We start from the raw sequence: 60,948 nt of genomic DNA on the forward strand, positions 1-60,948 counted from the left end.
GATCTCACGCACTACCATGTTTACCCTTGATCCTTGCAGCAATCTTCTAGTCACATGGTGCATATAAGAACCTCTTTTGCCCACGACCAAAATAGGTCTCGCTTCTACCATTGCTCTCACTACATTAATATCCTCTATTGCCACCGATAAATACTTTGCTGGTATTAGTGATGGTGCGTGCCATTGCCATTTCTCTCTTATTCCCCCCACTATAAAAATTTGAATTTGAGGTCATGTTGAGGAAGAAGAAGCTTTTACAATGAAGTGTGTAGTAGGGAGTGATGATGAGTTGACGAGAATGTGTTATTATGCGATCCTTATTTACTACGGGATATTTATAACATGTATATATAGAATTAATAAAGCTCTTTTTTCTAATGTGACATTTGAGATAACTAATCAACTGACACGATTGTAACATAAATAAGCTCTTGTAACACCTGATTGTAACACCTGATTGTAACATTAATAAGGCTCTTACGATCACGTGAGCGCGATCGTAAGATCCACTATATTAACAATAACTAAGCTTTAATGATCTCCAATTAATTTCTTTGTTTGTTTCTATGTGTTTTCATCATCAAATATATTGTTTATTTTACATCATGTCGATGCACGCGTTCATCATCTAAGCTGTTGGATCATCATCCGATGGTTGATTGATTATATAAACACTGTACACCTTTTTTTACTGTTCATGATCACTGTACAACACTGTAGAACGCGGTTTCTACTGTTCATAATGATAAGAGCCGTCAGATTTTCATCCGATGGCTACTATGGACATCCCTAGATTTGAAATCTAGGGACGTCCCTAGATGATGTTTTCCCTATATATATATATATATATATATTTGTGCCCTTTGTTTAAAGTGGATGTTTATTCATTTAAAGAAGCTCAATAATTAAATACATATTTTTTGCCTTATTGCTTTTGGTTAATGAAGTAAATGTGTTGAATGAAACGATCCTCTAATATATTAAGAAAAGACATTATGCGCTAATATAGTATATTAGAGTGTGAGATATCAATATTATTTATATTAATATAATTATCACAGCAGCAATTGTAATTGAAAATTAGTAGGTAAGAAATTAATAATAATATTCAGGCTATTGTAATAATTATGCTAACTATTCATGTTACAAAAGTAAATAATATCATATCATAATACAAATTACAATCAATCAAATTGTTAATGCCTAGTGAAATTTGGCATTACTTGTGACAAAAAAAGGTAGTTCACTTTAATAATTGCCTTTCAAAAATTAAATTCACACAGAAAACATATATAATATACATAATATAAAAATATTACAAAAACTACTCTTAATTAGAGCATAACCACCGATAAAAAACATCAATTTCAAATCATAAATCCCAATCACCTGTGATGGTTCTCTTTCTCAATCATACCAAGAATTGTATTCTTTTTTTTTTTTATTTTGTGAATTCTATAACCTCAAATAAATTTTGATTCCATATTGTCAGCGCACATGATTAGTAATTGTTTTTCTGCAGGTCCAAAAAACTGTAAAGGAGAATTGAAGCACAATCGAAGTATTTGCATACAATATTGTAAAAAGCACAGAAAATTTTGACTTTTGACATAAACAACAATGAAAATTTAGAAGCCATAAGGAACCAGCTCACAAACTTCAACTTAATCCGTTTAGAATTTATGGTGAATGTGAGCCAAGCGTATAATTCAAAGACTACTGAATTCAAGAAGAAGTCCTCTCCTGATAGTATCAACTGGTATCATAACTCAGCTTTTTAGCCTTACCAGGATAGTGCAATAAAAGAGGCACATCTTGCAAAATTAACTGCAGATAGTACTTAATCGGTACCTGATATAAATGCAAAAGAGAGCTAGATTTGATTCTTGTTGACTTATATATGGATATGTTTCTTATAAGTATGTGACCTTTATTGTTCTCTATCAAATTTACCATTCTATTCTCTGTATAAAATAGATCATTAATGAGTTCGTTGTTACTTTTTAAAAATATGGATTTTATTTTAATTATTGAAATGTTTTTATTCATATGTAAATATAAATGTGAATTAACTAATTATATAAAAAAAACTGCCTAAAAATGTACCGTACATATAAAATTTGTTACATATAAAGATGGGCTTGGCATGCCAAAGTGATCAAATATGAGAAAAGAGCACTAATTTTCATTTGTTCATGACCTTCCAAAACACCTTTATATTTTGTTTTTATTTTTATTTTTCTCATGATTTTGTTCCCATTCTCATTCATTTGTAACTAATGAAAGTAATGTAGTAGGTACATCAATAAAAAAATGAAAGTTTATAATATATATACTTTTGGAATCAAATAAGCATGCTTAGAGGATCAATAATATGTGTGTGTATATATATTAAATGGGGTTTTTATGCTTTATTATATTGCATAAATGTGTCATAACTCTTAAGTTATGTACCAAGAAGATTAAATAATTTTATTTTGACTACGATTTCCACTCCATTTTATTGAAATATTTTTCAATTAATTGTCTTCAAATAGATTGCAATTTTATGTGAAGGCTTCCATAATTATTAGAATATTAAAAACATTGCTTTGATTGTTACCAAAAAAATATTAAATAATATTTCCTTAATTATTGTATTAATCTTCTCTAAATTTTACCAGTCTAAAGAGAGATTTCCATTTATTAGGACTAGAATTCTTATAATTTTGGTAAACTAATAATTGATTCAATCATGCTAGGGAAAGTAATTGCAATATACAGAAAACCAAAAGCGAGAATATTCTGAGAGCAAAATAATTGACAACTATACCAAAACAAATGAAAGCTAATTTTTTTTTAAAAAAAAAAAATACCCTTCAAGCCAATATGTCAAAAATAAGTCTCCTCATTGTATCCCTTAATTTCCAACACGACTACAAAAAGAGAAAGGTAGATTCTAAAGGTTCTTAGACTTCAAATTATTCTGTATTATTTTTTTATTTATATTACAAAAAATGTATAGTGAAACAAAATGCATGTGAAGATGCCTATTATTTGATCTCCATCTAATGAAAAGGACAAGCTAACATGAGAGCCCAATCATATAAAGGATTGAACTTGATAACTTTAATATGATCTTATTTCTTATTCACGTCAACAATACAACATAAATCATTTAAGTTATTGACCAAATGATAAAGTAATAAATTCTTTAAAATAAGATTTCTAAAACACCCACACCCTCCATTTTATTCAAAACTACTTGGATGATAAGGTTTCAGTCCCGAGATAATTTGTTATGTCAATATCATAACACAAATAAATTAAGTTATGGGCTCAATGAGTGAATTTTTTAATTCATTAAAAAAAGTGAAAATTACTTATAAGTCCCTGAAACTTTTCATTTATACCAATAAGTCCCTCTGACCAAATAGTATACCCTGCAGTCCCTCCTTTTTAGAATAATTTCTATTTCGTCCCTACCGTCATCTCTGCCTGTTTATTATTTTGAAAAACCCCACTTTACCCTTTGCTTTTGGGAGGGAAATCTGGCGCCATGTCATGTCAAGGCAGCATGGTGCTTGTACTTTGACATCACCCAAAAGTCTGCATCCTTACCTTTTGTCTTGCTGGAGAAGCTTGCATCTTTTTTCATTTCATTTTCTTTTCTTCTTCCTTGGCTTTGGTTTTGGAGTGATTCTCCTCTTTTATCACCCATCTCTACTCACCATCTCTATTCTTCGACGGCAAGCTAACTTCACAAAGCTCTATCCCAAAGAACGTGTGAAGATATTTCTTAGATCCCCATCAAGATGCATATCTTGGTCTTAATGTAGGGTTCCTGGTATCATGTTCATCGGTCATTCATCTATAGTGGTTTTTCTTAATGCAGGGTCTTCATGGACATGTTTTACGGTGTTGGGAAGTATAAAGGGGATGGTTATGTGTTAGATTTCACTGTCTTGACTGGATGGCTAACATTATTTGAGGAGATATGCACATATTGGGCTCTCGAATCTCCTACAGTGCGAGTAAAGTATATAATGCCAGAAGAGCACAAGACAATATGCTCCATTAGCTCAGAGGATGACTTTCAGAACATATGTAATGTTCATCGTATATTCAAAAAGACCGTGGTGAACATGATCATAGACACTGTGAATGAAACAACGGAGGCCATATGTACTTCACCAATGTCACTGTAAATATCTTATTCTATTTGGTTTTGCACTCATTTTTGTATAATGTGGCAAGGATTTGCATTATGTTTCGCATATGTGGTCATTAATATGTGTTTGGGTATAGTATCGTTTGTTTGGTATTAGTTTTATTTTTTAGCCATTAGTTTTTGTTATTTCCGAAGCTTATTTGCCATAACTATTCAGTTTTAAAGTGTTGTTGTTTATTTATTTTACTAACTGTTTACCGAATGTATATAACAAGGGTACCAACATCGCAAAATACACTGGCAGTGACACATGGAGGAGGCATAACTATAAGCAATTCTTTACAAGATAAAGAAGCTAAAATTTTCATGGTTGGCCAACGCTTCGAAAATGCACAATAATTCAAGGATTCATTGTGCGACTTAGCCATCAACCGCAATTTCAACTTCAGGTTCATAAAAAATGATAAAGATAGAGTTACTGTCACATGTGCTACTGAGTTATGTCAATGGCATGTCCACGCCTCAAGAGATAGCAACCTCCCAACATTTAGAATCAAAACAACCCAAAATAGTCATACATGTGGTGGGGGTATCGGCACAACATCTCATCCGAGGGCTTCTAAAAAATGGGTTAGCAGGCAAGTAATGAGGAAATTGCGAGATCGTCCTCTATACCGGGCTGTAGACATACAACGTGATATATTGTGTAACCATGGTGTCCGGCTACCATACAAACAAGCATGGATGGGTAAAGAGGTGGCAAAGGTAATTCTCCATGGAAGCGACGTTGCAAGTTATGATCTGTTGATATGGTATGCAATTAAGGTTTCCGAAACCAACCCAGGTAGCATCGTTATCATTGAGAAGGATGGAGAACGCTTTAAGCGTGGTTTTTTTTGCTTTCATGCATGTCTTCAAGGCTTTAAGCGTGGTTGTAAACCCATGCTATTCCTCGATGGCACCCATTTGCTAGGTAAATATGGTGGCATCCTACTAGGCGCAACTGCAAAAGATGGTAATGAAGGTCTATTTCATTTAGATTTTGCTATTGTTGATAATGAAACTGACGATAACTGGACGTGGTTCATTTCCACTCTGGGTGATGCAATATATGGTGAAGATGACTACCACAAAATCATTACATTCATTTCAGACCATTCTAAGGGACTTGTTAATGCTATTGCCAAAGTCTTCCCCTCTGCCCCACATGGCTTCTGTTTGCGACATCTCCAAGCAAACTTTTTGAAGGCTAATGGTCACCTAGGGAAAGGATTAAAAGATGAGTGTTGGAGGTTGGTTGTTAAGATTGCATATGCATGCACATCTTCAGAGTATGATGCAACTGTGGGTGCGTTGTCAGCGGCATCAATACAGGCCCATAATTGGTTATTTCAAAAGTCGGACATGATGCATTGGTGCAATTGCTTGTTTAGAGGACAACGTTGGGGCGAGATGTATTCGAATGTGGCAGAGTCTTTCAATGCATGGATTAAGGAGGCATGACATCTACCTGTCTGTAACATGGTTGACACGATAAGGTATGCGTATAAATAATTTAATTAGATTACTGTGCGTAGTTGTCATTCTATTTCAGCTGAATGTATTTACTTTCAAACATTCTAATGTAGTATCTATATTAAATGTTTGAGTTTTGGCTTTACCATGTGGTTTTAAACCGTAATGAGTACTTTACGCTTTTGTTATTTCGTATTTGTTTTTGGTGTATAGTTTTTATGGTTGTTGTTCCTTTTTTGTATTTCTTGCATACAATAGATATTTAGTGTTCCTTATTTATGCGTAGTGTTTAATATTGTAGCTTTGCCATGGTTTTTTATTATATTCGCAGTAGTAGTGTTTTTTTCTCTCATGTGTACTTCCCACCAATGTAGGTTCAAGATGATGAACCTAATGTACAAGCGGCGCGAGAATAGCATGAAATGGGAAACCCATCTTTGCCCGGAGATTCACAAGAAGATTGAAAAGACTATTGAAGAAAGCAGATGCTTAGTCATAGGCCGATCTGATGGTGATATTTTTGAAGTTGTTGATAAGCAGGGCAACCATGTCGATTTACGTAATAGAACTTGTTCTTGTCGTCGGTGGGAAGTATACGGTCTTCCTTGTAACCATGCCTGCTGCGCAATCTTACAAACTGATGTAAACATTCATCGTTATGTGGAAGGCTACTACACAGTCGCATTGTACAAAGAAGCATATGAGAGTCCAATATTCCCTGTACCAGATCATGACAAACCGATGGATGCGGGTCGACATCTCCGTATTCATCCACCTATCTCAAAGAAGAGACCCGGACGATCAAGAAAAAGGAGGATTGAATCACAAGCATTTGGTGTTCGTGACTTACATTGTAGTCGATGCCACAAAGTTGGGCATAACAGGGCCACATGTAATGAAGTAATCGCAGACTAACTGTATCCTTTGTACCCGTCTCTTTTGTTTTTTGACCACTGCCATCGTATGTTGAATGATTGATACTTATATATATTGCATATAAAGTTCTCGAAGTTTTTTTTTGACAGTACATGAATTTGATCAGGTTCCTCAAATAATAAGAGAATACACGAAAAACCAAAAAACAAAATTAAAAACTGAATGTGATCTATGAATAGTGAATTCAAAGTACAAAAACTAAACGGGTAACACTAAAAATTAAAGGTTTCCTAAGAATAGTAAATTCAAAGTATCAAACTTGAAGATTAAAATTGTGTACTGAAGGTGATCTATGAATAGTAAATGTAAAGTATCAAAATCAGCTACCACAACTAAAAACTGGATACATTTAGCTGTATTAAAAGATAAAGTAAGTCCACTAAATACTGAAATAGTATATCCGCTGTCAATTACCACAAAACAGTAAATAAAAAAGTCAAATCTGAAGAAGTTCCATACAATGTTCAAGGTAAATCAAAATGTCCTATATTAACCATTGTCTGAAGCTGGGGTCAAATCAATAGGTGCAGGTGCCTCTTCACTCGGCAAATGCTTCTGCAAATGTCCTATATTAACCACAGTTTCACTAATACCAAGCTGCTTCCGCAAATGCTCTTCAAACAGTGCACGCTGGAAGAAGGAAAGATATTACACACACATTTAAAAATGAAATTAAAAACCAAATTGATCAAATCTTGTTATTACCATGGCTACTGCATCTCGATCATGAACATGTCCACCGATTGAGTCATAGTGCAAGTACTCCTTCTTAACTTTGTCAAGAACAAGTAAGTGATAATGTTTGTTCCACACGATTGGCATGAGGATTAATTCTATGGTGGGGAAATCTTCTACCGCAGGGCTCATCATTCTTTCCATTCCAGCGGGCGAATGTTCTTGCCTAGATAAAGCAAGGGCCATTGGGCGGGTGATTGTAGCGGTCATCTTATACACATTAGGAGATTTCTTCAAAGTATCAAGTAACATGAGAACAAAGACGTCAACTACATCATCTGGCACCATCTGTTTGCCATCAATCAATGCATACAGATGAGAACGGGATGTGTGACCCTTCTCGCTGGTCTAGACCATTGTGCTGATGTAATATACAACAATCAATTAATTAGGTAGCTGACAATGTGATGCATGTTCATGATAGTGCACATATATGATTGAAAACTAATGTCGTATCCCAAATAATGAGCATTTATTCAGAATACTATACGCTTAATGCTTAAAGTAAATATTATGTATCAATAAATAGCAGTAAATACAAATATTGATTACTCTAGCAGAAAAGTGGATTGCAACTCCGAATTGCATATTTAAAATTCTAATATAGAACATTTGAACAATGTGCTTACTCGTCAATTTTTCGATTAAGGAAAACACTTAGTGACAATTGGTGTATCTTTTGTAGCCGGCCAAATCCGGTAGGCCTTTTATTGGTTGGATTGAAATCAGTTCATGGGGCAGGTTGTTCTATCAATTTCTCTGCTTCACCTTCTGTATCTCCTTCCTTAGGTATGCATATAGAGTCCCAGGATTTTAGCTGTGCTAGCGATTCTATCGCATTGTCGATGTCCTCTGTTGTTTGCTTGTCCACTTCACTTAATTGGGATGGAGTTGGTGCAGCTCGTTTCCTACCTCTGGGTGCTGGTGCACCTTTTACTTGGGCAACTTTTGTTGGTTGTGCAGTTTTCGAGGCACGAGTGACACGTTTCTCTGGCTGAGCGATCCCTGAGCCTGAGGCTTCTTGCGATGTTGGAGGTTTGGTTGCTCTTGGCTTCGATGCCACTCTCTTGGATCTTCTCGATGGTGGAGCTGGGCCAATGTCATCTGTTAATGGAGGTGGTACAACATCTTCTTTCTTGTTGCTTGTGTTCTTCCTTTCTTCAAGAATAGCAAGCTTCGCACAAAGAGCTATCACTTCAGCCATCAATGTTTCGTATTTGTTATCTTCCATCTGTTTCCTCGCTGGACTCGAACCTGATGATTTTTTGGACTCTCTTGGTGGGTTTACTGACTTCTCACTTTCATGATCTGTTGTCCGAAATGCCTCTCCAACTTGTTTCCTCTTACCTTTTTGTTTCAATGCCTTAATGAATTTTGGTGCTTTCGTTGCACCGGATAGAACCAAACTTGTCCTTGAAAAGCTGAGCTCAATATTTCCCGAACCAATGAGGTCAACTTCAGATTGTCTCTCTGGCATAAGCGGGGAAAACTAGCAAATACAACAACAAACATTAATATGGACGTATACACATTATTCTCAAAAAGGAACATCTAATAAAAAAACTGAATACATGTGTAAGATACTAAACTGGAATCGATATAAAAACAAGAACCGTGAATATGTAACAGTTAAATGTGATACAGATTGGTAAATATGGATACTAACGACCTATGAGTAAAAGCAATAAAAATGACACAAAAGGAGAATAGTAAAAGGAAATACTCAATGGATTCTAATTTGCATACCTTTTTTCCATCCAATGACTCGATCAAGGCACTCACACCTGCTTGTTTCTTGATACTGGCTTCACCATAACAGAGAATGCGTGGTGTTCTTCCAAAGTGGATCTTCTTCCCAGTCCCAGTTACTTCATAAAACCAAATTGTCAGTGCAACTGTACATCCTCGCAAATACCCTATGCACTGTTCCTTCCCGGAACATCTGTCCTTCACACGAGCATCTGCATTGGGCAAATCATCCATAATCTACTTGTAGGTTGCTTGGGCCCATGCATATTGATCCAGCGTTGACAAGTCTTCCACATAGTAGGCTAACCATGCTGGAGATGTACATGAAGTGGTGGGGAAAAGGAAGGATCCCATGATGTATACTAGCAAAAGTTTTACAAAACTTTCTTCTTTCTTGCTATCTTTCTTGCCAACCAGACTCATTAAAGTCCTCAACAAGCACTCCCTTGTTCGGTCTACTCCTTTCGTTAAGAACTCTTCCTCGAGTGTACAACGTTCTTCTTCCTTGAGAAATCTATTGCGATACCGTCACATTTTAGTCCAAGTATCATTGAAACATCTTCAGGACGGAATTGTAAGTGACTGTCTCCCAAATTGATGGTTTTGGTCCGTGTATCAAAAACCTGCATCAATGCATCCAATACAGTACGCTCTTGTGCTATTGGCTCAATATCCATCAGATGACTAAATGGCGTCCCTCGGAGTAACTCCAAGTGTCTTCGTGTCATCTTCTCTTTCAACTGCCGTACACTGTCTATGAGTGGTGCTAAGTAACAACGTCCATTCACCAAATTTCCCAACTGGCTAGCCATAACTGTTCTGATTGCACAAACAATACATACACATTCGGGTGATTATTTTGAATGACACTAAACATATTTGTACAAAACTGGATACATAAAACAACCATATCCATTACATATATTAAGTATTATATTTGAATGAACGACAAAAACAAAAATAAACACTAAATGCTAAAAATACTGTCATACATAAAACAATTCCAATAACTTATCATTATGAGATACAGACCACAAATATACACTGGTTTTGATATCAGTGATTTATAACTAACAATCTACATACAGAACATACTGACAAAATTCTGCAAACACAGAATCTTGACAAAATTCTGTACACACATCATAATAAGATTGGAATTCAATGATTTATAACAAACAATCTGCAAGGATTTTGGACAGGAATCAACTCTCTTACACAACTATATACAATTTTGTTCGTTTCATCGCAAATTAGGACACAAAGTAATCACACTAACCAACCATTAGATGGAAATTACAAGATCACATATTCTCGAAGAAATATAGATCATTCACCAAATGATTCCATGCTTCATTCATCATAGAATGCACAATAAAATTAACTAACCTAACATTACCCAAGAACACAAACGATTTTGGCCATGGAAATCATAGGGCTTTCATACCTGCTTGTAACGATGGCACGGGAGCAGCGAGATGGTCCAGTCAAGTGGCTTTCTTCTTTTCTCCGGTCTCCGGCGGCAATGGGTGCAACTCCGGCGAGGATGCCCTTGTAACTCAAATGGAAGATGAAAAGTTTTTGGTTGTCTCAGGAGAAGAAGAAGAAGAAGAAAAGGTGGGGAATGATGTGACAGTTATTGTATTTTATGAGAAGTTAGTTTCTCATTTTTCAAAGCTTTCAAATCAGTTAAAACTGAATGGGCAATCAGGTAATTTCCCTTGAAAGATAACGGTGTTATCCATCCGTTGGGCTTTATAGAAATTAAATGAAAAAGGAAGGACTTTTAAGGGATTTGGCAAAATCAAGGGATTTTTTGGCCATGTGGTAGTGTTTCTTGGACCTTTTGAGCAATTCCTCTTAAAAAAATGATTTTTTTTTTTTTTAAAATAAGGCTCCCTACTTCACGATATGTGATTAATGGCTAACCTATTATGTTGTTCATCTCTTTCCAAAATTTTTTTTTACTCCAATATCTTAACTTAACTGTGGCATTTTACTACTTATACTTTACTGTAATTCCAACCACGCACCTTAAAAAATGAGAAAATTAGTTGCTCGCCTACAAAAGATTTTTATTTGTAGATATAATTCAAACTAAAGTTGACAAACAATCTGAATAATAAGTTATAAGATATATTAACAAAATAGTACTTAAATTACATCATTGTTATTTAGTTTGTTGCAACTGAAAATGTTATATTTACTCTTTAAAATTTGATGCAAGTTGAGGGATATAGTCACCATGTAAGTAGAATTGTGGGATCACCTTATTACCTACTAGGAAAATTTACTTTAAAGGTCATGCATATTTTCAAAGTTATCAAATAGGGCTTATAGTTTTCTCAATGCATGGCTTATAAGTCTCTTTCTTTTCATATTCTATTTTTCAATCTATTCTGTTTTTTTTCCCATCTACACCTCTCCATGCTCTTTTTCTCTTTGCCACCGCACCAGCCATCCCACATTCTTCAACCCTAACTCTAGCTAAACCCGTTCATTCTTGACCTTTCTCGCCTCTTGTGTTGATTATCCTATTCAAAAAATAAACCTACAATTGCAAGAACTAAACAACTTCTCAATTTTGATCCAAGCATCACTAAGGTCAATATCTTCCCTTTAAAAAAATTACATGAATAATTTTCTCCAATTTACATCTTACAATTCAATCATATATATATATATACAAATTCTTCCCAAGAAACTTAAAGAATGGGAAGGATTTTTTTATTTTTTTATTTTTTTTTTATTTTTTATTTTTGCCAAAAACATGGGCCAAGCCCCAAAAATTAATGTAATTACCACCTCTACAATGCATATTCTCCTATGTGTGCTCTCTCATTTACTTTACGTATATACTCTTACACACTTATGTGTAAATCTGCAAAATGTGTTTGCCATTAATCAGTAAGGATGAGTTTGTTAAAATACCAATAGCTATTTTTGACAAACAAGCCAAAACTCTCTTTCACATATCATTTCTCATTGCCAATTGGTAAAAAAATCTCTAAGTCAAAAGTTCCAAAAAATGTAACCCAATTGAAGAACAAGAGGTTCATTCTTACTGTAGGTCTCTCAAAAAAAGTAGTAGAAGAAAAAACAATCAACTATAGGGTCTATGGTGCTAAACAACTGCAAATAGAAGATCATACTCTACCTTTAACATCACAGCATCAAGTTCCAATAGAGCTACCTTCTGAAGAACCTCCACAAAGAAAATTGAAAAGCAAGTGATAAAGATTATTACTGAACAAGTCATTCCCAAAACAATTATTACTTTTATATTACTACAAAAATAATAATTCATTACATTTGTCTGGGGGGGGCACAAAAAAAAGAAAATGCATGCTAAGTCCTAAACCCATGAAGAGAAAACTATTAATTTATTAACAATTTCTTGCATAAACAATGGTTGTTATTATATATGAATATTCTTGCTATATCACATCATTGACAAACTTTATATTAATTAATCACCCCAATTGATGTGAAACGTTATATGTGTATTTATTTTAAAGTACAATCGCTATTTTATTTTATTGTTATTAGCCCTATTCATATTTGGTGACTTTCATTTATAAAAAAAAAATTACAATTATCCGTAGAATTAGCCCAGGCCGCCGTGCTAGTATATTTAATTATCGATCCAAACAAACCTTGAATTAATAACCCTCTTAAGCAGGCCCAACCTAAGCCTCTAAAATTTTATTATATTTTATTTTTATCAAAAAGACAGTTTTGTCATTGTAAAGCTCTATTTGGAGATTACGTGTCTACTCATAAATGATTAAGACTTGATTAGAAAAGACTTGGTTGGTGCTCATGGTCGGTTTGGAAAGTAGCCTAAATTTGGATTTTATTCTAATCAACATTCCAAAAGGCCAAGTGATTGAGTGTTATAGCCTCATTTTCCATTGCATCCCTTGTGATCATCATGTCCAACGTGACAATGTCTGATACATACCAAACTTTGATCGCTCAAGTCCAAATTGCATTTTATTTCAATTATTCCGGTTCAAGGTATCCACTATATGTTGGAATATTTAATAGGTAAAACTCATAAAATAAACTTATTTATTTTTAAAATTAATTGTTATCCGCACATGTTTTCTCGCTTGATTTTTATCCACTAATTATGTTGGAATAAATAAATTTAAAGGTTAAGTAAAATAAAATTTATAATTACTTTATAAACATATTCAATAGTTAAAGCATTGGTCATATCTGATCAAGCCATTTTTCAAGATAAAACAATTTTCATTTATGAAGTGAATATTGATTTTTAATGGAACAAATGCTCATATTGCACTCTTCCAACTTCAACTTCACTGAACGATAGAAGTTTTAATTGTATAATTAAATGGTCCCTTAAAACATATTCATCATCATCATTTTTGAATTATATGATTTTGTTTGTTTATGTCAATATATCCAATGATGACAGTTGCTATGTCGAAAGACTCGAAACACATAACACATTTCAGTAATTTAATGTACTAGCTCCTGTAATTTAGATACCAAAATAAATATTTTTTATTTATCTACAATTAAGTTACGTATATACATAAATTTTTTATAAAATAATACTTTCGAGACCCAAAATAATTATTATTTTATAAAAGTTATTTATTTATTAATAAATAAAAATTTTATCAATTTATCTATAAATAAATATTAATTAATTTAGAGAAAAATTTTATATTATATACAATCGAGTAAGAGGAACAAATTAAGTCTGGAAAATTAACATATTTAATACTATTAATCTTATTAATGTGGCTTGGAATATTGAGGTGCAAACAACATCTATTGGAAATTGTTTTCTATATCTCAAAATCCGATCACAAGGAAAAATGACTTTTGACCAAGTTGGTGAAGAGGAAAGCATTTATGGACTAAAAAAAATTATTTTTAATCTACTATATAAACTTGAAATGGATGTTATGTAGTTTTTGAACCATCCTAGTGACATTTATATAATGATAAAGTCACCTACAGATAAAAAGATTATTTAGTGGGTAATGGATTGGTCACTTGATAACGATCGAGATTCAGATAATAGCTGTGTTTTACAAAATATTTCTCCAAAAGAGAAACTTGTAGCAGTAAAAGCTTTAAACATGAAAAAAAAAAAAATGTACCAAATATTGTGTACATTTTGCAAAAACTTAGGGATGTGATTGGGTATATTTAAAACAAATGACTTTAGATCTACATTTTAGAAAAGAGTATATTTAAAAAACAAATTAGTCTAAGAATCTACAATGTTATGAATTTTGTATTATATTTTTTTAGTGTATTCAATGAATTATTAATTTATATTTTCATTCGGCCCCAAAGAGTTCTAAAAAAATTACTATCTTATGCATTTAATGAAATTATTAATTAGCATATTGGCCTAAGTGAAGACTTGGAAAAATATTATTTAATCAAGGTTACTAATTTATCAAATATTCTTTAATCGATATTTTACTCTATATATATATATAAGGGAACGTCCTAGAGCGCCATTGGATTTATATCCAAAGGCTACCAGTATTTTTATACACAGTATCTAACAGTGTTAAATAGTGCCAAAAAGTAATTATACACAGTGAACAACTGTAATTTCGCATAATTTTCTATATAAATAATAGCCGTTAAATCATCATCTAACAACTATCACAAACATCTTTTGAGAACAATAACTCTAAGGACGTACACAGTTGATGTTTACCCTATATATTTATATATATGTAAATGTTTTTTGAGTATGTTGTTAACTTTTTAAAATCTAGGGATATTTGATGGTAGTTGGTAGATGATGATTTAACTATTGTTATTTGTAGGTGTACAGAGTTGTTAGTTATTGTACTTTAGTAATACTAGATATTGTTAAATACTATTGGATACTATACATGAATGGATATTGCCCATTAAATTTTTATCTAATGATTACTATGGGATGTCCATAAATTTTAAATATAGAGATGTTGCTAAATCACGCAATTTATATATATACCTCTTTTGATTGTGAAAATGAACAAAAATTCAAATTTTAAATGAGAATATTAAATATTAATTTTTTAGAAAAAATATATTGGATAGATTGCATGTGGTCTTGCCAAATTAGTATGGATTCTTGCATGCACCTTACAATAGTAACCTTTTTTTGTTGGGCAGAATGCTAGTGACAATGACACTAAACAAAATTTGAGAGAGAAAAAGCAGGAGAAAAGGCAGGTTGGCAAGCAAGGTGCCCACCCACCCATCTGTCCATGTGAACACTTTCACTCCCCATGTTTTGTTGAGACTTGCATGGGTCTATGTTCCACAGAGGCCAAACTTATCAATTCAAAGCCTTTGGGTTAGGGTCATGAGTCATGACAATGTCCTCCATTACAGTACTCTTGCTAATTTCTAGCTTTAACAGATGCCTGTGCAGCCCATCTAACCAATTCCAACTCTAACTTTTGTTTTACTTAAATTATATTTATAATGTAACATAATAATATTATTTAATTAAATGACGAAATGTTAAATATATATATATATATATATTGCATTTTTTTCTTTAGTGGTTTAAATTTATTAATTTGATGATAATAATATGTCGTGGACTTTCAAAGATGGATTCATAGAGGAATAGATAGGAAGTGGACGACAGTGACCACTATATTAGAATTGTGCTTTTATGTTTTGGAAAGATTCAACATAATCCGTAAGCCAGGAATGGTGTGGAATTTGGTGCCCAATGAATCAAGTTTTTAAATATTATTATTATTATTATTATTATTATTATTATTATTATAGCATACGTTGTGTATTTATACAAATGAACGGTGATGTGGCATAGCATGCAAGCAACTTATGATACAATATTATCCATAAAAATTATATATATATACTAGGTTTAAGAAAAATGTATATTTTCAAAGCTTATTATATAACTACTTTAAATATACGTATAGATTTTTTACTCAATATGATCACACTAAGATAAAAGCAGCAATAGGGTGGGAATTCCTTGAGCTCATCGTAGGGGTGGGGATGGAGCCCAAGTCGTCCCAGTTGCCCTAAATGGGGCAAGAGTGGGAAGTGCTCCCTAACCCCAATAAATGTATATATATGCATATACTAAATTTTATATTAAATATATTTATCATTCAAAGTTTCACTTAATTACTTTAATTTTTTTCTTTGAATTCTTTTTCTCTCACTCTCAAATATCTTCATGCCATCACTTAGTGGAAATTAATTAAACTTGTGCGATCATATAAATATATCCTCCTAAATATCATAGTTGTGTACCTCTTATTTCTTTAATTGATGAGTCCAAATTAAATAATTTTAAATTGGTAAACTTGTATTAGAAAAATTGATGAATTTGCTGTTAAGATAATATAAGTTTGATTTTAAATATTGAGATTTATCTTTAAAATGAAAAATTAATTCCTTATAAAAGAATTTCTTCATATTAAAAAATTATTTACTTATATCAAATTTAATTTTCTTATTAAATATGCATAATATATAATTAAAAGATAAAATTTTCTTACTAAATCAACTACTCTTTATAATCCAAACTACAATTATTTTACATAAAAATTATAATAATAAGAATAATAATAAGAAATAATTCTAACTTTTAATCTTATATAGTTAAAATATTAAAAATCTATTAGATTTTTTTAATTAAATTTATATAGCATATGGACACTCGGGGGACAGGGATCTCTATCCTTTTGGGGACCGGGATGGGGACATAGTTCCCCTTATTAGGGAGTCAAGGACGGGGTTCCCAATCCCCATTACTGAGGGGAACAGGGATGGGGAGGGGCTTCCCCATCCGAGCCTCACCTTGTTACCACCCCTAGACCAAGACTGGTCCAATGTCTTTTCCCTATCATAGAAATGAGGTTCTCAAAGTCATGCAAATAAAAAACTTTGGGAGAAATTCTTATAATTATGTTAGAAAAGAGACCATGGAAGTTTAGAATGAAATGATAGTGAATTTTAATATGCTTAGTACCAAGTGTACAAAGAAAGCGACAAAAACAAAGAAGATTACTGGTCACATAAGCTATTATTGGTTGTTTGTTAATTTTTCATAAGATAGAAGAGGATCCAAGTATGACAAAATATCCTTAGTGGGAGTGTTGACACATGAAATATGTTACCTAATTGGATTTAGAGTGTTATCTCATCAAAGAGGGCAAAATTCCTTAATTTTAAAAAAGAAAATTTAGATAAGTCCTTAAAAGAGAGCAGCTAGTAGAATCATTTTCAATGAGAATGGCATCGTCGACATAAACCAAAAGAGCTAGGAACATCTCTTTTGGTATAAGTGAAAAGGGAAGGATCTTCTAGAGAGTAATGAAACTCATAAGATTGGAGTGCTTTAGAGACTTTAAGATACCAATTTCAAGATGCTTGATGGAGACCATAAAGGATATATAAACTTCTTTAGAATGATGGCCATGGAGAAAAGCATTTGTGATATCTAATTGAAATAATGCCCCTTTGTTGTAGACAAAAACTTCTAAAAGACACTGAAGTATTACGAATTTGGCTATTGGAGGATAATTTCATGTAAATCCAATCCATTAATTTGTGTGAATCGAAGACCAACCAAGTAAGATTTATAATGCTTAAGTATCTTTTATTCATGATATTTGATATTGCAAACCCATGTGCAGCTAATTAATTGTTTATTAGCTAGAAAAGGAAGAACATCATATGTGTGATCAACTTCTTAAGCATTGACTTCACGGGATATTGCCTTCTACCTTAGTTTATGTTATCCAGCTTGCTAAAATATGGTAGGTTCATTATTTAAATCAAGAGTCACTAGAGGAGCTTTACAAGTAAAAGAAACATGGTTATAGGATATGAAAGAGCAAAAAGGATGAGACATAACTTAGGTATCATGAGTGGATGGATCAAATAGAATGACTTCATCATAGACACATGGTATACAAAATCATTGTATTGAGATGAAACACAACAAGTGTATTACAAGATGGGTGACTTTCAAAACAAAAATGCTAGATGCAATATTATTTAGGCAAGGAAAAGAAGAAAATGAAATGAAGTTAGAACTAAGTGAAGAAGAGGAGGTAAACTGGTGGAGGGACTATTATGGTAAGACGTATCGCTAGTAGGATGGAAACATCATGGATAAAGGGCTCATCATTAGAAAACATGGTTAGCATAGGAAGTAATGTAATAGAGTGAAAATTTATATAGAGAACTCTTGCCTATAAAAACACAAGATATGAATATTTTAAAAGTAAACAAATCATAAACTCGCCATCCTTGTTGACCAAAACAAAGCCAATAAATACACATCAACATGCATCATTATCAAATTTATTTGGTAACTATTGATGTGCATTGATGGACCATGACAAATATGAAAATGCACGTGTTGGACAAGTAATATAGTGTGCTACAAAAACAAGGTTGTCAATCCACGAGGATTGAGAGTATTAGTACTAGCTATTCTTCTATTATCTAACCTAATGAAAATAATGAAGGATGAAAGATTAAGAAACTAAATTAAACTCTATTGAAGATAATAATAAACTAGAGAGAATCAGGCATGAGAGGGGGATATCCAAGCAAAGAATTCTCTAGGATTTCGATTAAGCCCTAGACTTGGATATCGAATTGGTGATTGAGCTAGATTAAACAGTGGGCATTTCTAAATTATGGCGACCTCTTTATTAAGGCGATCAATACCTAATCACATATGGAGCAAGATCGAAATCTCTTTCTAATCAAGACTCCTTATGATTGCATTAGTACTCTTTGAATCCTGAACTCAAAAGGATTGTGGGAATTAATACCAAATTACCAAATCTCTAGGTGTACTCATAACTCCCTTCAATTGTGGTAGATCTATTCGAGAATAATTTCTCAAGCTCTAATGGAGGAATTTGGCATGAAATTTGGGCTCTCATAACCTAGAAAATCACAAGAACAAAAAATGCATAGTTGAATCTCGATCAAATATCAATGATAGAAATATTAACATCTTAGGGCTAATACAAAATAATTCCTCAAGTTCATCTATGTCTGAATACTTATAAAATTAGTTCCTCATGATTGAGGAATACATATACAATTCAAAGGAAAACAAATACACAAAAATAGATATAAAGACTCCCTCAAGTTCGCTGGCTCCTTGGATTGATAAAGTCTGCAGAAGATTCTCAAATATAGCTATATGAGTCTCTCCCCGAATAGTTCTTTTGACTACTTGACAGCTTTTCATGATTGGTGATAAGATTTAAAAGAAAATCCTTCTTTGTTCACTCTCCAAAGACCGAAAATCTCTATAGAAAGATGCCCCTCTCCAAAGATAGGTCAATGAAACTCTTTGTCAAACCCTAATAACTTTTTTTTAATAATAGACCAATTACCTGATAAATTATGATCTTATGCTATGGTGTATGGGTGGGTATCTATTCGAAGATTTCACAATTCACATAGCACTTTGAGGAGTCACACGGACGTAAGGATGTCAGTGTATCACTCAGGTTATATGTTACCCCCTAAGTTTTCCTGTAAGCTCACTCTTGAGGTACCTAATAAGTTCTTTTCTTCTGTTCTGCCATCGAAGGTTCACACCTTCAAACATATGGGTGTGTGGCCACCCGCGTGGCTCTCCAATTAACTGTGAACTTGATTAATGCACTCCAGAGACATCTCCATATACCATATCTATACCCTGAATGCATAAAAATAACAACTTAAGTTCTAGATGGATCATAATTCATCAAATTTACATGCAATAAAAAAGGGGCTCTCAAAATAATAATAATAATAAAAATGCTTTTTAAAGCACTTATAAACAAAAAGGAAGATAAGTGCTTGACCTCAGGCCTCCACAAGAGGGAATCCGAACGGTCTAAGGCAAAATTTCATAGTGTAAAATAAAGCATGTAAGCTCCAAGAAGATAGTTATACATTATTTATAGGCCTCACTACGTGTGTGTTATCCTTTGTTTTGAACCATTCTTAACCTAGATCAATTATGTAACTCGAGATTTATTAACTTCTTCATCTTCTTCTTCTTTTTGAGTGGATAGTAGTTTTGACATATCTCCTAGGCTAGGTCTTTCTCTTAATAGGGCAATTAGACTTTTTAGGAGCGGCAACACACGCCAAAGGTGTAGCTTTTTCTACCATCTTAATAAAGACACACACTTTGAGATAAACTTCTCTCTCAGTAGGGTATATTTGGTTGTATACTAGGTATCTAACTTTCCAAGAGTAAAAACTTAACACACTTCAAAAGAAAACTGTGTTAAATAATTTTTTAAAAAAAAAAAAAAATTTAATCCCTACATTTGAATTCCGACTAGATATATCTCTAATCATAAAACATATTCCAAGTGTCTAGAGTGCTATATCGGAAATATCATGTGCTCAAAAGTATATGAACAAATCAAAAATAGAGTAGAACTAGCAATTAAAGCACAAGAATAAAAACTTAACACTTATCATTCTCCTAAACTATTATAAGCCTTAATTGGTTTGCACAAAACATGTGGATAAGTACTACAAATTCCTAAACCTTTCCCTAACACTTAAAGTCATGTATTGTCCTCACTGTACTCAATAAAGCACAAAAAGGTAAAAATATATAAGCAAAATTCAACGGAGGTCAAATTGGTACTTCCCTAGTTAATTGATGAAACTTTGAACAATTTGAACCTCAGAACCAAGGGTGGTTCACTCTTGTCCGCTCTTATTGAGGGATGTATGACCAGTTCCAATGATTAGGACTGGCCATATTACTCCTACTTGCAAGAATATTATTATTGGTACAGTCAAATTTTGTGAAGCATAAAAGGGTTAAATATAGCTTAAAAAGATAAAAATAAAAATAAATAAATAAAAATTAACAAGAAATAAAACCACTAATAATAACAAAGTACAAGTTTAGCAAAGTTGTGTCATTACTGACTAAGATGTACAAAATGATAGTGAAGCATGAAATAAAACTAATGTAAGATAAGATAAAAAGATAAAAATAAAGATGATCAAAGCTTGTGCCTTATGTAGCAGGGTCCTTCTCCTGTGTTGGGCTCGATGATATTGGCATGGTGGATGGGTGTAATGGTGCAACAGGCGGATGGTGCGAGTGAGGATGTCAAGGATCTGCGCAATATAACCTGCATTTCCTCTTGCACCTCTACTATACGGTGCTACGCCTCACGAATAGCAATTTACTCTTATCATAGTCACTCAACAGGTCCGTTGAGTCTCTCTAGTTGGCATGGTAGAATGAGGGTTGCCATGTTATGGCTACTGGGTTCTTCGGAGATGTTGATACGGAATCAGAGGTATTAGAAAAGGAAGAGGGATTTGTGGAATCATCCTGACCACTATCTAATCTCATCTCCTCAGTGGCATGGGTGAGGATGTACCTGAAACCTCGCCTTAACACCATCCTCATCATGTAGAGCATGGCGAAAAGGGAATAGTACTATGAACTTTCTCCATGCCTTGGATGCGCTCGAACATACCTATGCCACGAACTAGTAGGGTGATATAGGGTCTAAGAAGCAACACTCTACCGTGTGTTACTGGCACTGGTCAAAAATGCAATCTACCAACTTGTGGCCTAGGTAAATTAGGGCATGCTTCATCATACTATAGAGGAAGTAAAGGCCCTGGAAACCCACAACTCCAATATTGTCCCCTTATCATCTCAGCAAAGTGTGCAAATATCGCTAAGCTAACCAAATCAATTGCAAGCCTTGGTTATGCTAGGCTCATAACCTAAGGTGATCTAGCTCCAACAAGATATTAGAGTGGGTGTGGTAGGGAAGTTGATCACCAAGTCCTTTTAGTGGTGCATGGTAGTGAACTTGGCGTCAAACAAACCCATCATCTCTAAAAACTGAGTGTAACTTAGCATCATGGTCTCTTTGAATAATTGTAGTTGAATAGCTCTCTGGCAAGCAAAGCTCATCTGGGTTTGATTGGCCTCAAAACTGCTTAGAAACTCTAGTGCAAGCTCTCTATATGTGAGCTCAGCAATACTAAACATTTGATCCCATCCTCCAAAACTAACCAACTCCCTAATCTCCTAGGCTACAACTAGCTGCTTATGAATATCCCAATCAATAATTTGAATCTGGCCAAAATTCCTCATTTATAGAAGCTCATATCTCTCTGAATGTTTAGTGGTGGCAAATTAAAGGTCAAAGGGGGCTTTTGATGATGTACCCTCCCTCTTTACCTCTTTGGCAGCCTAAATGTGGTCTTCGTCATCCTCAGCATTTTCCTACAAAAAAAAAAATAAAAAAAATAAGATCAAAGTAAACTTCACAAGATTTGATAGGGATAGGCTTACGGCACTAAGGCTCAAGTTATCGTCGTAAGGATGTCTACATTGGTCCTCTACAATCAAATCCATACAAAAACCTTCTCATTCATTCAATAAACATTTTCTTACTTACTATAAAGCAAAAAATCATTAAAAGACATTGAAAAATCAAATAGCAATTCAAACCTAGGGTTTGGATGGGGCAAATTCAAATCAAAAGAGAAATTGAAGATATGTAAAGTGCAATCACAACTAGAATACCCTAAAATGTGTGAAAGAAGTGAAGGAGTTGATTTTGAGGTGAAGGAGAGGAGAAAACTAGCAGTGACTCAAAAAAATGTCAATGAAAACCCATAGGCTACTATCTTTGTTTATACTTGGGTGTTTATGGGACACCACATGGGCATAAGTCTACCTATGCAATGAAAATTCATACTTGGCTCTTCGGTTATCATTAAGGTAATAAGCATACCTGCATATTCACCAAATTATTGCATACTACTAAGGTTATGGCGATGAAGGTGCTAGTCTACTGTTTTGGTGACCTCTTATGGCCAGGCGCTAGCAAGATCTTGGAATTTCCACACATTTGAAGATTATGGCTATAAAGGTGGTGGTGTACTCCTATGGCTGGATCAAACAAACTCTTACACACATAAGGATACTGATGTACTCACATGATTCCTTTTATGGCCATGAAAGTGTTGTGGTGCCTCTTAGGTCCCTTATTTGATGATCTATTGGTCTTAAATTAGTAAGAAGATATCTCCCTGATTTACAGTTAAGAAGGTATAATTCTTAAAGAACGGAAAAGTGTCCCCTTTATCTCCTTTTCAAGCCTGTTATTCAACATCTTGGGCACTTTTGTTACTCTTTATCATTCCACTCCCTTCTCTCATTTTATCCTAGTTTATCACCTCTTGTTTTACTGCTTTGAGCATTCAATTTATAGCAATCTAAGTTTGGTGGAAAGAGAAGCTTCAAGTATCTCTAGGGTAAACAGTAAGGCAATATGGACAAATTGCCTAATCTATTAGCTCCCCTTTGATTAACTTTCTATGGATCAAGCTTTAGAAGAAAGCTCAAGTTGGTGCCTTAATGAGTTTTTCTACTAGTCGTTCAAGCCGATTTAATTCCATTTATTGTACAAGCCTAAACTTAATGTCCTAGAACCCACATAACTAAGCATTCTCCCATATCTTGTATAAACATCCTTTTCCATTGTGAGGCTTACAAAGGCTGACATTCTTGCTACTATAAGTTGAAGAGGCATTAGGTTAGTGCTTTGATCTTTTCTTGAAGGACTTTATACTTCTAATCTAGGTGTCCTCTTTTTGAAAGAGGTGATAGGTCCTAGCAAGGGTGTTTCACTTTGCACTTTGGGCACAATCTCACTTTATTTTGTTTTTCTTTGACTAAAAATAATGGTTATGCTTGCTCATTGCCATGACAAAGCTTTTAAGGTTTTTTTGTAAATGTCTCAACCTGTAGCACAAATATGTTGATTCAAAATTTGTCCCCTTTTAGGATCAAGAAAAATCCTAACCGACAAGTTGAATGAGATGATATCATTAATGATGTCAATTTATGGAGATTGGTCAAATCCATCTTGGAGGTTGGCCTTCTTGTATTCCATCTTGTGAGTCCTTAATTTTATAACATGGATAATAGTATAAATGATAGTAGTATTATTTTGGATATTTAATTGCTCGAGTTAGAGATTTGTGTTTTTTTTGTTAAGGGTTTACATCCCGTTATAAAGTGAGTATCCATATTGTGTGAGATTTGTAATTTTTCTCATATGGTCATGTTCCATTTTCGAAAATGGATGGCTTCATGACACATGTCCGGATATACTATTTGGATTTATTTATTTATTTATTTTTGTGCCATAGTAGGTGGAATATATTTCTATACCAATCACACAAGAGTGTAGGTTTTACATCCATATATTAACATCTCCTTTAAATATCTACTTTTCTGCATAATTTTATTTTATAATTAGAGGTCTCACCATTGATAAAAAGAATTATAATTGGAAATGTATTTGTAAAAATTTCAAATCATTTAACTGTTTTTGTAAGATTTTTCAAAATTAGGTCATGTTTTATAGCAAGATGATTGCACAAGAAAATTCTATCATAATTTAGAATTTGATATTGTATAGATTTTTTTTTCATTTTTGACAAATTTTTTATTATTTATTTATTTATTTATTATTACTATTTGAGGATATGTCTTCTAGAGACATCCGTGGATTCAAAATCTACCATTAAATTAGCATCTAATGCCTATTCGGTGTGATAATAGATGAATGGTTTAAACCTTTTGTTTTCATCATCACATGCTTCATACCCATTGGCTTGGTTCCATGTGCCCAATATAGAGTGTAATTATGATATTTTCATTAAGACCAACCATAAACTTGGTTAAGTGCACTAAGTAAAGAAAATTCTTGCATGGCGGATTCATTAATTATGTCTTCACATGGTTATGATGCTATAAACCAATAGTTCAAATATATCTTATATCTTACTACTACATATGTTATATCTAATGAATTTCTAGCATGCACTTGTAGGTAAGACTTTCTAACTAAAGTAAATTCTATGCTAAATCCATGTGTATATATTCCCATGTTGGTGGGTTTTATCCATCTTGATTACCACACACAACATATATATACATACATCCCAATAAATCAGTGCAACATACTCAGCCTTAAAAAGAAATAATTTAAGAAATTATTGTATACACTAGTGTGTTTTACAGGCAAGACATTCAATTATGAAAAATTCTAATGCACCAAATTCATTAAATATGTTGACATGGTCATGATATAATAATGTAGCTACTTAAATCCACTAATGTTATTGTGTACCACATGTAGAATGAATTAGAATGCATTTAGTGCAATTAAGCATACGGAAATCTAAAATAGACAATATATATATAATTAATAAAGAAAAGATAACTCATAATATAAATTTATTACGAACTCCACATATCTCCATAGATTTACATGGATAAATAATTAAAATGGTACGATAAAATAACATCTCAAGTTAAATATTAAATTTGAATAAAGGTGTTAACCAATTAGTGCCACTTGCAATACTGGACCTAGGGCCAAACTCGACATGGACCCTAGGTTGTGTTGGCTCTAGGGTCACAGCTTGCACGATGTGCTGACACAAGAAGGCCTACCATAGCCATGCAATCTCCCCCACCTCTTAATAATTCTATTATAAAGAATATATCTAGAAAACTATAACTAATTTCATTAAAATAGTTTTCAATAGGACATGTGAGAAATATTTATAAGATATACATATATATAATATTAAATTTTGAAATTGTTTTTTTATATATTAGTGAAAAATGAATAATTTTTTGATAAAATTTGTGAAAAGATTTCTCATTCATCTGTATATAACGACTTGATAAATTTTGTCTCTAATAAAATTCATACTGTTTAGTATTTACAAAAATTACTTTCGTTTTAGATACATTGTTATTTTAATTTTGTTAATATCCTTCTTAGATTTACTTATTTATTATTACTTTTTTAATAAAAATTTTCATTTTTTGAGTTTTTTAGAATTTCATTTTTAAATAAAAATAAAAAGTAACATTAAAACTAAATTGGCCGGTGCAGCACACAATTGACCTTGTTGGGATTGGTTCTAACCCAATGGAAGTCCTACCTTCGAGTGTTAGTTGGTCATGCTGCCAACCTAACTGGGAGGTATTTGTGCCACGTCTACTATACACATTGCTTGGTTTGTCTCAGATAGGCCAGTAGAAACTGTTTAACACCTTGAAATCTAAACAACCCATAGCAACGTTTTTCTAGAAACTAACCATTTCTAATACATCCCCTCGAGTTAAGCATGTAGTGTTCAACTTGGATTTGGTAATACAAATATTAAAGTTGGAAACAATGACAGACCCACTAAAAGATTTTATGGTGCTAGGTAGAGATAAAGAGATATTTAATAATGCTAATAGTATGCTTGTAAACATGCTTGCATCAACAACAAGCAAATTCATGCTCACATCCTTAAGAGCAAATGAAAGGCTCAATTCTGCACATAGAAGACAATACATCAAATGTAGTATTGAAAGTCTATGTCTTGTCTATTTTTGGAGGGGTAGTCGCTACAGTTAAGATTCTTGCGATTTAATCTTGAAATCAAACCACTATGTTACCATGTTGAAATTTAAAATGTAAAATATATAAAATTAATAAAAATGAAATAACTTCATAATATAAATTTATTAACCAAAATCCTTAAAGCTTCACAAAGAGTTGTATGGACATATATAGGGTGAATGATCAAGAAAGTAAGATAATATTGAAATCCTAAGTTAAATATTAAATTTAAACAACCTAAATCTAATCTAAAATTGGGATTGAATGCTCTACATTTGTGGAACATATTCAAGTGATATACGTCAATCCATTTATTTGCCATGTCTACCAAGTAGATATTATATGATTTTAATAGATCCATCTACAAGTTGGTCACATTAATACTTATTATCAACACAAAATCAAAGTTTTTGCAAGATTGCTTACTCAAATAATTCATTCAAGAGTACAATTTCCAGATTATACAATAAAAAAATGTGTATTGATAATGTAGATAAATTTATCTATAAAAAATTATTGTATGTCAAATGGAATAATAATTAAAAATCATGTCAGTCATATTTATATAAAAAAATTTGCTTAATAGAATCATTTATTAAATACATCTTTCTAATAGTCAGGCCATTACTAATGAGAATGAAACTTCTCATTTTGGTATAGGGCTATGTGTGTCATCTACAACACTTGTACACATCATTCCAACAAAATATTATAAAGTCTCTCTGTTACAATTAGCTTTTAGCTAAGAGCCAAATATTTCTCAATTTAAAATTTTTGAATGTATGATATATATATATCCTGATTGTTCCGATACAACACACAAAGATGGGTCCCTAAAGAAGGTTATGAGTATATGTTAGGTATGAATCACTTTCTATTATTTGATATCTTGAACCATTGTGTAGATAAATTTAGGAGAATATTTATTGATTGTTATTTTGATTAAAAAAGATGTTCCAATAGTAGGAGAAGAGAGTAAGAAGTTGGGGCAAAAAAAGAAATTACTTGTATATCATAATTATCATCACCTCATTTAGATCCTCACACAAAACAATGTGAACAACAAGTTCAAAAGATAGTTCATACCAGAAATCAACTGTCATATATAAATATATTGGCATATAAAAAGTTACTAAATCTCATATACCACTTGAAAATGCTTCAATTTAAATTAACTAAGGCTTAGATAGAACACATAATTAGTGTGAATGAAACTAAATCATAGTTGAAGATTGAAAATCAATCGGTTCCTAATTAAGAAAAAAAAATCCTCCAAGAAGGGAGCAAATGATTAAAATGGTTACATTGCGGTGGCAATTACTCAAAAACCAAAAAAAGGCTCAAGTACTTGAAAATATTAAAAATGAAATATCTCAATAAGTTATGTTAAAACTAGAAATAGATGGAACCAAAGAGATATAGTTATCTATTAACATTTTTACATATAATATACTTGTAAATATTTTATAAGAAAATAAGGATCTTAAAACTAAATCAAAATAAATAAATAAATAAACTAAAATAGTTGTAAAGAGATGATTGACCAAAATGGAAGACACAATCTAAACAAAATTGAATTCGTTCTTAAAACGTGGGTAAATAGCTAAAGATATAAAGGTAGTGTAGTAAATGAGTGTTTGTTTGAAAAAATAAAATAAAATTAAAAAAAAAACTATAAGATATAAAGCATAACTTATGGCATGAGGCTTTTTTTCATAGGCCTGGCTTTGATTATAAAGAGACATTCATCTGTGGGCATGATTTATGGTATGATTTATGATTTAAGATTTAAATATGCGTAAATTAACATACTTCACTACAGTTCTTTTTCATGGATGACCTTCGAAAGAACGGTGATATATATGTATATATATATATTCAGTAAATTCACATTTAAGTGATAATTTGATATATATTCTCACTAAAGCTAAAAATTTGAGAAGTTAATATACAAGATTAGAATATATGGCTAAAAAATATTAAGTAATATTATCATGAGGGAAAGTAAAATGCACACTATATTCTTTTTTCGTTGATCAAGGTTTTGTCTCATTAGATTTTTTTGGTAAAATTTTTAATGAGACAACCTATTACAAGTCACTAAGATGTTCCCACTTCTTTTTTCTTAGTAAGGATTCAATAAGGCACATTATCTATCAATGAACATCCAATATGGAGTGTTATATATACAATATTTTATATGTTGTCCAAATTCGATGAGATTGAGGTTTTTATTTTAGGCAAATTTAACAAAATTGATATCATAAATTTTTGCCAAATTTATGGAATTGAGGCAAGTAATTGATTAAGATATTATTATGTAACTCTTTCTATTATTGTTTGGTAGGAAAATCTATAAATAGAGATTTTGAACAAGCAGCGTTGTACTCACTCACAATAAAATAAAGACATTTTCTCTTTTCTTCTCTCAATTTCTTATTTTATCTAGTTATTGCTTCCTCTTATTTTTGCTGAAGTATTTTACCGTATATCAATTTGATTATTTTAGTAGTGAAAATTAAGCATGAGAGGTATGGTTATTATAACAATAAGTAAAACTAGTTTAGTGACTCTACTATATAGAATTATATGGAGATATATTACAAAGTTATATATTTTTGCTAATTATTTAAAAAAAATACAAAGATAATTAAGTAATTTACAGTTTAATTATATCATATTCCCAAATATATTCATAATGAACTAAATAAATCAATATAACGTACTTATCAATATCCCAATATGAAATAAATAAGTTGAGCAAAAGTTAATTGGTTTGGGTGATTAACCACACCATTTTCGGGCCAAAATGAAGATGTGCAAGGCATTAACTCAATATACATCCTTAGAGTTGAGGTGCTTGTTGTTCTTCTTTTGAAAAAAAAAAACTCAATATAGCATACTTATTAAAGCAGTCACATTTTTTAAAGGTCTCTTCTAGGGCATTTTAATCAAACTCTCCTATATTTTAGGTTATTAAATGTTTTCTTCATCCCATAGCCAAAATCTTAAATGACACTGGTTAGAAATAAAAGGAGTCTATTCTTGTTTGCCAAATGGGTTTGTTTTTAAATTCCAAAGCATTTTTAAAGTTTGTAAGTTCTATAATTCTATAATTCATGCGAATACCAAGGTAGAATACCCTATTTAGTCTCTCTAATATAGTTAATCTACTTCTTTAGTCCCTCTAATATAATTTGTCCATAGGAAGGACTTACATTTCCCAAATGTTAAAATAAAAGGACCTCCCTGGGACAAATTATAATAGAGAGACCAAAGGGGCAGATTGACTATATTAGAGGGACTAAATAGGGTATTCTACCTAATACAAAACTTATTTAAATATATGATTTTTTTTTTTTTTGACAAAAGCCACAAACACCGCTATATAAGAAGGTGTCAACGGAACAAGCAGGTACGATGGTGCATCAGTTATGGGATTTAATAATTTTACTATATGCACGTCCATAAGATATTTTAGGAACCAAGTTGAGTTAATAAATCCCCCCTTCCCATGCAACCTGTGAGGGAAGGGAAACGGCATCCTCCCACAAAGGACCCATAAATAGTGAATAAACAGTACTATTGACCCAGAAATTCGATTTTGGGGCTGTCCACTCATCATTATCATAACATTGCACTCCACAAAGTAGTGGTTGTTAAGTAAATGCTATTGTTATATTGCTCTTATGAGTGAATGTTACAAAATTGCAAATGATAAATATGTCCTCACAGTTTCGTTTAGTTTCATTATTTTAGGACATTTTTTTATTATTATACTCATTTTTTAAATTAAAATAGCCAAAATATCATTGTTATCTTAAAATGAACACAACGCTCCTATTTCCTAAAATGATTAAAGTATCCTTATTATTTAAATACCCAAAATAACTTTATCTTTTTAACTAATCACCACCAAGATACTTGCAGGTTTTAAATTACCCAAAATATTGTTATATTTTTAAAGTGACAAGATTTTTTTACCATATTAAAGCGATCCAAATATATTTACTTTATTATAATTTCAAAAATTCTTAGCATCTTGAATTTTTTTTCCTTTTTTTGTCTTTATTACACTTTTTATATGATTTTTTTTTAACAAAAGAAGACAAGTTATCTAAATTAATATTATCAGAGGAAGTTGATCTTTTAATTTTTCACTTAGCAAAGTAAAGAGTCGCAATCCTTCTCACGTGAAGATGACTTTCTCTTTTTACTCCCTCAATGCCTTTTTATTTATCTCATTTTAGAGGAGTTTTTTTTTATTTTCTTTTTAACTATTTAAAAAATTTATGAGATGTTAAATATTATTTAAATAAGAGTAATTTTGAAAAATTGATGTAATTTTTATTAAATTTTAGATTACCAACTAACTTTAATCGACTTTCTTAATCCATATAAATTAGTTAAAATGAACAAGAAAAAAAGACGGAATGAACACTTAAAGATTTGACTTGTTTACAAAAATAACCACTGCTTAATGTAGTGGAATGTTATGAAAATAGTGAATCGACAGATCTAGGATTAAATTCCTAGGTCGACAGTATTGTTGTGGTATTGCACATATACTATTAGCATCAATGTTCATGCACGGTTCATATAAGTCCTTTATTAAAGGATGTCGTTTCCCTTCTCTCTAGGACTGCATGGCATGGTTCTTGAAAAATTTTTTACATGTGCATATAATACGACTCTAATCTACCCATATAATATCTGCCCAAGTTAATAAATTTTTAGAAGTCATTAAACTATCATAACTAATGTACTACTGTCTTTTGATATTCTCTTATGAGGCAACTCTTGTTGTCTTTGTAAATAAATAAAAAAAAAAAAAAAAATCTATTTGGCTTCTTGGAACTCTGGTCAGGTGTGGCGGTGCCGTAGCATGGACTTAACTCGGACCATTGGGCCATTGGGTGTGGATGGCTAGTGGGGCCCATCTATTGAGCTGGCCCTGTGCCCTCATCCCTTTGTTTTATTTATAATGCCCTTCTTCTCCGCTTATGTTATGACAGACCCTTCCACTCTGAATAAGAAACACTCCAAAACTCCTTTTTTTCCCCCCTCCACCTCCCCCCCTTTTTCTCTCTCTCTCTCTCCCTCTCTCTCAAGAACACCAAGAACCACCACTCGTCGTCCTCTTCGATTGATCTCCAGATCTGATCCCCGTTTCGAAGGTCTCACTCTTTTTTCTCTGAAACTGACATCTGTTTTTTTTACTTTTCATTTGATGTTTGATGTTTGATTTTGTTCATTTGTTTGATTTTGAAGTGGTTGTGGATTTATAGGTATTGGATTGGTGGTGTTGTTGAATTTAGGTTGAGTTGTGAGGGTTTTTTGAGCGTGAGATGAGGGATGTCAGCATTGTTGATGAAGATTTTGAGCACTTGTTGGCAGCCGACGAGTGATCGGTACACCGCTGCCGGCCTCGACGCTGCTGGACGGCAGGATGGGTTGCTGTGGTACAAGGACATTGGTCAGCATTTGAATGGAGAGTTCTCTATGGCTGTTGTTCAGGCTAACAATTTGCTTGAGGATCAGAGCCAGATCGAGTCTGGTGCTTTGAGCTTGCTCGATTCTGGCCCCGTTGGGACCTTCGTCGGAGTCTATGATGGGCATGGCGGCCCCGAGACATCCCGGTTTGTCAATGATCATTTGTTCCAGAATCTCAAGAGTAAGATTCCAAGCTGGAGTTTATCTTAATCCACTGCTGTGTGTATTAGATTTGCCAAGTTTTCGTCTTTGGGTGTCTAGAATATTGTGTTGGAGTGTTTAGAGATGATTTGTTTATGCCTCCATTTCATCTGATTGTTTTTTTTTATGATTTGAATTGAGTGTGGGCATTCTGCATGTATGGCATTATTGTCTGTGTTTTTCTTGGATTTCTGGCTACAGTTCAGATAATGATTATTGTTTCATATGAGCAGAACTATCGAACATCTCATTGCATGTGCATGTTTGTTTTAATTCAATCCAAATGCTTGAAATTAATTAGGTATATCGGGAGTTAAAATTGGATAATTGACTGGATTTATGTAATGCATGACAATAGAGCCAATTTATGACAGGATTTGCAAGTGAGCAACAGTCAATGTCAGCTGATGTCATACGGAAGGCATTTCAAGAGACAGAAGAAGGGTTCCTTTCTGTAGTCACCAGACAATGGCCTCTTATACCTCAGATAGCTGCGGTGGGCTCTTGCTGTCTGGTTGGCATTGTTTGTAGTGGAACCCTGTATGTTGCTAATGCCGGGGATTCACGTGCTGTTTTGGGTAGGCTTGTTAAGGCAACAGGGGAGGTCTTGGCTATCCAGTTGTCAGCAGAACACAATGCGGTTCATGAGTCTGTGAGACAAGAATTATACTCTTTGCACCCAGATGATTCTCAAATCGTGGTTTTGAAGCATAATGTTTGGCGTGTGAAGGGACTCATCCAGGTATTTATTTATGTGCAGAATATTCTATTGTCTTATCTATATGCACTGTGCACCATTAGTTGCAGTTATAGAATTTCTCTTCCACCATTACATGAAATGGTAACTCAGAAAGTTCTTATCAAGAATGTTCTTTATTTTTAAGGTTAAATGTCTGGGTTAATCACTACAAAGGACTTATTTTTCATAGCAAATATTTTATCCACCATGATGGCGCATCTCAAAGTTTGATGTCAACTCTTGCATTTTGAATCTTGGCAACTGCCTACTTTCAACGTTCAAGTTTTCACTAAATGTGTTCTGAGTTTGACTTGCATTAAATGGCTGTTAATAGAGAAGTTGGTGGTGTTCATTGCTATATTTCAACAAATTCAAGAAATCCTTATAAAAAGTGATGATAGTATAATATCTGTGGCAACTTCATTGTGATATCATGATCCTTTATGGTGGGAGGCATGAGATTACGGGATAGACAACTCATCTTGAACATTTTGATGCTCTGCCATTTCACTTGGGTACATGCTTCTGTAGTTTATATAGGACTATTTGTTGGTGAAATTTTTGGGTTTTTTCTTTAAATTAATATGATGATAGTTTAATATGTTCTTTTATTATGATACACAGTTTACTCTCTTGGAATTGATTGTGCTGGATTTTAGTTATTTATTTACATGTTTAGTGAGTACAGTTTTGAGAAAAGATTGAGTGCAAGCATGTTAGTGCTAGTAGAGTCTAATAAGAGCCTGACAGATAGTTTCTGCTTAAACCGACTTAACGCATGAAACAATCAATTTCGCATAGTGGTTGCAGTTTGATGGAGAATATATGAAACAATCTGTGTTGTTGGTTTCTAGGAATGTAGTGTTTATAGTTCAAGAAAGCTTGTACATAAGGTGTATGATTTGCCAGTGAAATTCAGTTGCAGTCTGTAAAGCTTTAAATTCTTATGCATGCATATGTACTTAACCTTTGGGAATTTGTGGCTATTTGTCTCAGTTATCCATCTGTTTTTATGAACATCTGCATTTGCAATTTTTTAAGCCGAGGCTTTTAATGTTATTGGTTTTATTAGTTATTATTGTACTCTCACATGGATGAGGGCTTTATTTAAATGTTGAAGTACTGGGAAATTTTAATTAAATATGTGTGCATTCTCAGGTCTCTTTCATATAATTTTTATTCTGGACATATACCAATGTTAAGAAAAGGGCACTCACAATCCTACATGAGGATATCTTGAATGAGGTTTTGTTCTAGCTTTAGAATTTAGATGGAATCTATATTCTTGTTATACCTGTAAATGCAGAAGAAATTAGGTAAATATAATGTGAAGGAATGAAAGAAATTGCTCCCTCAAATTTCAACGAATTATACATGAGGTTCTCCATTCTTTTTCCTAATAATTAGGCATAATCTCAGAAACTGATCCATACTGTATTATGTACTATGCTATACATGTAAAGCTTGAAATGAATAGATTTGATCATATAATATTTGATAATAAATCCTTGATTTGAGGAAAGATAACAAATCATCAACCAATATTAGGAACTGAAGTATATGAAAATGCAAGAATCTGTTGCATCCTTTATACCTAAAGTATTATTCTTGTAACTTAAAGTTACTATTGATTGAATGTGTCATATATATATATATATATTTATATATATATATATATTGCTCAGAATGCTTTATCTGTGTTAATTCTTAAAAATAAAAAATAAAAAATTCTGATTGTCCTTAGATTACATGATGAGTACCATATATTGATAGTAAATCATATTATACATGAATTAATAGGTTCTGTTAACTTTAGATTGAATTGGGGGAATTCATCAGAGTCCTAAGTTGGTGAGGTTTGAGGACCATATTGTGACTAGATCCATGTATCAAACCTAAATGGTACTTGCCAAATAAAGCATTCGATCACCTTATTCCTTCTCATGCATAGGTTATCTTTTATTGGCTATTTTATATGCTTCCCCCCATTATGATACATGGCATAAATGGACAATATATCAACATGTTCTATTTGATACTAATCCTATCAGAAAGTTGTTTACGCAATTTTGATTGCAAGTGAAAATGCTGCAAAAGTGCCGGCATACAGAATACCATTTGATCTTCGATCTTGTGCTCTTCTGGTCTCTTACTGGGTTGAGCATTAGCTTATCGTTTTTTCTCACAAGTTGATCTGCTCTTCTAGGTCTCTAGGTCAATTGGAGATGTGTATTTGAAGAAGGCGGAGTTTAACAGGGAACCTTTATATGCAAAATTTCGTCTGCGGGAACCTTTCAAAAGACCGATATTGAGTGCTGAACCATCAATTACTGTGCAACAATTACAACCACACGATCAGTTCCTTATATTTGCATCTGATGGACTCTGGGAGCACTTAAGCAACCAGGAAGCAGTTGACATTGTCAAAAACCATCCACATGCTGTAAGCATCCATTCAGTCCTTTTGTTTGCTAAGTAGGACGATATACATTACTTTTTATGTTCTATAGGAAATTGCTAGGTTAGTAATTCAGATGATTAACTACTCAAGTTACATTTTTCCATTATTCTGATGTGCTTACATAATACATTATCCACTGGTCAATTAATTTTGTACTTCTTACTCTATTAATTTTGAGAAATGCCATTGGTCACTGTGTTTACCCATCCGGAGTGTGTTTATGCTTTCGCTGGGTGTATTGTAACCATTAGAATGGGACACAAGGAAATAATCATAAAAATTTATCATGTCAAGCAACTGTGGAGTCTAGACAGAGACAAGTAGTGACAGGAGAACCATGATGAAGATATAAACTGACATGACATTGGAAGGAGATGGAAATAGGCCAATTGAAGGAGACCTGGCAGCTGAATTAATAGATTTAAACATCCATCTATTATTTGAAGATGATAATTCTCCGGAACATGAAGAATTTCCTTTTTTATGAGTGTTAAATAGGGAACAGGCCTCAGTAAATTTGGATCACAAATGTCTGAAAGTGTGATGTCTCTTTGAGAATTTTTAACATTAATTGGAATTTGTAGGGGTGATAAAATTAATTCATGTTTTACAAAGGTTTTAATCAGAATAGATGTAGTTTGGTCTAGACATGCAATTATTGACCAAGAAACAAGAAAGAGAATGACAATGAAACTTACATGCTCTTTGCGTTGATATTGCATATTATGCTTATCTCTCACAGGACCACCTGTTTCTTTGCCAATTCTATGAGAAGCTTGTCTTCAAAATGGCTATTTATTTTAAATGCATTGTTGGTCCTGCAGTGTAGCTTATTGTTAATTTAGGTCCGTATGAATTAGAATATCCAATATGGTCCATGCGCAATTCATTTATTGTTCATACAGTTCGGATTATTGACTTGGCACAAATGTGGATTACTGGATTACACCTAAGATTAGAGGAATTATTTAACTAAATTTTTTAAGTACATGGAAAAGTTAATGCTGCTCAGTTGGTAGGTTGTGCCACTTCAGCTATTGGTTATGAAAATATTTTTCAGATTTTTTTGAAAATGGTTTTGAAAATTTCCGGCCTCCCTCTCTTATGTCACGGCTTATGCCATATAATCCAAAAAATCGCATGATATTTTAGAAAAATCTTTTGTATGTGGTTGCTGATTTGAAGTTGCTAAGTGAGGCTGCCATGCTGACTAGCATGTAAGATTCCTGCCAATCAAACTACTAATTGAATGAATCTTGTGTTATTCCTGTTGTTATTGCACTGTATGTGGACTGACAGTCATATTTTAGTCTATACATTTATATGGTATTTATCATAATGAACACTGTGTTTATCCTTGAAGGGTGCATCTCACATTTCTGTTTGCAATTAAAACAAAATCATATTTTGTGACTTGACTAAATATTTTACTTGAAAGAAAAATGATTAACCTCAAGGCAAAAGTGATTTTTTTTTTCTTTGTTAAATGACTTTTAAGATTCAGGGAAATGGGTGAATTATAAACTAGCCTTCTCTAAATGTCCTTTTCATCCTTCCGTGGATAGTTTATCTATCTATTTTTGTTTTGTATCATATCTTGTTTATTCTTTAGTCAGTGGTCCCTTTCTTTCAGGCATTGTAAATTTCATCCTTTGACGTGTCATTTAGACTGTGGATCAATTATGATTATTTTATACCTTATGATATAAGGTGTTTTCTCCTACTTATATGCTGCAATGTTGACTTTGGTGCACCAGGCTTTTTATTAGATTTTTAATATAAAAAGGCCAATTGATCTTTGAAACATTTTATGGGATTGGAGATATCAGGTTGTGGTTGATTGCATAGGAATTTGTTTTAAAAGGTAAGGAATACAGAAACAGGTAGAAAATAAAAAAGAAATTATGGTTAAAATTTGCATGTAGGATTTGTACTTGCTAAGCAGGATTTTCAAACTGATTAAAAAAACTGGCTTGCTATTGTTGGTTGTGTTCGTCCTCCATTTTTATTGTGGCTGATCCATGTCTATTTAATGATTGCGCGCTCTTTTTATCTTAAAGTTAAAATTGATTATGTGATCATAATAAAGTTGATCAATGTGTACCAACCAGCTCTAGTGAATGACCCTAACCTTGTTCTTGCTCTTGGCTTTTCTCTGTATGACATGGTTTGTGGCTTCAATAATTTTGCAGGGAATTGCACGAAGGCTGGTGAAAACTGCTCTTCAAGCAGCTGCAAAGAAAAGAGAGATGAGATACTCTGATCTTAAGAAAATTGATCGCGGAGTCCGTAGGCATTTTCATGATGATATCACTGTTATTGTGGTTTTCTTGGACTGGAATTTGATAAACAAGTCAAGCGCATATAAAGGATCCTCATTGTCTATAAAAGGGGCCGGGATCAATTTACCTGTGATTTCTTTTGCACCGTGTTCGACAACCACATAGCACTGACCATCACCTGATAAATTTTGGAGTGAAGTGTATATCATTTACTATCTACACCCATGGGCATATATTGTTATCGAGAAGGAAAGAAGACAGCTTTCTTGTTTTTCAGTCTTACCATGTAGTTTGAGGAAGTCGATTCCCTCTCATGCTTCAATGCCAGGGTAGGTACTTTCCGCTTTATGGTGGAGTAGGGAAGGAGATTTAAAGTGAACATTAGGTTATTTCTCATGATGTTTATTCTTTTAATTTTTGTTTTCTTTTTTGACATTTTTTCATTTTGTTTAATATCGTTTTTTGATGGGAGCTTTTGGCTTGTAAATTTTATGATCTGAACCTACCCTGAAGTCTAGTTTGTTTCCATACCTCATTTATTCATTTCAGGTAACCACATCTATGTTAGGAGACGGTAAAAGCAAGTGTCCCTCAACAAGCTTAGATCTATTTGTTCTATAATTTATTTTATTATTATTGTGAATTTAATTAAATCGACTGAGCAGGATGAAGTACAAGCTATCGGGTTGGATAAAGTAGTCTGATCACAGTGGCGTAGTCCGCCCCAATTCCTCGTCTTCATTGCCAATGCTTGTGATTTCACACTGTTGCATGGTTGCATTGTGGATGGACAAGCCATCACTGGTTCTCTGTACCAAAACTCTCAGGTTTTTCTCTATGAATGGATTCATGTGGCCATATATTTGCTTGTGTTCTTCAGGCCACTGCAGGGATTGCAGTGCCGCTAACTCTTGCATGACCTCCTCCTTCATTGTAGGGCAGGTTTTTCGGGTCCCTTTATGACACATCTCAGGCCGAGTTGCCCCCATTTTGAGCATCATCTTCATGTGCCATGGTTCCATCAGTAAATTTGGAGCTATTATTTCTTCTATACTGCCTTTTTCTAAGCTGCAGCTTGGCTGATCAATTGCAATCAGGCTTATCAGTGCAAACTACTGCCTTTTAACTTCTTTGGTTTTGGCTGTTTATATTATAAGAAAATCAGTTTTATTGCCCTTTTTTTTCTGTGCATATGAGAATAGGAGATCAAGAAAAATCGTTTGGGGTTGAATGGTGTAATAAATGCTTCTATAGTTACTTGTTCAAATGCCAAGCTGCTTAGGGTCCCTTTTGGTTGTTGTTCTTTTTCCCTTGTATTTTAGAAAAAAAACACTTGTAGGGTTATTTAAATGTGTTTGAATTACTTTATGGAGACGAAAGTCATAAGCAAGCAAGAAAACGGACAGTTTGAGAAGCCACTATTATGGTGTTTTTCACAAGGGTTTTCAGTACTGTAGGAGAATGTGTCACGTTTCTTTGACCAAAATATCTTTCAAAATTTATTTATTTATTTTTTTAAAGAGCCCCAGGGCTTTTATTGAAACAGAAAAGCAAAGTTACAAAGAAAAACAACAAAAGAAAGAAGAAAATAAAACCAACAAAGAAGAGAAAGTACAGATAGAACAAAATCTAAAAGAAGAACCCAGTATCAGCAAACAACTTCATCACCCAGCGCGGGAGATCAAGGCCAATGTGAAATAGAGATATTTGATGAAGATTAACTCCAGATACAGCAAGTTTAAAGACAACGCCCATCCAAGACTGGGGAACAACACGAATGCGAGGAGAATTAGCAGCTAAGAGGAGGCTATTAATATTAGTAATCCATTGAGCAAAATGCCAGGAGCAGACTGGAGAAGAAGTTCGGAGCAGATCCAAGACAGTTGAGTTGCATAAGAAGATAGTTTGCACGGGGGTAGAACGATCCACAGTAAGCTGCAAAGCGATAGAAAGAGTTTGAAGGTCCGCAGCAAGGTGGGAATCAGCAAAGGAAACATGCCTGCCTGCAAAGAAAATATTGAAATTAGACTTAGAAAAAATGAATCCTCCTTTGCAGGATAGAGAAGCCTGATTCCAACGCGATGCAGAGAACAGGAAAGGCCCATCCAAGCTGCAAAAGTTGTTAGAAAAGTTTATCCTGCAAGATAGATTTCCAACAATATTAATGTTTGAAGCAAGATTGACAGCTCTGCGAGCAATGAGGTAGAAATTGGGAGATATGCCACGAAAGATTGCATCACATCTTGCCTTCCAAATGTACCAAGCACCAAGAGCAATAATGGCTTTAGTTTTTGCAGAAAATTTAGGACTAATTAACCAATCACCAGAGCAAAAACCATCAGGGAACTGAATGTGTTTAGAGATAAGATTAGAGATAGTATACCAGATATGCTGAGATTTATAGCAGTAATTGAATAGGTGCTCAGACGTTTCAGAGTTAAGATTACAAAAGATGCACATTCTTCTGGGACCAAGATTAATAGAATAGAGAAAATCAGCTATAGAAATGCGGCCATGAAATACTAGCCAGATAAAAAATTTAACCCGAGGCATAACTTTGAGATTCAAGATTTTCCTCCAACCCACCCAGGTGGAAGAAGAAAGACAACCTCGATTTAAAACATGATAAACATTAGAGGTAATTTTAACAGAAAAAGTTTTATGGGCCCAAACCCAAACGTTAGTTGATTCAGAAATACTATGCCCAAGACAAGACAGAATATCTCTAGCATGAAGGCCAAAAAGTAAAGACAAACGATGCAAATCCCAGCTGCCATTAGAACATAAATCAAAGCAAGTAAAAGAATTAAAATCAAGATCCATGTTCAAAAAGATTGGTTTAAAAGCTAAATGAATCTCAAAGCACCAGGGGTCAAGAAGAATAGAAGTGATAGCCGGATTAATAACCCTGATTAAACAGAAAGGTTTAATAACATTTGCCGTACGACACAGGCCCTTAAAAAACCAAGAACAGTTCCGAGACAAAGAATCTCTCCAAAAATTAATCAGTCCGTATTTATGATGCACAATATTAACCCAGATGGAATCCGTGGAGTTAAGATAGCTGAAAACATGTTTAGCCTTAAGAGAATGAGTAGCAACACAAAGGTTCCGGATAGCAAGCCCCCTCAGTCTTGTCCTCAATTAACCGACACCAAGAAACCGCATGGATGCCCTTTCCATTGCCACCCTTGTGCCAAAAGAAGTTTCTAACAATCTTGGATATTTCATGAAGAACAGATTGGTAAACAGGAAAGACCGAGAGATAATAGACTGGGATAGCTAAAATGGAAGCATTAATAAGAGTAGATTTAGCTGCTAAAGAAAGGTTAAAATGCTTCCATCTAGAGCAGGTACGAGAAATTTTATCCAGCATAGGTTTGAAAAGAGAAACCTTAAGTCTATTACGGGAAATGAGAACACCAAGATAGGTAAGAGGGAAAGAAGCCATAGGAAAGTTGATGACAGAAATAATACTTCTGGCCACTCTAGAATTGAACCAAGATGGGAAATATATTGCAGATTTATTAACATTGGCTTTTTGACCCGTAAGAAGAGCACAAATCTCTAAACAAAGCTTGATATTTCTAGCAACTAAACGAGAAGCCCTGGAAATAATAAGAAGGTTGTCAGCATACATAAGGTGATTAAAGTTGTAAGAAAGGTTTGCATCAAAGCCAGGAATCAAACCAGAATGAAGAGCCTTGTTCAGAATTAAAGAAAGATTTTGAGACACTAAGATAAAAAGATATGGGGAAATAGGATCCCCTTGGCGAACACCACGGGAAGAGGAAAACCAGTTCGAAGGGGAACCATTAATAAGGAGAGAAAAAGGACTAGATTTTAAACAAGTGTCAATCCAAGATATCCAAATGTTAGGAAACTTCATCTTAGCTAAGGTGGCAAGAATTGCACTCCAATTAAGCGAATCATAGGCTTTTTCAATATCGATTTTAGTTAACATCCTAGGGGGGTTCTTAATATCGTTCTCCAAAGTATGCACTATCTCATGTAAGGCAATGATTTTATCAAAAGAGCAACGGCCCGAAACAAAGCCAACTTGCTCACGACTAATGAGCTTAGGAAGGACACTCTTAAGCAGATTATCCAGGATTTTAGTCACAATTTTGAAATAGACATTGCATAAAGATATGGGACGATAATCAGAGACAAACCTGGGATTATCCTTTTTAGGAATGAGAGTGATATAGGTTCTACCCCAAGAAGCCGGCAACACAGAGTTATAAAAAAAATAGGAGATTGCCTCAAAGAGACTATCTCCAATATCTGACCAAAAGAAATGATAGAATTCTGCATTAAACCCATCAGGGCCGGGAGCCTTACCCGAGGGGAGATCTTGCAAAGCAGCAAAGACCTCATCCAGAGTAACTCGCCGAGTAAGAACAGAACCCTCTTGCTCAGAAAGAAAAGGAAGATCATCAGGCAAGGTATTAAAAATATCAGAGAAATTATTATCGGAATTATCAGACCACAAATTAGAGTAAAAATTAACAAACATACTCGCAATGTCAGGGTGTTTAGATGCAACATTACCATCATTGTCGCTGACCTGAGAGATAGAGTTAAAGTGATTGTAGATACGAACCGAATTATGGAAGAAGGTGGTGTTGTGATCTCCGTCCTTAAGCTAGAGCAAGTGAGCACGCTGGGCCCATCTTGAATAATTATGCTGCTGTAAGACAGCAAGTCGATTATAATTCTCCATTAGACGATCAATGCCAACAGAATCCAAAGAATCACTTAGCTCCAAGGAGCTAATAGACTCTTCGGTTTCCTTCATATCAGCATCCAATGGAGTTAAACCAGAAGCCCTCCACAATAAAATGTTAGTCCGGGTACGTGAAAGAAGGTGACTGAAAGAATGCAAAGGATTACCATGAGAGGAACCCAACCAGGCCTCTCAAACAGCATCATGACAACCGAGATAATCTAACCAAAAATTATAAAAAATGAAATAGAAACTTACGACGCTGATGGGAAGAAGAGACTGAAATAAGGAGCGGGGCATGATTGGAAAAGGTACGAGTAAGGTGAATAAGGGAAGTAGAAGTGAAGCAAGAGAGCCAAGCTAAATTGACCAAACCGCGGTCCAATCGGGCCCAGCGCCTAGATAGCCCCGCTTGATTATTACACCAGGTGAACCTGCAACCAGAGAAATTTAGATCTAGAAGATTATTACTGTCAATGAAGTCACATAGCACATGGGCCTTGCGAGAATAATAACTAAAGGAACACCCACGATGTTCACTGGGACTAGCGATGGTGTTAAGATCACCAATAATGAGCCACGGAAGATTAAGGACAGTGAGTTTGGAGAGTTCAGTCCAGAGGGCGTACTGCGAAACAAATCTATTAGAATTATAAATCACAGAGATAATCCAACTGGAATTCAAAGAGGGAGAAATAACAAGGTGCAACGCCCTGTGGGAAACCGCAATAGGAGTCACAAGACCAAGATATTTTTTCTAGATAATAAAGATCCCCCCGGAGAAACCATCGGCCAGTAGGGCGACCCAATTCCATTTTTTAGCAAATTTACCGCAGAAACGATCAACATGGGCACTATTAGCAAGGGTTTCAACCAGGCAGAGGATTGACGGGCGATGAGCTGTAATTAAGAAGAAGATCCGATTAACTGTTCGTTTAGAAGAAAGGCCCCTACAATTCCAACAAATAATATTAGCATCCAGCATTAAAACAAATATGTAAATGAGAAAGATTACAGGAAAGAAGACTTCCATAAGAGCGGAGAAAGAACCAAATGACCGAAGGGCCAAGGATTAAGAACTAGGCTCGCCAACCTCCAGTTGTCCCTTCTTCAGGGATGAACCAGAGACCTGTGACCCCTTACGAATTAGGGTTTCTCTGCGAGATTTATTCTGATACTGAATGAGGGTCATTGAGTCATCCGGTCCGTCATCATCAGACATGGCACCATCGGACTCTCCAGAATCATCATCATCACCAGATTCACTTTCTTCCGAGGGATCCTCACCCAGGGCGGAAAGAACATTATCCACGGCCATGGAGTGATGATTCGTAGAGGAAGGAGAGTGAATAGTAGTAGGGGATAAGACTGAAGATTGAATGATGGGAGGAGGAGACCCAGGGCGTGAGCTGGAAGGGTTACGAGCAGGAGAATCGATGACATTTGGCATATATGGTTGGGAGAGGACATTGGGATATGATCCACGTTCAAAGCAGAAGTGGACTTGTCAGGAAAAGTGGGCAAGGTATTGTCTCGAGGTGGCGAGGTATGGTTTCGAGGGGGCGAGGATCCAGAAGTCTCAACGGGCGGAGAGATAGGAGCCGTTGGATCCTCCATCGAGATTTGATCAGTATTATAATAATGGAAACGTGCGGCTCGAGACAAAACAGTCCCACCACGGCTGCGACAAAACAGTGGTCTTTCCTAATACAAACCTTTTCTAAAAAGGATACTAACAAAAATTAAGTCCAAACTTATTACAACTTTTCATCAGTTATTTCGGAAGTTACCTCCTTTGATGGAAGGACAGCTCCGGCAATCTCCTACCATGCATAGACAATTTGTTTGTCATCACATTCAAATCTCTTGGAATAAGATTAATACTAAGGGATTGTTTAATACACGGAATATTATATTACCAACCAAATGGAATCTTATATTACCATCGGAAATATAATTACTAAGAATATAATTCTCAAGTCATATTGACAAGAATATGTGCAATTTTTGTTTGGTTGATAAGGCAGTAATGTGGCTAGAATGTAACATTGTCGTGTTTGGTTAGCTAGAAATCTTTCATTAAAAATTATCTTTTTACTAAAACCCCTTTTATAATAAGTGCCAAATATATCAAAGTTCATAATATTTTAAAGTAAATATTATGTAAGAAGGGATAGAAGACTTGGTTCATAAGAGTGCAAAATATGGTGGATATGTTTCAAAAGTTAAAAGGATATGACTAGGAACCTGTAAGATCCAATCCTCTTCATATAGGTTGCCAATGACTTGTTCTCCAGAACAATTCTTACTTGGCAATATCCTAACCTTAGGTCGAGTTTGGTGAACTATCTTGCTTCCCCAAGTTAATCAAATATAAATTAGCTATCAAAGGAATAAAGTACTTGTTCTTTACTGTAACTTTTTTGAGCACCCAGTAACCAATACCAGTGTTTTGAAACCCATGTCGACTCGGCCGGTTGGATTTGGTTTGATCGGACCGGGCCAGGTTACCAAGTTGGGTTAACCAGGGTTTATAAAAAAATATATATTATTTTAAATTTTCTAATTTTTTAATGTTAGTAATCTTGCATAGTTCAGGTGGTCAGTTGTTTTTTAAGCAAATGTGAGGTCTTGCTTAAAGAAACCATGTTTTTTCCATATAAATTTATTTTATAATTTTTACTATATAAGGTTCAAATTTAAAAAAATAACTACGTGTTTTTTATATATTTTTTTTAAAAATAATTTTTATAATTTTCTACCTTTCAAAAATAAAAATTAATGCTCCTATTAACTCCACAAGCAACTGAAACATAAATATTCATATTCATAATCTAATAAAATATAAATTAATACTAAACTTTTGAGAACCAAATCCGGTTAATTGGAATCAATCTTAAATATGACTTTACATTTTACATTATTTTTTTATAAAATCATTAAATATATGCTTATGATTTACCTCGTCCATATACATGCTAATAATTACACTTATAAATCATACTAATTTGTTATATGATATGAAAAGACATTGGGTCTGTTAGGGTTACTCTTTTTTATCGGTATCTATAAATTATAAAAAACTTATTTGTTTGTTATACTTTGTATTATTACTTTCCAAATTCTTAGCAATTATTGTACATGTTATCTATCTATATTTAATTAAAACTATAATATATATATATATATATATATTTATTTATTTATTTATTTATTTATAACTGAGTTAATCTCGGTTCAACCCCGTTTGACCATTGAGAAATTACCTAGCCTTCTCGGGTTGGTTTTTATATCATTGACCAATCAATACACAGTCTAAGTAGCCAATCATGCTTTGTTTTGGAACAACATAGGTGCACCATAGGGACCCTTCTATAGGTGGATATAGTCCACATCCAACAGCTCTTTAGCCTGTCTTCTCAAATTTTCAAGCTTTGGAGATGCTATTCACAAGAGAAAAATTGTGCTATGGGGTGTCACCTTGCACCGGCTCTAACTTGTGAGCCACTTCTCATTTTAGAAGGAGTTTCTTTGGTGAATCAAGAGGTATAGCATCTTTGCACTCCTCAAAGATATGATATACTTCCTTGGGTAGCCCATTTCAATGATGGATCTTTCTTCTCTATCTTTGAGGCTACCAAGTCTTCCTTCTCCTTCTTTGAGGATGAATTTCTTTATCCTCATTAGGAATGGAAGTGGGGTGGGACGGGGCGGGCAATGGGATCCCCGTCCTCATCACCACTTCCCACATGGTGGGAATTCCTCGGCCCAAAATTCCCCCGCTCACTCCCCCGTGGGGAATCCCACCCCACCCAAAACATTGATAAAAAATTATGGGAAAATTTTCAAAAATAAACCTTGTGGTTGTCGGGTTTTCCAAAAGAGGGACAAAAACGAAAAATTTTTCATTTACTACCTTGTGATTTCTCTACGTGGCAAAAATAAGAAAAACTGTCACGATCGTTAACACTTGCTTTTGTGGCAAGGGCAAAGTCGACATTTAACATGACAAAATCATATGCTCGTATAAGTTGGTTTATCATCTCGGATATAAAAAAAATCACTAGGACTATCACAAGTGAAAGTAGAACTAGGATCATCAAATGCATAGCTATAAGATCTAGGACTAGCAGCCTTAAACATCTCTGAATACACACTTGGTTTGCAAACACTAGGGTTTGCAGATGTTCCACTACAACAATACTCCTTCCCACACCCCTTACAACTACTCCTACACCTTTGACCTTCCCCTTCCCCAACCTTCAGCTCCGTCGAACACCGGTTGTTTAAATCCACTATGCAACCCATCGCCTCACACTCCCCATTCGCCGCCACAACCATCACCGGAATGTTGTACCCGTCGATGAGGTTAACGTCATAGAAGTCCTTTGAGGATGATGGACCGGCGAGGGTGAACTAGACTGGGGTTAAGGAAGGTGTAGCGCAAGCATCGGAACACTCGATTTGGCCGGATCCGCAATCACAGAGGCGCAGGTGAGGTGGTTAAAAGGGGGGAGGGTTGTGAAGCTTGTGTGAGACTATAAGCGGCCAGACTAGCTAGTTGGAGCTTGAATGGCGAGGGAGGCGTGAGAGGGGAGGGTGAAGCCGATGGTAGTGAATGGGGCAAAGCCAGAGTTGGAGAGGGTTGCTGGCTAAGCTGTGTTTGGTCACTTATTTGTGAATATGAAGATGGTGATGTTCATTGTCAACAAGAACAACAACAAAGAATAAATGAGTGAGTGAATGAATGAATGAATGAGGGAATGGGATTAGAATGGAGTTTTAATGTAGATATATACCTTTGAAGGTGAAGAAAGAGGAGAAAGAGGAAAAAGAAGTAGGGGAGGAGAATGAAGGAGAAGAGAGAGAAGGCCATTGATGATGCTTGGGGGGAAGAGGAAGTGGAGGTGGAAGGGGGAGGAGAGATGTGGGAGTGTGATTATAAAAGGTGTGTTTTTTGGTTAAATGTTATTAATTTGTACATATAACTGAGGTTATTAGACAACTCATACGAACATATGATTTTTTAATGTAAAATGCTGACTTTGCCCTTGCCACGTAAGCAAGTGCTAATGGTCATGACGGATTTTCCTATTTTTGCCACGCAAAGAAACCACAGGGTAATAATGTAAATGAAATTTTTTTCGTTTTTGTCCCTCTTTTGCAAAACCCGACAACCACAAGGTTTATTTTTTAAATTTTCCCAAAATTATAACCAAAAGCCCTAAATAAGTTTTATTTGGGCTATACTTGAACACTAAACTGAAAAAACTCAAAGAAGAATTCATGGTAAATGACCTATAATATTTGTAATGCATGTATGTTACAAATATGCTAAAGATGCTATATACAATTGAAAATAAAAAATTATAATGTATGATGAAATAAAATAAAAATTCTCACCCAATTTTTTACAACATACACATCATATATAAAATAAAAATTTACACAAAATATTTTTCCTAATAAGTCATGATATAATGTATGATGAAACAACAATATTAAGGTAAAAGTTAAGCAATACAAATAGCATAAAATTTAAAACTAAATTAAAATTGCAAATCCATTAATAAAATTTATAATGCAAAACCAGCACGATAATTTCATGTTTCCATCAATTGTTTTCTTCTTTCTTCAAATCATTTAGATTGAGAATCTGATTCCACTACCACTTGACATGATAACTCCTCCTTCAATAATAAATAAAATTGTAAAGATTAAAATAAGATTATATGAAAAACAAATTTACCTCATCATTCTCATCCTCCTCTTCATCAAATGTAAAACAAATAGGTTGAATTATTGAACAAAAACATGAATCTTCAAAAATAAATAAATACATAAATAAACAAGCAAATTTTTCATAAATAACATTAACTTAATAGAAAGAAATTCAAGTAATAATGCTAATAATACCTTTCAACCAATCTTTTGTGCACATTAACGCTTCTATTGTGTTTGGGTGAAGTCTACTATGATGCGGATTTATGAATCTCCCATTCATACTAAAAGCCGATTCCAAAGCCATAGTAGACACATGAATTGCCAAAATGTCTCTTGCAATTAATTGCAAAGTAGGATACTTCAAAGCATTTTTCCACCAACTCAAATTATCAGAATCAACTTTTATTGGCAACATAGACTCTTCCAAATAATTATCCAACTTTGACTTCACATTCTCCATTTGACACCTACGAGAAGCAAAAAACAATTGATAATTATTGATAAATTCCTCATCATCATCACATTGGCAAATAGTTTTGAAAATTATCCACAAAACCACTAGATTCATTCAATTTTGTTTTTAAGAATATTCCCCCACCAAATCATAACAAAGAGTTCGAATTTTTTAAATTCCAACTTTTGCTTTATCCTGACCATAAACAATGGGAAATTACCAAGGTTCTCAGACCCGGCCCGGGCATCGACTCGGAAAAAGTTAGGGGTCAGGGGTCGAAGGGTTCAACCGGGTTGAAGCGGGGTCAACAATTTTTATTAAAAATAATATAAATTTTAGTTATATATAATTAAAAAAATAAAATATTAAAGAATAAAAATAAAAAAATAAAATAAAAACATGACTTTTCAAATTTTAAACAAGTATTTTACATAAATAAATATTGAAGTACACCACATTAAAAATGTGAAATACACCAAATAATATAAAAATAAACTAGTACAAAATTAATTGAAAAACATAAAAAGATTTAACGAGGAAATAAACAACTAAGAAATGCATAAAAAAGAAGCATAAAAATATTCCCTTGGTCTCTTCCTTTCTTAGTTTTACAATTTTACATTTTAGGTGCAGACCTGGGATGATGATCCAGCCTGGTCATCGGGTCGCTGGTCCGATCGGTCGGGTTGCCTGTTCAATTCCGGTTTTATTAAAATCCAGTTTTATATATTGGACTGGACCTGTTTTTAAGACCAGATTCGGGTCAACCCGATCCGACCGGCCGGTCCAGTCTGGGTCTGAAAACATTGGAAAATACATCTCCAATAACATCAACTTGAATCTGGTCTCCAAAACAATTGTTATACCCATAAACCATGAATTTTGTTCCAATATTTTTCAAATTTTGACTTCATTCGCAATGCATTGATTCAATATAGTCAATCCCACAACTAACCCATTTTGCCAAAGCAATGCTAATCTGAAAAATCTTTGGAAAATATAGGTTAGTTGTAGGATACTTGGTGCCTGAAAACAACTCAGTCACACTTTGAAACATCTTCAATTTATCGCAAATCTCCTTAGCCTTTTCCATTCTTCATTTGGTGGATAACATTTATAAAGAGTTTCTCGTTGTTTCAAGCCTTTGAAAGCATCCTTATAGCCAATGGCAATATTATGCATAAAAAAAAAAATTTGAATTCCACCTGGTCTTACAATCTAAAACCAATTTTTTTTAATGAAATTCATTTTTAATTGACGCATAGTTTCTTCAAACTTCTCAATTCTTTTGGGTGTAGCAACCCAAAATGGAACACTATCATGAACATTATCAATTGCATCATTAATCATATCTAAGACATCTTTAACGATCAAATTCAAAATGTGTGCACAACAACGCATATGCAAGAATTTTCCATTCATCCAAAGATTGCCACTTGACAATTTATTCCCAATCAAGCTCGCATGTAAATCATTTATAGAACAATTATCCAAAGTCAATGTAGATAACTTGTTATCTAGATTCCAATCCATCAAACAATTCACAAGTATTTCACACAAAACTGAAGAATTATGTGGCATGGCACATAGATGAACCTGTTTATGAATATTATTAAAAAATAATTAAATAATGCAAATAACAAAGAACCTATTATTTAAAAAATTTAATTGACAATGATTATACCTTATAATTTGGCTTCTCAAGATCCAATTATTATCTATGTAATGTGCAGTGACAGCCATGAATCCACGCCTTTGATTGTTGGAAGTCCACATATCCGTAGTTATTGCAAATCTACTCCGACTTTGATCAAACAACTTCATTGTTCTTGACTACTCATGCTAAAAAATCTTCATTATATCACTTCTTAATATAGTTCTAAAAATGGGTTTGAACAATAGTTTACCAGAACTAAGAAAATCTTGAAATCCAACATGCTCCACCATTTTTAGAGGATACTCATGCATGATGATCATTGTAGCCATCTTCTTCCTCGCAGCTTCTTGATCATAAACACAATTTCCAAGTGACCGCTTGCCACTAGCCTCGACATTAGATTTCAACAATGCTTGCCTTATGTCTTGTCCTTTCCTTTGTGCACATATAGCGTAGTGATCATGTAAATGTTTTGTCCCATTTTTTGTTGTCTTCTCCAAGTATTTTCCCACAATAATTGCATATTGCCTTCCACTTGTCATCAATCTTTTGTCTCTTGTAGTGATTCCATACTTCTAATTTTAACCCTCGTTTGTCATTCAACATTAATTCTTCATTTTGGCATGTAGAAGATATTGATGATCCAGCTATAGTCAAGGCATCTTCTTATGTTGTCGATTGTGTAGCACTTTGCATTGGTGAGTCATTATTTTGTGTAGATTAAGTAGCATTGTCGGCCAGTTTTTACCTATCAATTCAAACGAATAGCATATAAATAAATAACTACATCATTCATACATGCATATAGATCTATTCACAATAATTTGGATTACCTGAAGCATAAACAAATGATTTATCAATGCAACATTGATTGGAAATGAAACGACGCACACTTATTTTTCGATGTATAGCCATCACAAACACTGATTTAATTATTTGATTGCATGCTATAATAAAATTATATGTTTTAACATTTATTGCACCTGTATCCAATCCTATGTACTTCAGAACATGCACTCTATTCTATTAAGCATGTATGTGTAGGAATTAGCAACCAATTTGAGCACATATTCTAGACCTTAATTCAATTTAAGCCATGCAAATAAACATGCATACATGTACATATGTTTAGAAGAATTTAAGTGCATCATTCTTGATGCTCCAAAATTCATCATTAGAAGCATGTATGCCTACGACCACATTAACTAACGTGTTGTGGTACTCTGTTGCTAATTAGAAGCATATGACTTTATACTAAATTGGAAAGCTAATTAGAAGCATACCCCAAAAAAAAATCTCTGAAAAAATTTAAACAAAAGCATAACAGTTGACATCCATTCAAATCCCATTAAGAATACCTTCAAAGACCCAATCAATACCAAGAATCATCAATCCAGTAGAGTTCAACAATAAAATCATCATACAAGTGTGCTTTGAAGGCAAATCTGGAGGAGAATGGATCAATGGAAGCGGTTGATTGGGCTCTTGTTAATCCCTCGAACTCCTCTTTCCAAAAACAACAAAGAAGATTGCTTGCTGGGTCACGGCCAAGAAAATCGTCCTTGGCAAAGAAGATGGCGGTCTAATGTTTTAGACAAGAAGAAAAGGGAGAGAAGCTAGAAATGGGATCATGGGAGTGAGAGGAGATGACCCTAGGGATTTGCAAAAAAGGTGACGATGATGAGTTTAGAGAATAGAGATTGGGGGTTTCATTTGTTTTTTTTAAAGGTGTTTTAGGTTACATAAATAATTTAACCCTATTTTAATCCTTATAACTATTTATTTATCATATTGTTGTTTATATTATTAATCTATATTTATAATAATAATTAAAATTATATAATTTGAACAAAATGGAAATGTCTAAGTAAATTATTAATATTATAGGTTACAATTAAATTAAGTATGCATAATAATTATAAATATCATAATTATAATAAATTTATTTATTTATTTTTAACTAATTTCAATTAAAAATATTTTAATAATAATTAAAATCAAATATTTATTGGCCAAAAAGAAAAACACATTCATTTTTTTTGTAATGCTAATAGTCAATATTAATGTTTTAAAAAAATTATTTTAATACATAATTGTTTATCTTGGTTTTTTGTTTTAAATTTTTTCATATAAGTACTATTCATATTTTATATAGTTTCAAATTTTATAAATCCCATGTGAGATTTTGAATAGAAGTGCTAGTAATACTCTTATTCGTTTGCAAATTACGTAATTTTCATAAGTTTGTAAATTAATTAATTAAATTTATATATCCAATTAATTTTTATTAGTATCTTATTTTCCATGATGATGTACTGATAATTTATAGAATAAATTATTATGATATTATTTTTTATATTTTTTTTATAATTTTTATTTTTTTAATTTAAATATAATTCTTAATATAAATCTCAAATTCAATTTTGATAATAATTATGCTCTACCAAATATAAATATAAACTAATATGTTCCTTCACTTTAGGTTAAATTGTTAAACATATTTATCAAAGAATTAAACATTAATTGAAAATAGTTACAAAAGAATTTCTACGTTTAAAAAGATTATATATTTTAAAAAACACAAAAATACTACAAAAATATCTTCCACGTCTTACAACATTTGTGGTCAAAGACTCAAAATGTCATACTTAAGTGTAGTGGCTTAGGTGTGTAACTAACATTTACATTTAATCTTTTATAAAAAAAAAATAATATTTATTATTAAATCAAGAATATATATATATATATATATATATAACATCATTTCAAATTTCTTTTTACAACTATATTTAAACTCAATTGTTTTAAATTAAATTTCTATTAAATATGAAAGTTATATTTACTAAATTGTTATTAATAACTACAAAAAATATTAAAAAAATAAATATTTGTTGATTTTATATATAATAATATTATATTCATGTTGCAATGTTTTTTTAATAAATACAATAAAAATATATAATATATTTTTCTTGGTTGGGGAATCCCCGGGGGAGTGGGGTGGGGAAAGAATTCCCCTCCCCGCCCCGCCCCGTGGTAGGGGAAGGGGATGTTTCTGGGAATCCCCGCCCCATCGGATAGGGTCCCCGCGGGGAGCGGAGATTCCCCGCCCCACTTGTACCCTTATTCCTCGTTAGAAAGTTGTATGGTTAAGAGTTGCTCAACTTGTAGGCTTATCTTTCTTGATAAAGGTACCATGTCCTTATTTCCTTCCTCCAAGATGCACATGCTATTGGTAAAGAGAATAAGCATGCCTTTAATGCGATCCGTAAACTTCATGCTAAACACTATGGGATAATTATCTATAGTCACCTAGGCATACCTTTATGCCACAAGCAACACAAATGGTGGACCTCAATCTTGAGTTCACTGCTTGAGCAATCCTCACTCCATGGTATACATGATGCCCAAACATTTACCTTCCTTAACTTGAGGGAAATTGTTGGAAGCCTCAGTGTCTACTAATGCTTTTACTATGTGGATTCCCATCTTTACTTTCACATATAACCATTCTTTCTTCTTGGTCTTAGGCACTTCAATTTTGGCTTTGATGCATTGACTATTTGTAAGGAGCCCATTTTTGTCTCCTCATGTAGCCATTGATGTTCCTTAGTTTCTTCAACTATAGCTGAGAGCTTAACCTTTAATTGATATTCCCTCGCCTGTGTAGACCATTACAGAAGAACCATCCAAAAAGAGCCTCTCTCCACCGCTGTCATCCTTGGTGCTCTTGCCTTTCTTGGACTTGGCATGTTTATGGAAACTTTTTTTTGCCTAGATGGTCATCTCCTTTACTCTTTTCTTTACTATCCTTGTCTTTATGAAACTTAGTTTTCTCAAGATTGTTGAACTAAATTAAGGACTTGGCAATGAAAATAATAATAGTAAGGTCTTAGGCAATATACCATTGAATCTCCATCTCTACCCGATTATGTAATCCATCCTTAAAGGCAAAGAATGCTTTATTATCAGGCTAATTGGGAATCTCCAAGAGCACCTATGCGAATTCTTTTACATAGTCCCGAATGCTTCCTTTTTGTTGGAGGTTACTTAGCTTCGCCTTCACCTCTTCCTTAGCATCCTCGAGGTAGAACATTAAGCTCCCTTTTGAAATCATCCCATGTGTTGATGGTGCAAGTGCCCCCTCTCAATGTCATTATATCGCATTCTCCTCCTTACCATCACGGCATTCTCAAGTTAAAGGGTGGCATTGCTAATCTTCTTGGCCCTCTCCAGTACACTAAGTATCTTAAAGTATTAGTTCGAGCTCCAAAGGAAATTATTAACCTTATTCATATTCCTTGATCCAGCCTACATCTTGGCTTTGGAATGTCTACTTTCAAAGAAGAAGAAGAAACTACCATAACATTGCTTTCTTCTTGAGCAATTACAAAGGACTAACTTTTCTTTTACCTTTCTCAACTCAGCCATGGCCCTTACAAGCACCTTCATAAGGAATGTAATCTTAAGTTGAAGAGTCTCCTCTAGGGCCTTTATATAGACTTAACATTTTAAAGAGATAATGTTCAAGGCTCCTTGCATCTCCTCGCATAACTCCTCTAGCTAATTCTTAAGTTCTTCAATGCATTAGCCTACCTCCTTGAACTTGTCTTGCTCTTAGCCCACAACAAACTCCAATTTACCGAGCCTTACATAATTGTATGCCATATGGTACCTTGACCTCTCCTTTTTCTTCATGGAAATGCTTTCCCTCCTTAGCAACGTACGTAGTCTCACTTTATAATCTTGGCATCTTTGTTGGAGGAGGCTACGGACCCAAAGAGACTTATGTCTCTAATACCAACTATCACTAACTTTGTCTTTTACTAATGAACTATGCCACACTTGATTTACTTTGCTCCCAATGAAGGTAGTCTCTTCCTTGAATGCTAAGCAAGGCACTATCGTAGGCAAGTAAAAAGTTATAAGAATATGGGAGAACTTATAGTAAGTTTATATTACTTCAAGAAACTTTAGAAGTGTTATTTGAAATCTTTAAGGATATTTATAATCCTCTACCTCATTAATGTATGGTGAGAATTGATTTTGATCTAACGGCTCACAATGACTCTCTAGAACACTTTATACTACTATATGTATTACAAGAAAGTATCTTAAGTATTCATAAGAGCTTATAGACTTCCACCCAACTCTAAACTTGTGGAAAGAACTCTGTAGAATTCTAGAGTCTGAACCTCGGTTGTGGCCAAGAAATTGTGCATGGCATGACAATTGACAATAAAGTAATTATCTAAATGTCTAGAGATGGAATTCAATGACATTGTCAATATAGTAACAACACTAGTGTAATTAAGTGACCAAATTATAATTTTTCTACTGTGTTTAAAACTAATATAAATTTTCATATAGTGCTTAGGAATTATACTTACTATAAACATATATATATATACACTTTATCAATGTTGATTATGTGGGACTACTGGAACTATTGTCCATACTACAATTTATTACCTTTTCCAGAGCCTCCAAGTTAAACCATCCTTTATTTTTCATATTTTTTTTCTCTAAAAAGCTTATCAATTCAATTAAATATTAGTTTCTAAAGGAACAAATAAGAGAATTGATGAAATATTAGTAAGACTGTATTCTAGTATACTGCCATTAGGGACATTTTTATAAACTAGCATCTTCTAATTTGCAAATATGAGAACTATTGACTAATTTTTTTATGAATGATACACAAACTTTAAAGATTCAAATGCTTACTTTTTTCTTCATAGTAGCCAACCAAACTAACAATAAACACATAATTGAAGTATCCTATGAAGTCAGTGATTGGGTGTTTGTCAAGCCCCAACCATATCACTAACAATTAGTTTACTTGCTCAAGAATAGGAAGCTCAACATGAGGTATTTTGGCCCCCCTTTACGTAAATTTTAGCATTTAGTGATAAAAATGTCACATTCTCGCCACTCATAACAACGATTGTCACCCTTCTGTTGTCCCTCAATATATACATTTTTATCACTAAATGCTAAAATTTATGTGATGGCATATACAAACGTTACCATATAGCTATTTTTGTGACATTTATTTTTGACATAAAATAAATTTTAAAGTACCACAAAAAATCATGGATCATCACAAAACATGAGCTAAATGTTCAATTACTAATGAAGAAAATCATCTAGTCACACTAGGCAAATGATGTTTTTTTGATCACCCATTACTAAAAACATAACATCACTAGATGCCAGATGCCATGAATTTTCACACAATATGTGAGAAATGTTCAACTATTCATGACGGAAAGAGAACTGTCACACTAATAAGTGACGCAGTTTTTGTCTCCCATTATGTAGAAATAATGTCATTAGATATCCTACATCATCAGGAAATACGTGAAATGTCAATTATTCATCACAAAAACATGAACGCCACATGAATAGGTGGCATACATTTTTGTCATTGATTATTGGAAGATAATATCACGGAATATTTGTAAATGCTAAATTAATCGTGAGATTAATAAAATTGTCACGTGTATAGGTGACATTCATAGCTTCACTAAAAAATTATTACTGTTTAACATTTAGTGATGTTTTTTTAAATGAAAAGGTTACAAATAAGTTGCATGCTTATTGTTACTAAATGGTAAGAAAATTCTAATAATTAGTGACATATATAAATCATCAAATCGATTGGTGACTTGCTTATTGCCACAAATCACATATAAAAAATATAAATAAATGGTGATGATAATTAGATGTCACAATTATTATGTGAATTTTTTTCTGATCTATTTTCCATTTATCATGAATATTTTAATATCAATTTTTTATCAAATTATTTATTAAAATATATAATATCTTATGTCATAACATAAAGCAAAGCATAATAAAATGAAGTCAATAACATTTAATAAAATATTCCAAACTTAGAATCTCAAACATAAAGCTACTAACTGAAAGATTAACCATAAAAATTATAAAGTATCCTCACATCTTAATAAATTTAAAATCCTTCAAATAAAAAAAAGGCCTAGCTCATTAATATATGTTTTAACTTATTCGCTAGCTTTGAACCTAATTCTTTTGATAATAATGATTCAGTTAATGGAGAACTAGACTCACAAGAAACTTCAATAAACATTCAATAAAAATAAATAAATAATTGATAAAAATTTAAAGAAATGAAATGGAAAGTAGATTTAAAAAGAAAATAACATTGCAAGGTAAAATAAAACTAAAACATACTATTACCAGAAGAATGTAGCATAGGCACTTGCATTCGATAACCAACCTTAGCTTGGGTCAATATTTGCATGTGATCTTGGACTAGTTCAAAGTTCAACTTATATTGCTTAAGCTTATGTTTAGTCTTCTTAAGCTTTTCTAATAATTTGGAAATTGTTGGATTTATGGTTTTCTTATCAAGCTTAGGCTCATATCCAAGCCCTTTCATGTAGCTTGCCTAGTTCCAAGCACTTCATCTACTATAGAGTTAATGGTCCTGCGTTCTAATCCTTCTTCAAAAAACTCTAATAGAAACTCCTGCATTCTTTCTTATAAATTAAAAAAAAAAAATCAAGTTTATTGGAATATAAGAAAAATGTTAATAGCAATATTAGTTGGAAAACTTTACATAATATGCTTGAGCCTTAGGATTTAGCCATCCTTCCACCTCTGAATAATGAGTCTTTTTGAAGAATTCCATCCTATTATGCTCTTCTTCATCATTGAATTACAAAATTGTCATTTCAGCAAAACATATCATATAAAATGAAATTAAAATATCTTATATATAAAGCTTAGAATTTATAGGAATGTAAATCAATCTTTACCATGCATGGCATAACGACTAGCAACAAATGCCTTCAACCCTTGATCATGTGGAAACTTGACTTTATATAGGCATGTTTTATTTTTTCTCACACCTTACCTTCATTAAAAAAAGTCCAACATTGATATCGCATAATATATACATATAATTTTCATTTATTCGAAAATCAGTTGTCTCACAAGCAATAAGAAAGTATACCTTGTATTTAGGATTGCTAAACATAACACACAGTGCTTCCCTATTTTCTTGAGTCAAATTGAACCTAGGTGTTTGCTTTTGGCATTCCTCTTGATCACTTGGAAGTGACTTTTAGTACAAATGAAGCTTATACCGTTGGTTTCTAGATAGCTTTGACAAAATTGACATCACAAAGCTTTGGATGTATTCATCATCTAAGTCAACCTCAAACTTACTCTAAGAAAAAATAAAATAAAATAATTGTTGGTTAAATATATGTAAACAAACTTTATATAACTTTGAATTTAATACTTTACTCATACCTTAAGTCTCTCCATGCCATGAATCTTATCATCTTTAGTCATACCTCTCCATTTTGTTGGAACTAGGATAAATTGTCAAGAAAATCACTCCAATTTCAGAAGACAATTTTGCCTATTGAACTTCACAAAATTGTTTTCCTTTACCTTTTGGAATATCTATCACCGTTTTATTGTTTCCTTTGATATATTTTTCTAGTCCAAGCCTTTAGTCTAGCCTCATACCCTTTCAGGAGGAATAGAGGTTGTTGCATCTATTTCAACAAAAAATAACAAAGAAGAAAATTATACATAGATAGTTTTAAATAAAATTATATTTTAAGCCAGAAAAGAAAAAAATGAAACAACCATGAATGACGACATCTTAATTCAAAACAATATAAAGCATCAATTTGAATGCTAGCAATGAATATATAATATTAAAATATTACAATCAAATATAGCCTTCATACCATTTGAATTGATATTTATTGAATCTTGATGAACTTGAAGGATTGGCTCAGTTAGCAAATTTTGTTCCGAGACGGTTGAGGGTTGTCCTGATTGCTCATTACTTTGAGTTTGCTATCTAATTCTTTTTTAAATTCTAAATCTTGTCTCGGCTGCAGTCCTTAATATTAGTAAGAAATTTACAATATAAATCAAATATAATTAAATAGAAGAATATAACATTAAAAAAATAAATTATAATAAATGTGTGGACCGAAAGGTAGTTAAATTGATACTAAAATTGAAAGAAAGAAAATAATTTTGAGTTTCTAAAGACATCTTGTCTAATGGCCTTATTATTTTATTATAATATAATTCAATTATTGAAAATGTTGACAATATGTTACAAAAAAGACAAATGTTGATCTATTAATGAGAAGGGTAAAAAGATTCTAATAAAATTTATTAAAAAATAAAAAAAAACTGAGAAGGGAACAAATTCAATATAATAACAAGACAGAATTGTTCATATTGAATGCCACATAACAATTTTTGGGTTAATCATTAACACAAAACTAATTATTTTATTTTATAATTACACTCAAATAACTAATTCAATAAAATAATAAAATAATCTGATATCCAAATAAAGAAGCTTTTAGTCTCGATTCAATAATATAATAAAGCAAATATGATTAAAAATTTAAAATTGATTTCACTTAAAACACTTAACAAATGCTTTTCCAAATCAAAATGATATAAATATTTTATACATACCTTGTCTTCTTGGTGTGAAGAAGCCTAGTAGCTGTCTTAGGAGAAACTTTATATATTACTCCCACTCAAATAGGCAACCAAGAAGATGAACAATGGAGAAAAGAGGCTTTTTTTTAGTGAGTTGTGAGAAGCTTTGGTGAAATTTGGAGGAGGTTAGATGCCTCCTTATTGGCACAAATTTTTAGAGGTAATTTTTGGTGGGAGTAAGGAAAATAGTAAAACTAAAGACTCCTTTGGTGAAAGTTTGAGGAGTACGAGAGACAAATATTAGTTAATACAAATTTTTAGGATTTTAATTCTACAAAATTTTAGCATTCACTTTTGGCAAGAATGGAGAAAATATGCACTTTAGTGGGGGTAAAAAAATTAATGTTTTTATATTTCCACATTGGTAGCAAAACCACATGTTAATCAATCTTTTTGTACATTGACAACATCTAAACTAATGAAAGTTCACGTAGACCAATACTTTCATAGTATATTTCATGGTGATCCTTATTAATTATTATAATTCTCTTATTTTTTTTTATCAACATTTCAATTTAGACAGTAATATGATGTTGGATATAAAATGTTAATGACTAATATATGCTTATCTCAATACACGTTAGTTTGTCTTTCTGTTTATCATGTATCTTTTGAACAACATAAATAAAAGTATATGTTAAATGAAAATTATTATTGTTTACGTAGAAATTAAAGAATCAGTGCTGGTGTCGTTTCCATTATTTAATTCATAGTGTTTATATAATTTACTATAATATAACAGCAGTTCATTACCTTCTACATTTGCTTTCATGTTCACATTATATATAACATTATAAGATAGCAGTGCTAGACAAAAATTATAATCGACCATCTTCACATGGAGCAACTAATCAACCTTGTCCTCTGTTTTTTGAGCAAGCATCTTAGTACAAATCAAATAATGCACACACGCCAGTGCCGACACACACACATGTATATATATATATATACATATATATATACACATACCAACACATGCTATTGTATAAGAAGATTAAGAGATTGATTGATTGAATGATTTATTTATTTATTTATTTATTTATTTATTAGACAAAGGAGCTTTAACAACTAAGTATAACATGATCAAAACTAGTCAGGAACAAAGAACT

The 60,948-nt window shown here is 33.1% G+C and overlaps 3 protein-coding genes across 7 annotated transcripts; all 3 read left to right on the forward strand.

Moving 5' to 3' along the window:
* The first annotated feature begins 1,682 nt into the window (after positions 1 to 1,682).
* Positions 1,683 to 5,653, forward strand: LOC120276156. The gene is made up of 3 exons (XM_039282885.1): positions 1,683 to 1,759; positions 3,875 to 4,183; positions 4,600 to 5,653. The coding sequence occupies exons 1-3, from the start codon at positions 1,683 to 1,685 to the stop codon at positions 5,651 to 5,653; spliced, it is 1,440 nt and encodes a 479-aa protein (XP_039138819.1).
* Positions 5,654 to 6,058: 405 nt separating this feature from the next.
* On the forward strand, positions 6,059 to 6,580 carry LOC120276157. The gene has a single exon (XM_039282886.1). It carries the CDS (start codon positions 6,059 to 6,061, stop codon positions 6,578 to 6,580), a length of 522 nt encoding a protein of 173 aa, XP_039138820.1.
* A 25,010-nt stretch (positions 6,581 to 31,590) lies between these two features.
* LOC120275675 (probable protein phosphatase 2C 60) lies at positions 31,591 to 38,967 on the forward strand. Of its 5 annotated transcripts, none has more exons than XR_005541127.1 (7): positions 31,591 to 31,742; positions 31,837 to 32,239; positions 32,634 to 33,001; positions 35,205 to 35,441; positions 37,652 to 38,070; positions 38,407 to 38,568; positions 38,679 to 38,967. XR_005541127.1 is itself a non-coding variant. In XM_039282338.1 (5 exons), the coding sequence occupies exons 2-5, from the start codon at positions 31,921 to 31,923 to the stop codon at positions 37,904 to 37,906; spliced, it is 1,179 nt and encodes a 392-aa protein (XP_039138272.1). In that variant the 5' UTR covers positions 31,591 to 31,742; positions 31,854 to 31,920; the 3' UTR covers positions 37,907 to 38,395. The 5 variants fall into 5 exon arrangements, 1 of the variants encoding a protein (XP_039138272.1); XR_005541126.1 differs by having other exon boundaries at positions 31,854 to 32,239; XR_005541128.1 differs by having other exon boundaries at positions 31,854 to 32,239; positions 38,684 to 38,967.
* The last annotated feature ends 21,981 nt before the right edge of the window (positions 38,968 to 60,948 follow it).

Source organism: Dioscorea cayenensis, chromosome 14 (genome assembly GCF_009730915.1).
Source record: "Dioscorea cayenensis subsp. rotundata cultivar TDr96_F1 chromosome 14, TDr96_F1_v2_PseudoChromosome.rev07_lg8_w22 25.fasta, whole genome shotgun sequence".
Classification (NCBI taxonomy): Eukaryota; Viridiplantae; Streptophyta; class Magnoliopsida; order Dioscoreales; family Dioscoreaceae; genus Dioscorea; species Dioscorea cayenensis.

What these genes read in the sequence shown, in the direction of transcription:
- LOC120276156 (XM_039282885.1), top strand. Translation starts at nt 1,683, where the DNA reads ATGGTGAATGTGAGCCAAGCGTATAATTCAAAGACTACTGAATTCAAG. An exon ending in TCTCCTGATAGTATCAACTG is followed by an intron (nt 1,760 to 3,874) that starts GTATCATAACTC and finishes TTCTTAATGCAG; the next exon opens with GGTCTTCATGGACATGTTTT. An exon ending in TGTACTTCACCAATGTCACT is followed by an intron (nt 4,184 to 4,599) that starts GTAAATATCTTA and finishes TTTCAACTTCAG; the next exon opens with GTTCATAAAAAATGATAAAG.
- LOC120275675 (XM_039282338.1), top strand. Translation starts at nt 31,921, where the DNA reads ATGTCAGCATTGTTGATGAAGATTTTGAGCACTTGTTGGCAGCCGACG. An exon ending in GTGTGAAGGGACTCATCCAG is followed by an intron (nt 33,002 to 35,204) that starts GTATTTATTTAT and finishes CTGCTCTTCTAG; the next exon opens with GTCTCTAGGTCAATTGGAGA. An exon ending in TCAAAAACCATCCACATGCT is followed by an intron (nt 35,442 to 37,651) that starts GTAAGCATCCAT and finishes ATAATTTTGCAG; the next exon opens with GGAATTGCACGAAGGCTGGT.
- LOC120276157 (XM_039282886.1), top strand. Translation starts at nt 6,059, where the DNA reads ATGTACAAGCGGCGCGAGAATAGCATGAAATGGGAAACCCATCTTTGC.